Source organism: Tenrec ecaudatus, chromosome 9 (genome assembly GCF_050624435.1).
Source record: "Tenrec ecaudatus isolate mTenEca1 chromosome 9, mTenEca1.hap1, whole genome shotgun sequence".
Taxonomy (NCBI): Eukaryota; Metazoa; Chordata; class Mammalia; order Afrosoricida; family Tenrecidae; genus Tenrec; species Tenrec ecaudatus.
The window spans coordinates 38,172,967-38,244,632 of record NC_134538.1 but is presented as its reverse complement, the minus strand read 5'-3'; the positions used below and the strand labels follow the sequence as shown (position 1 = coordinate 38,244,632).

The following is a 71,666-nucleotide window of genomic DNA, read 5'->3' as shown; positions in this document are numbered from 1 at the left end:
TTATACCCAACAAGATGGCAGTCACAATCAGCAGTCACTCATAACTGAATCCTATCAGCATCTCCCCACACATGGTCCCTTGGTCTCTACCCTGACTGAGACCCATCAGGAAGAGGTTTGGTGGGAATAACAAAGACCATGGCTAGAAATGCCGTGTTAAATAATTCACTGTGCTGAAGAAAATGGTCATGATGTTCTCTAACGTCTAACTGAAATGAAGTTGTCTCTGTGACTTTGCCATCAATAGAAACCACAGGTGTTTTCGAGTCACATTACAGTTGCTGCAAATTTAGTGCGATATCATTTATACCCACTACTACATTGAAATTAGCACAATGACCATAACCGCACCCATATCCTTTCTGTAGTGTGGTGCCAAAGAAAGACAGGAAGACATTGAATTGGCTCCCAGATCTTGGACACCAAAAGTGAAAGCATGACTGCGGACCCCTGTCAAATACGATTCATGACCAGACAAAGGAGGCGAGGCAATGTGCTCTGCTAAAGGAAATGAGGTTTGGAAGGGAGCCAAACCAAATGAGTCTGAATGAGAATCCTGGATTGGTGGAGGAAGAAGGGGCAATTGAGCAGGGTCACCAGGGCACCGCAGAGCCTTACAAGCCCCAGACAATGTCACCACCCCCTGTGTCTCTCGTAAGCCTTCATTGAAGAGGAGTTTTTCCAAAAAAGGTATTATCATGTGACACAGGTCAAAGCCTCTAGAAAGGTTTGTGGGAGTGATGCTTGGATCCAAAGGGGAGCCAGAGGTATCCAACACAGCAGATGCATCAACTGTAAGCCTACACAGCAGGTGCTTTCTCGGTACCACCTCTTACTACTGCTCCTGGACTGAGTGCAGTAAAGTTTCCCCAATGTCACTGAAGGAAATGGGTACACAGGTTGCTACTTGGAACAGTTTTGCATCTAGGCCTATGGTCCTTCTTGAACCCTCAAGCCATATGAAGATTCCTCGAACGGGACTCCAGGCTACTCCTTTCCACTAGACAGTGCAGAGAAAGTTGGAACAGAGAACTAGAGAGTGATCCAGTTGCTTGTTCATATGGTGGAAGTATTAGACACCTTGGTCTCTACCACACATTCTTTCGGCCTTCCTGAAAGCTTTACCCACCCAAACAGATCAGGAAACAAAGTCTTAAGAAGGTAAATACCATGTCTATAAACTTAGACAATGCATCATCTCATGTGCAGCAGGCCTCATGACCCTCCAGAGGGCTGCGTTTGATCTCTTGGGAGGGTTGAGTCAGAGGACTAGAGTCCCTGTGAATGTTCCTGCTTTTAGTAACTGCACACTACCTACCCGCATCTTATTCTAGCCTTTCTTCTCAGCCAGAGGGACACAAAAGAAGAGGCAGTGCTTCAGAAAGCAGACATCCTAACCCAAGCCCTCCAAGTTCTCTACCTGTTGAACAGAGCTGATGAAGATACGAAGTTGTTCAGTAGATGGTCTGTCAAAAAGCACATCAGCGAATTTAGGAAGGGCCGCAGGTTGGGAGACAAGGCTAGATGAGGATGAGGTTTCTGATGACAGTGATGAAGTTTGTGACAACCTCGCCCTTTCTCAGATGACTGGATCATGAAGAGAAGCCTTCATTTTTTCTGAGCATAGTGACAGATGGAAGTGCAAGGAACTAAAATGATGGAGGATAGAGTAAAGGTCCTAAGTTGAAATGCTACGTGTCCTGGAAGATAGAAGAGATGAGACAGAAGGGAGGGGACCAATATGCCTGTGGAGCCCACCCCATTTAGGAGAGAGGGTCATGGTGTAGGTTTCTCAGAGGGGTTCCCCCTGTTCCTGCTTCTCAATGCTGAAAGAATTCACGGGGCAGAAGCATTTTTGTAAATCTAAGTAACTTTTAGGAGGGAAAGGGAAGTTTCAGGTAATACACTACAATCTGAATGTGCTACATGCAGATACACATGCTATCTCTAGAAAGTATGGAAGGCCTCATGGTGTGCGGGGAGAGTTCACAACTGAAAATGGCCGCTTTGGAGGAGTTTGAAAAACCACGTGGGAAAATGGCTGGTTAAGAGGAGGCCCAGAACCCCAGCGAGAAGTGCTGGGACCCAAGGAGAGCGCCTGCCGAAAGAGAGCAAGCTGTGGAACTGGACAGGGGGCGAGGACGTGTGCATGCGTGCTTCACCTAAGGGAGAGACCCGGCCCTCCAAACTGAAAGAGAGGGCACCTGTCCTCCATTTCTGCTTCTTATCCCCTCCTACCTATACATGGCAGTGAAGACCCAATGTGACCAGCTTTCTGATTTTTAAAAAAGACCTGAGAGATCTGTTCATTCATGTGATAGCTCCTGGTTTTTGAATGCTGGCAATGAATTCCAATTATAAAACAAACAAACCCTATGCAAGGTGTGTGTGTTTGCACCTGAGAGCTGGATGTAGAGGCCACCATGGGGTCACCTGTGAGACTGGACTCATTCCCAAAGGGATTCCTGGTACGTTGGGCCCAGTGTCAGGATCCAGAGCCTCTTTTTGGGGAAAAGGCGCCCAGGTTCAGACTTGTTTTTAAAAGCTGATTGTAAATGAGCTGGAAAAGAGAGGAATAAAAACAATTACGGTCACTCTAAGAAAGCATTTCTAGTCCATGGATCATTTACTATTGATCATCGAAACACATGCAAGTGTGCATGCCCTATGGCTGACTTTCAAACCTCTGTATCTTTGGAGTTTTTGATTTACTTAGAAGCACTATAATAAGCAGCACATGACAATTACTCCCTTCAGTACTCCCTGTAATCAAGATAAATTATCTTGCTATTGATGCAAATGGGATAGGAAAACCTAGAGTTCTCTAGAGGAGGATAAACTCCACATTATGCTCACCACATTTGAATTTTGCAGCAAAATCATTTTGGGGTCAATCAAAAACTTATTCTCCCAAACTTTTTTTGTCATTCATCCTAAGTCACCTCCAGAAATAATTAACAAACCATACCAACAAGTTAGTGTTTAGCCTAGCAGTGAATTGTTTTGCTTTTATCACTTACCCCTTATAGAGCACTATGCCCTCAGACCAGGGGCATCATTTGACACTCACAGGTGTATTATTACAAACACATTTACATATTGTTCATATTGATTTACAATTCCTTTCCTTCCACTGCCAAACCAAAATGGAAAGTACAATTAACCATATAGGAGTTTTTGTAAACCCAGTCAATTCAATTTGCATTCTCTCCCCTTTTATTTCTCCCTCTTCTTTTTTTTAAATACTTTTATAGGGGGCTCTTAGATCTCTTATCACAATCCATACATTCATCCAGCGTGTCAAACACATTTGCATATATGCCACCATCATCATTTTCAAAGCATTCTCTTCCCACTTGAGCCCCTGATATCAATCCCCCCCATTTATTCCCTCTCCCTACCCGACCCACACTCCCTCACGAACCCTTGATAAGTTACGGATTATTATTTTCATATCTTACATTGTCCTCCATAGCCCCTCATCTACTTTTCTGTTATTCATCCCCCTGGGAGGGGGTTCTAGATTGATCCTTGTGATCAATTCCCCCTTTCTCCCCCCACCCTCCCCTAATCCTCTTGGTATCTCTGCTCTCCTTGTTTGTCCTGAGGGGTTTATCTGTCCTGGATTCCCTGTGTTTCAGGCTCGTATCTGTAGCAGTGTGCATTCTCTGGTCTAATCTGATTTGTAAAGTAGAATTGAGGTCATGATAGTGGGAGGAAGGAAGCATTAAAGAGACAGAGGAAAGTTTGTATTTCATCCGTGCTGTACTGGCTCATGTCTTCCCTGGGACCTCTCTGTGAGGGGATGGCCAGGTGCTTTGCATTTCCTAGCTAATGTCTCTTTCCCCAGAAAGGGGCCTTCCACGGTGGTCCTTGTTCTTCCTGCCCTCCGCCCAAGCTTTCTGCAGGCCAGTGGGGCGCCCCCAGGGCAGACCCCTCCAGGCAACCTTGAAGCTTTTCGTGTACCTAACTTCTCCTGTGCTGCTGCGGTTTAATTTGTTTTCTTCTTACTCCACATCTTCATTACAAAAGCTCCTTCTTTTCAGCCATCTTTCAGTCATATCTTCCCAAGTGACTTCTCAGTTTCAGTTCACCCAATCCTCCCCCTGCCAAGAAGAAAGGCTGCGGGGAGGAAGGAGGAGAGGAGACCGGAGAGCGAGGGAGCAGCTTCATCAGCTAACACTCCCTTGAAATCACAGTGGTGAGCCCTGTGCGGTAGGAGTGTGAGTGATCTTATTTTATTGTGTTCTCTGTTTTTGGGGATTTTACCACTTGTTGTCAGTGAAGATATGCGCTTGGTCAGTGTCCCTAGAAAAAAAGAGTGCAGCAAAAGTTTGTTTCTTCGCACTTGACTGGAGGAGCATTCCCGGGAAAGCGAAAGTGCGTGTAGAAATCCAGACCCATTGCCATCAGTTGGAGGCTGTGGCAGGGAAGGTTGGGTGGAAATGGAAAGCTAATAACGGTGAGTGCCAGAATGAAGACAATGCACCTCCCCCCAAACTATCATGATCCCAGTTCTACCTTACAAATCCGGCCAGACCAGAGCATGTACACTGGTACAGATAGCAACTGAAAACACAGGGAATCCAGGGCACTCTGGACCCCTCAGGATCAGTGGTGAGAGTGGCGATACCAGGAGGGTGGAGCGAAGGTGGGATAGAAAGGGGGAACTGATTACAAGGATCTACATATAACCTCCTCCCTGGGGGATAGAAAACAGAAAAATGGGTGAAGGGCGATGTTGGACAATGTAAGATATGACAAAATAATAAATTATCAAGGGTTCATGAGGGAGTGGGGAGCTGGGAGGGAGGAGGAAAATTAGGAGCTGATGCCAGGGGCTTAAGTGGAGAGCAAATATTTTGAGAATGATGAGGTCACCGAATGTACAAATGTGCTTTAAACAATGGATGTATGGATTATGATGAGCTGTATGGGCCCCAAATAAAATGATTTTTAAATGAAGAAAATGTTCTAGAACTGACTGTAGTGATGATTGTACAACTCTTCTTGATATGAGTAAATTATTGAATTGTGTGATTTTTTAATTATTTGCCAATAAAACTGTTTAAAAAATTGATCGGCTCATAGAGACCCCAGAGAATAGCCTAGCACTTCCCCACAGGGCTTTCCAGACAACCATATTTACAAAAGCAAACAGCACATCATTCTCCTACAGCGTAGCTGCACCGCCAGGGCCCCATAAACATATCCCAAATGGTGCGAGCTGTTCCCAGCTTCACCAGAAAACGTGCCTGATTACTCGCACACTTTCCTCACTCTTAACTGCTTCTCACCCGAGAAATTTGCAACGCTGGCTGCCACGCACTGCCAGAAACCCCTCACCTTCATTACAAGTTTGATTTTGAATTAATTTTTGGTCGTGGCATATTCAGAAGCCTTTTACTCTCGCCAAATTGTTCACAACCCCGCATCCAGTTAGGGGATCCCCAGATGGGGTTGCAGCCCACAGCTTAAGAAGCTTTGACTTGGAACATATCCAGAATGGCCACCGGGAACGATGTCACTTGCTGGTGCCTTTGTCTCTCCTGTTGGCTTGCTAACTGCCCCACAGGTGCAGCTCATGCTACCCAGCTCCTTGGGCAGCCCCTGGAGAAGCCCGGGCGTCTTCCATGCGCGGGCCCATGTGGTGCCCAAGGGAAGCCAGCCCTCCTTCTCTCCCTGCCATGCACAGGGACCCTCGGCCTGCAGAGCTGACAGTGGGAGCAGAAGCAGGAGCCAGGGCTTTGTGAGCACACTCGTAGCCTGAGCTATTTCCAGGGTTGCTCCAGCCAGGAAACAAGGCACACAGCCAAAGCCCACTGATCACATTTACTTCTATCTAAAACAGGTCATTACACTGGAGATCCCCTCATAGAGGAGTTTAGGAGAGGAGATGGGTCCGTCAGGCTGCGATGTAGTCTGATGAAGAACACAGCTTTCCCCTAGATCCTGGATGCTTCCTTCCCCCAACTACCATGATCCGAATGCTACCTTGCAGGACTGGATAGGGCAGAGGTTGTACACTGGTGCATATGGGAGCTGGAGGCAGAGGGACTCCAGGGTGGACGATACCTTCAGGACCAGGGGTGTGAGGGGCGAGGCTGGGAGAGTGGAGGGTGAGTGGGTTGGAAAGGGGGAACTGATTACAAGGATCCACATGTGACCTCTTCCCTAGGAGATGGACGGCAGAGAAGGGGGGAAGGGAGACTCCATATAGGGCAAGATATGACAAAATAACAATCTATAAATTATCAAGGGCTCATGAGGGAGGGGGGAGCAGGAGGGAGGGGAAAAAAGAGAGGACCTGATGCAAAGGGCTTAAGTGGAGAGCAAATGCTTTGAGAATGATTGGGGCAGGGAATGTACGGATGTGCTTTATACAATTGATGTATGTATATGTATGGATTGTGATGAGAGTTGTATGAGTCCCTAATAAAATGTTAAAAAAAAGAAAAAGAAAATGATTAGGGCAAAGAATGTACAGATGTGCTTTATACAACTGATATATGTATAGGTATGGATTGTGATAAGAGTTGTATGAGCCCCTAATAAAATGATTTTTAAAAAACAGGCCATTAAATTTAAATGTATCGATCCCTTTAGTCTTTTCTTATTGTTGGTCTGTTCCAACTCCTTTACATCCCAGGTCCAAACTAGACACAGTGCTTTGAGACAGAGGTTGTAAACCGCAAAGCCCACAGGGGCCAGACCAGTAGCATCAATAGCGACACGCGCTCAGAGGCAGCCATGCCAAGTGCAAGGGCTGTGGCATGTGGATTCGTTCATAGCTGCTCGGCTCCAGCCTAGCACTGTCACAGCTCATGTCTACTCTCCAAAGATTTTAAATTGAAAATCAAGACTGGTCTAGATTATCTTTTATTTTATGGTTGAGATCAAATAAAAGTGCCTGGTTCAAATATTTTGGATCAAATAAAGCACGTCAGTTGACACTAGATTTTTATCTAGCTGACCATCAACCTGTGACATTTGTTTTTAAAAGGACACTGTCAAACGTAGAATAACTTCACTTGTCCAGGCTTTGCATTGCCCCTAAATACTATTTCATACTTACTAAGCATGTTGCATGTACATAACATTATTCAATGTAATGCATGGATATCCTTCTTAATTTTCAGTACACTATTATTCTATATTGATCACATTGCTCATGTCAGGTCATCTTGGCTCAAAGCAGAGAATACCAGAAAGATGCTTACTTGCATTCCATTGACTATGAAAAGGCATTTGACTTCATGGATCATAATAAGCTGCGGAAAACCTTGAAAACAATGGGAATTCTAAAACACTTCATTGGGCTCATGTGGAACTTGTACGTGGATCAAGAGGCAGTGTGAAAACAGGTCAAGGGGATATTGCATGGTTTAAAATCAGGACAGTTGTGCAGCGGGGTTGCCTCTTCTCACCGTACTTGTTCAATCTACATGCTGAGCAAATATCCGGAGAGCTGAACTTTATGAAGAAGAGTGCAGCATCACAATTGGGGGAAGGCTTACTAAGAACCTGGATAAGCAGATGACACACGTTTACTTGCTGAAAGTGAGGAGGAACTGAAGCACTTGCTGATGAAGATCAAGGATTGCAGCCTTCAGTATGGATTGCAACTCAGTGTAAAGAAGGCCAAAATCCTCACAACTGTACCAGGAGGTGACATCTTGATAAATGGAGTAAAGGTTGAAATTGTCAAGGATTTTGTCTTACTTGGAACAACAATAAATGCTCGTGGAAGCAGCAGCAAGAGATAAATGCGATGTATTACAGTAGTTAAATCAGCTGCACAAAACCTTGCTACAGTACTGAAGAGCAAGGATGTTTCTTTAAGGACTAAGGTGCCTGACCCAAGCCATGGTACCCTCCACTGCATCATATGCATGTGGAAGTTGGACACTGAATAAGGAAGGACTAAGAAGAATAGATGAACTTGAATTGTGGTGCTAGAAACTAATATTGAAAGCACTATGGCCAAAAAAAGGTAAAACGGGCCTGTCTTAGAAATAAGGCCAGAGTGCTCATTAGAAGCAAGGATAGCAGGACTTCATCTTACATATTTTGGACATATTATCAGGAGAGACCAGGCTCTAGAGAAGGACATCATGTTGAGTGACGTGGAGGGATGGCAAAAAAGAGCAAGGTCCTCAAGGAAAGGTATTGTCACAGTAGTTGTCTCAATGCGCTCAGGCGTAGGATCAATTGTGAGGACAGTACAGGGCCATGCAGCATTTAATTCTGTTTTGAATAGGGTCACTATGGGTAGGAGCCAATTCAATGGCACCTCCCAACAATAACAACACTATCACCCTCACTAGACTACTTGTCTGTCAGTTGGTTTTACTGAGCTGTAAATTAACCAAAAAGTGTCCCTACCCATAATGTGCACAGAAATCCAATCTCTAGATATACTATCTTTTTTAAGAAAGAAAGAAAATAACTTTGTTGAGAAGCCCTGAGCAAGGATCCAAGAAGATTCCTAGGCTCTTTAAATACCTAGATATTTTCAGAATTACAGGGAAACAGAGAGGTAATTTATACATATTCACAAAAAATGGTGAGGTAAGACAAGGGATTGGGTGAATTTATGTGCGCTTCCATTTGTTAAAGAGCTATGTAATTTTTAACTTACTGTGCAGGTATTCAGAAAGCACTGGGGTTTGGGCTCCAGGAAACCAGGAAGTATGCCTGAAGGGTTTAATAAATCTGACATTAATCCAAGTTGCAATCAAGATATGTTGGTAATTATTGATTATTGGAATGTAAATGTGGCAAGCAAAGATGAAGGATAACTCAAAACTCACTTCTATCTAGTCAATGCCAACTCATAGTAACCCTTAGGATAGGGTAGAGTTCTCCTTGTGGGTTTCTGAAATTATAACTCTTTCTACAAGAAGAGAAAGGCCTAAAGCTGCTGTTTGGGACAGCTAGTGGTTTTGAACTGCTAACCTTGTGGACTGCACCCCAACACATAACCACTACACCACCAAGTCTGGTTTAAAAATAAGGCCTTGATGATAGAAATTATGCCAGAGAGCACATGATAAAACTTTATAAGATCAATCACTTATTCACTGCGATTACTTTTGTTCAACAACATAAATGACAGCTATGCATGCGGGTTCTTCCAGATGGAATAAACAAGAATCAAGTAGACTACATCTGTGGAAAGAGACAATGGAAGGGCTCAATATCATCTGTCTGAATAAAATCAGGGGCCAACTACATCAAACTTATTCCTGAAACAGTCTCTAAATTTAGGTTGGAACTTCCATATGGACAATTCATGGAAGTTTACACTGAACTTAAACAAAATCAAAACAAGTCAGGAAAGCCAAATTATAGTATTGAATCCATTCTATTTAAATCAAAGACTATTTCAAGAATGGATTCAACACATTGGATACTAATGACAGAAGACCACACAACTTGTGAGATGGCATCAAGGCCATCACACATACAGAACTGGAAAAGTCATTAAAAAGAAAGAAAAGATCAAAGCAGATGTCAGAAGAATCTCTGAAACTTGCTTTAGAACAAAAGAAGCAAAAGCGGTAGGAGAAATGATGAAGCAAAAGAACTGAACAACCACATGGCCAGCCCCACTATGAGATATGATGTCCCTCACTGACCCATGGCCCTGCAGGGGATAGCATTGGAGACACAGTGTGGGAATTGTGCCAAAACTGATCCCACCACACCGAGACAAAGCACTGGGGGAGTGCAGCAGAACAACAAGGGAATGGAGCGACAAGGTCCCCAGGGAATGCTGAAAATGGACTTTGGGGCCAGGGCATGGTGCCCCAACAGACTGGACTGGAGAACACTCCTAAAGGCCAACAAGCAATCCTTGAACTAACTACAAGCTTTTCTTTCTTGATGTCTTTTGTTTTGTTCTTTGTCAGTGGTTTGTTGTTGTTGTTTTGTTGTATACTGTTGCTTGGCTTTCCTCTGTCTTTCCTCTGTTTCTGTGCATGTTATTATCTCCACAGGTCTGTCTAAATAAGATAGGCAGGATGAAGTATCAGGAGGAAAAACAACAGGACCGACAGTTCCGGGGGGACTTGGGATAGGGGGACGTGGGAGTAAGGAAGTGGGGTTAACAAACCCAGGGACAAGGGAACAACAAAGGGTCCAAATTGGTGGTGAGGTGGGAGGGGGAGGCCTGGTAAGGAATGATCAAGGGTAAGGCAACGAAGAGATATAGCTATAACCCAGGTGGAGATGGAGCATGATAGTGGGGCAGGAGGAAAGTCAAGGGAAGTAGAGGAAAGAGCTTGGAGGCAAAGGGCATTTATAGAGGTCTAGACAAAGATATGTACATATGCAAATATATATATGAGGGTGGGGAAATAGATCTATGTGCCTATATTTATAGGTTTAGTATTAAAGTGGTGGAAGGACCTTGGGCCTCTACTCAAGCATCCCTCAATGCATGAATACTTTCTTCTATTAAATTGGCATTCTATGATGCTCACCCTCCCGACACAACCACTGAAGCCAAAGCAAGTGAACAAGCAAATGTGGTGAAGAAAGCTGATGGTGCCTGGCTATCAAAAGAGATAGCGTCTGGGGTCTTAAAGGCTTGAAGGTAAACAAGCGGCCATCTAGCTCAGAAGCAACAAAGCCCACATGGAAGAAGCACACCAGCCTGTGCAATCACGAGGTGTGGAAGGGATCAGGTATAAGGCATCATCAGAAAAAAAAAAATCTTACCACAGTGAATGAAGGAGGAAGCGCAGAGTGGAGGCCCAAAGCCCATTTGTCAGTCACTGGATATCACCTCACAGAAGGGTCTAGGGGAGGAGATGAGGCAGTCAGGGTGCGATGTAGCACTGATGAAGAATACAGCTTTCCTCCAGTTCCTAAATGCTTCCTCACCCCCAACTACCATGATCCGAATTCTACCTTGCAAGTCTGGATAGAGCAGAGGTTGTACACTGGTGCAGATAGGAGCTGGAGGCACAGGGAATCCAGAGCGGATGATCCCTTCAAGACCAGGGGTGTGAGTGGCAATACGGGGAGGGTAGAGGGTGAGTGGGTTGGAAAGAGGGAACCGATTACAAGGATCTACATGTGACCTCCTCCCTGGGGGACGGACAACAGAAAAGGGGGTGAAGGGAGACGTCGAACAGGGCAAGATATGACAAAATAATAATTTATAAATTATCAAGGGCTCATGAGGGAGGGGGGAGCAGGGAAGGAGGGTCAAAAAGAGGACTTGATGCAAAGGGCTTAAGTGGAGAGCAAATGGTTTGAAAATGATTAGGGCAAAGAATGTACAGATGTGCTTTATACAATTGATGTATGTGTGGATTGTGATAAGAGCCTTATGAGCCCCAATAAAAAGATTTTTTTAAAAAAGATTAGACCTTTGCTTGAGTTTAGGGTTAGGGTTACTGGTAGCTTTAGGTTTAAGGGTAATGGTAGGGCTCGGTTTAGACCTAGGGTTATGATGAGTGTTAGGGACATTTAAGTTTTGAATCCACACAGGTGAACTTGTGTGGGAAACAGAACCTGGGAAAGAGTGCATGCGGACAAATTCTCAACATTCATATGTTAAGGGGTCTTCGAGGCCAGGGCTTCTGAGAAGGGAACCTTCACAATCGTAAACTGGAGATATGTTCCAATAACATTCTCCTAAAAAGTAAGTCATTCCCCTCAATGTCCTCCCATAATAATGCCAAATTTAAGGAGATGTTTGCAAACACATGGTCACTTACTAGGTGCTTGCAGGTCAACTGCTTGAAGGCTATCTGCCTGAAGGGTGTCTGTCATCAAGAGCAATCAGACCCTATTGTCTGCCCCACCCTAAGTACAGCCCACTCCCTTCTGATAAGGATCATAGATGATTCCCCTGGAGGAGAACTCAAAGACACCTAAGGTCAAGCCAGCTCAGAGACGACCAAGTTTAGGCTGCCACCTTGACTACAGTCCATCCATCTTGTTACATATGTACCGTCTATGTATCTTCCTGTCACATGTATACCTCTAGTCCCTCCCTTTCCTATTGTGTGTATACACCTAGCTCATCCCCATCCCCATTACGTGTATGTCTCCAGTACGATCCCTTCCTGCTATGGATGTGTTTACCATGGTTTGCATGCCGGAGATTATATAAACTCATGTGATCACATTACACTCTCTCTAAGAACCAGGACCTACAAATCAAGCCTGTCTCCTCTGAAATGTAGGGTTCCTATGTAATGGCAGCTCTGTAACACAAGATCCATGTTAAACCAAAATTTTATTTACCCCAGTGTGTTAGGCAGGGATCTCTAGAGAAACAAAATCAGGACACTTGTGATTAGATAGATAGATAGATAGATAGATAGATAGATAGATAGATAGATAGATAGATAGATAGATCTATGTAGTGAGAGGGAGTATAACAGCTAGTTAGCCCACACAGCAGTACAGAGGGCTCAGTTCAACTCACTTTCTTTGAACAGTTAATATACTGATAGCCCTACAATTCACAAGGGCTGCAGGTCCAAGGTCAAGGAAGCAAACAGCGGCATCTGCTCTCAGGCAAGACAGGTAGAGTTTGCCCACTGACAGCAGACAGTAGGGTGGGGCCGCCACAGGTAGTAGCATGGGAACATGGTGAAGCAGGCCCCAATGGGGTCTCAAGCTCCAGGAATTTCTGAACAGCAACACCACCAGTAGAATGGCAAAGCTGGTCTCGAAGGAGCCTCAAGTTCTAGCAATGCACAGCCAGGCGACAGACACAATCCACAGGTTGGCTCAGCCCACAGGTAGTGCAGCACATGGTTGAGGCAAAGGATTAGCCCAAGCAACAGCATGCTGGTCCAATAACCAGGGAGAAAGAGAAACGGGAGGCCAGCCTTGGAAAGTATTTATCTCGGTCGCCCTCCAATCAAGCTGTGACCTGATTAAACTCCGTCCACATGTTCCTACAGAGGCCTAGTCTGCACAATAAACCTAACTATCACACTCAGTTTGTGCCCGTCATTCTATGATTTGTGTCTGACTGAAGAGCTATCCCACCAGCATGTGTATATATGTTATATACACAAAGGGACAAGGAGGCTAACATTTAGAGAGACACCCCCATGACTATCTCCCGCAGTCTCCTTTCCCACATATGTGAAAATAAAATTTAGAATCTTTCGAATCCACCTGTTTCTGTAACCTGGCAACAGTGACAGTGCAATATGGGGCCTCTCTGTTACCACCGTGCAACACAAGGAATTTAAGGATGTAGCTTAAAGGGTGTCTGAAGATAAAGGAAAAAAAGAATTTTGGAAAGTGTGAGGGAATGAAAATTCCCTGATCCTTTCAGAGAATTACATCCTGTTAACTTACAGACAACAGAATATTCTGGAGCCCAAGACAGGTAAAGAGCAATGAAGGGCTGACACAAGAGAACTTTGGGCTTAGACATACTTTGCTTTCCTTTTACATTTTCCTCACACCGCTGAGATCAGGTTTTCTCCATCACAGACTAACAGGCAGATAAATTCAAAATAATTACTCTACAGTGGCCTCAGAAGAAACCAGGGAGATTGACTTCAGTCCCTCTCTATTTATAATGGCAAGGATCACTCACATGCAACTTATTCTTCAGGCACTAGGGTACAAATCCACCTGCAGTGTCTCTGGGTTCTCCATCACCAGTAGTCACTGCTGGCCCTGCATCTGCCACTTTTGGGAAGGGACTTCAGTGGGTGGGACTCATATGCTATGATGGTAATACAAATTATAACCTGCCCTTCAAAAACCAACTCTCCATCACTACAGACACATCAAATACTCAGTTATTCCTGAAGCTGAGCTCCATGACTGCTGAGGACATGGTCATGTGTTACTGTGCAAGGTACATAGTGAGAGGAAGTCTGAGAGCCAGACACCAACCCACCCTGCAGGGAGGATGGCTGGGCAGCAAGGGGTGCACAGGACCACCCAGGATTTAGATACTGAAGCAGGTGCAGATGGCTTCAGAGCAGGTTTCATTTTGTGGTTTCTGATTCATATATATCTCACAGCTTCCCTAAGGTAGTTCTATTTTCTTAATTCTGTTTACTCCTGATATCTGGGAATTCAAAAGTTGTATTATAATAGGAAAAACTTTTCTGTCTTACAGCAGTCAAAGGAATGCAACCGGAAATGCTGGTGTGTTGTTGTTGTTGTTGTTTTTCTCCTGCAGGGGTGCAGCCAATTTACCCTCTCCAAGTCAAAGGAAGAAAGGAAAGTTTTGATTTCAAATGTATCCCAGTGAGGAAACCACAGCAGTCCAAAATAGAATGTCTTTGTGGTATTATGCTTGAAATCAGAATACAGAGAGAATATAAGAGGGTATGCAAAAACAAAACAAAAAATTATTTTCAAACTCTGTATTTAAATTTTTTAACAAAACAAGCTTACACTTAATACATTTGTCAAATCTGCAATTCCATTCTTGGAAACATTTTTCAAACTCAACTGTTTAGATGGCTAACAGCACCTCCCTCGTTTTTCTCTTCATGTCTACGTTCATCAAGTCACTGGCTTTTCATGTTCGTCTTCATTCATGGAAACAAAAAGAAGTCACACAAAGCAAGGTCAGGTGATTAAGGTCCGTGGGGCAAGAGAGGCATGCTGGCTTTTTCCACAAACTGGTGCACTGAGATAGCTACCTGAGCAGGTGCATTGTCATGGTTGCAAAACCAGCCCCCGTCTGTCACAAATCAGGACTTTTTTTGTTGCACTGTTACACAATCTTTTCCCCCATAGAAAGCTTAATTAACAGTCTGACCTGGTGGAATGAACTCCAAATGCACCAGGAGTCTACATTTTTGTCCGTTGGGGAAGGTGACAGGCCTTCCAAACAAGGTTTGTTATCAATGGACATTTCATCTTTTTTGAAATGAGAAAACCACTTGTACACTTCACACACACACCCATAGCGCTGTCCTTGTAAGCTGTGTTCAACATCACAACAGTTTCTGTGGCATTTTTCCTCAGCGGGGGGGGGAGAGGGGATTTCAGAGCTGCATGCTGTTCTCTTAAATTGGCCATCACAAAAAAATGAAGTTCAAGTGAAACTGCTTTTAGAGAAAAAATTCACTGTGACCAGTGAGAACCTTCCCAGGTGAGGCCAGTGCCTGTACTAATTCAGAAGGAGTTGCTCACAGGAGCCAGAGGGAGGGGGTTGGGAGACGAGGGGGTTAATGGGATGTGTACTGTTGGTTTTTTCTTGGGGATACCCCTCATACATACTTTTGGCTTTGGAATTTACACTTTGAGGAGTCGCATGTAGATACTTTATATTGCCTGGGGTTTCAGGTCATTCACGTGAAACAACTGTTGCCCAGGAGAAAACATACAGAGCAAGAGGGTCCTGTGAGCCCTGGGCCAGTCTTGGGAAGTCTTCATTGACTAACTACGTAGCAGGGTCTACATTTTAATCACTCATAGTCTGGTAACTAAGAGAAAACTCCCAGTATTATGGACCCTTTTACTTGGCCATCCACGTGCAACCTGCCTACTTCTGAGCAATGTAGCAAGTTACAAAAGTTTCATAGAGACCCTAAGGAAGCGCCCTTAGGCTAACTGTATTTTATAAAGGAGGATTTTTGTTACAACGGGAATAAAAGGAAAGGTGTCTGTGAGAGGTTTTGAGAAGGTGAGGGGTTACGTTATGCTCAGCAGGTACTGAGAAGAAGTTACAGAGGCTGGCATCAAGACCCCTTCACTCAATAAACCTTAAATTCCTGCCTTTTAATAATATGGAATATGGGCAAAGCTCTTTGTCTTCTGTAATTTCTTCCTGCTGGATGCTTGGTGAAGATATGTATACTTTTCTGCAAGAAAAAAAAGGAAAACAATGAAACAAAATATACATACATATTAAAATGAGGCATCCTAGGAGCAGCAGGACCCATGGATCAATTAAGTCTTTTTTAATCCAGAAATTCCAAATGTATTTGATCAGACAATGTGTCCAGGGGTACATATTTTGAGAAAGTTTATTTTACACTTCACATTTTAAAATTTCACATGGTGGAATTAGATCAATGTGTTTCATTTTAGGCTGATTCCTCCCCACCCCCCACCCCCCGCCCCTTCTCTTCTATCTCAATAGAAGGAAATGTTTTCCAACATGGACCAGGCAGGGATTCTTTTTTCAGGATTTGTCACTTTCTCCCAGCCAGCTTGTTCTTGCACCCAGTCTCAGTAACTGCTATCTGGTCAACTCTGACTCGCCGCGACCCTGTAAGACAAGACTCTTTACGGGCATAGAAGGCTTCCTCTGTCTCCCTCGCAGTGACTGGCGATTTCAAACCTTTCTTCCTTTCTTTTTAAAAATCATTTTATTAGGGGTTCATACAACTCTTATCATAATCCATCTATATATCAGTTGTGTCAAGCACATCTGTACGTTCATTACCCTCATCATTCTCAAAACATTTGCTAAGCCCCTGGCATCAGCTCATTTTCCCCTCCCTGCCCATCCCCCCTCCCCCATGAACCCTTGATAATTTATAAATTATTATTTTGTCATGTCTTACACTGTCTGATGTCTCCCTTCACCCACTTTTCTGTTGTCCGTTCCCCAGGGAGAAGGTTATGTATACATCCGATAACAAGGGATATTCGGTCACCCAATTAGAGTTTTGTTGAAAGGATGTCATGCTGGGTGCTCTACAGGCCAGGAAGGTGTTCATCAAGCTTTACTGTTTCCTGTTCGTTTATAGGAATTAACATGCAGGTACACCCCTGTCCATCGTGTTCCTGTTCTTAGATGCTGTCCAGATGATTCTGACCCCTAGTGGCCCCTTGGGACAGAGTTGCCCCCTAGGGTTTTCTTGGCTCAAATCTTTATGGAAGCTGATTGCCGCTGGGTGGGCTCCAGCCAGCCCCCTTTTGGTTGGTAGCCAAACGCTTCACTACAGAGCCCCTCTTCTGGTAGAGAATTAAATTGTCATAGCGATTAGATCAGGGCCCCTCAGACAATTGGCACCTCCAGCTCCCTCTGCCTGCCTCTGATGGCTACCGACGGCGGTGGTTCATCCTATATCAGATCCCCTGGTCCAGCAAGAGCCCTGATGGCTGGTCCCCTTCCCCTCCCCCACTTCACCTGTTCCCGAGATGACAGCTGGCCTGGGATATTCCCTAGTGCTGCGATGTCCACACCCCCAAAGCCCCCAGGGAATTCTTGTGCTGTCACCTTGGTGCTTGCTACTCAGTGTGTCCACCCGGGAGTCCGTGAGGGTGCAGACCAAGTTCAGCTCTCCACTTACACAAGTCTCCCAGGTGACCTGCCCGGTCACCTGCTGTGAGATTGTCCTACCCCAGCTGGCCGAGGCCTCAGTTCTTGAGCCACACCTGGTGGCCAGGGACAGTCTGGAGGCGAGGTGAGCCGCTGCTGCCGCTGTGTGGAGAGGCGCCTGGCCAGCAAATGTTTGTGGTGGCTAAGCCAGGATCAGAGAGGGACTCCTCTTTGCGCTGGTTGGCTTTGAACTTGCTGCTCTGTAAACTGTGCCTCATCTGACTGTGTGGGTGTTCTGACCCTGCCAACGACTTCCTTGGTTGATTGGGTCCCTCAGAGGGCTGTCCCTCCTGTGAGTCCCCACCCCCACTCAGCCTGAGTGCAAGCACCCTGGGGGCTGAGGGGGGGGGGAGGGTCGGGTGCCCTTGCCCGCCTTGTCTGTGTGTCCCCGTCCATCAGTGACTGTGCCAAGGCGGTAATAAACATCTGTCAGCCGGAAAAAAAATTGGGAGACTTAATGGAGAATCTTGTTCCCCACCCTGAATTCAAGATGCTGGGTGTGCGGACCATTCCTCAGATGTCTGAGAACCCACTGGCATACAGCACATTTACTTGGGCAGGCCTCCTCAAGCATTTGAGACAGATGCTCATTTCTAATGCAAACGTGGAAGAAGGTATCAACTGGCAAGTACGGCCACCTGTATCAGGACTGCCTCCTCTTGGCAAAACACCTTTCACCAGGGAGCTTCATTTGAACACTTCTATTGCTAACTTGGTCATCCTTCGTGGCAAAGATGTGCAAAGTGCAGATCTGGGGGGATTGAAAGATCCAGCCCTCTATACTTCCTGGTTAGCACCTGTTGATGCTTTTAATGTATGGAAAACTCAACGAGCCTTCAACAAGTATGAGAAGTCTGCCACATTGGTCAGCAACAGCCAGTTCGTAGTCAAGCCACTTGATCTGATTGTCGGCAAAGCGTGGAATGTGTTTGCTTCAAAAGCCTACATCCATCAATACACAAAATTTGGAATTGAAGAAGAGGACTTCTTGGACACTTTCTCTTTGTTAGAGCAGGTCATTTCCAGTCACTGTAACCTCTGATCTTGAACAAGAGTGTTTTGGGACTAAAATAATTATTGTTAATATCATTTCTGTAAGGGTTTCAACGTCTTATTTGTTAAAGTAACAGTGGAATGCTGGTTTCGTTGTGCACACTAGACCCAAAGGAAAGGAGGGACATCTTTATATTACAAAATAATGTTTTCAATGAAAACATCTTCTACTTACTTTTCATTTTTAGGGGAAAAATTGGTTCTTTTACAAAGAATATTAGAAACCCTTGCTGAGCTGTTGAGACTCGTGTCTGGAGTAGCCAAGGAAAAAGAATATTCCACTTGCCCTCATATTCCTAAATCTTCCGTCTTTTCTGAAAAAGAAAATTCATTCAATATAAAGTAAACCTCTGCTGCAAAATGTTAAGCTAAGAAATTCCAGTTGCATACGTAAATACAAATGTATTTATCTTTGAAGTGCACGCTTTGAGCCAGCAGAGGGAGCTGTTGTCAAAAGCTACAACGAACATTTAAAAGTAAAAAGTCATAAAAATAAGTTTTGTTTTTTTTAAAGTAAGATTTTTTTCCCACTTAAGCAACTATTTAAGAAATGAATGTCAGGATTTTTATAATAAATATACATCATGTATTTCTTAGGGCTGTCCTCTCTGGTGGAAACTGAATTGGGTATCAGGAGGGCTACGTAGATTCCTCTTTTCTTCTCCATCTCACTCGATGCCTTGTTGTGCCTTTTTAACAGCGAAAGAAGCAGGGTCCAAAGTACATAATTATACATATTAAACTAAGAAGTCCCAGAAGTGGTAGGAGCCATGGGGCTCAAGATTTCAAAATAGTTTTTAATGTTCTTTTCTTTTAAAGAAACCAAGGCAAATAACATCCACTTTCCTCAAACCTTCTACAATGTACTGTATACCTTCAAGTTTAGCCTACTGTCCATCCTCTGGTACACCCAGACATCCTAAGACAAGCTCCTCTTTTTGTGTTTTTGTTTTTGTAATCATTTTTATTGAGGGCTCATACAACTCTTATCGGAATCCATCCATCCATTGTGTCAAGCACATTTGTACATTTGTTGCCATCATCATTCTCAAAACATTTCCTTTCTACTTGTGCCCTTGGTATCAGCTCATTTCCCCTCCCTCCCCCACCATCCCTCCTTCAGGAAACCTTGATAATTTAGAAATTACTTTTTTCATGTTTTACACTGTCCAATATCTCCCTTCAGCCACTTTTCTGTAGCCTGTCCCCCCAAAGCTACTTTCTTTAACCTTCTTACATCCTCATTGTTTGCAGGTATTGCAAACCCTGACAAATACAGTTCACCTTTCCTCAATCCTTCTCCAACTTACTGCATACTCTCAAGCTTCGCTTTGCCCTCTTTCATCTTCTGGCACAGACGTAAAATTCACGTTCTTCTTCCTTCTTCAGCTTACCGAATCTTTTCCCCTAGCTGGCATTGGAACTTCACTTCTTGGCATCTATGATTTTTGCAGTTAACATAACTTTTAAACCTGCCCAATTGCGTATTGGGCAGAATAGTGGAGAACAGAGTGTAAGGGTTGGGAACAATGGGATGAATCGGCAAGACAGCAAAGTTGATGATGCTTTAAGATCTTGAACTAGTCTGTAGTTGCTACTGGTTTAATGACTGGCAGAATTGGTAAGTTGTAGGGAGAGTGAGTGGGCCTTAATAGGCCCTCCTTCAGGGGTTTTGACATTATAGGTTTCAGGCTTTTAAGTGTCAAAAGTGATAGGGGACTGAGGCACATTAGGAAATGTCAAGGTGTCATTTAACCTGATGTAAACAGGTTAGTGACGCAAAGTAACAGCATTTAAATGATATACCTCACCCGTGGGTTAACCAGAGCAGGTAGTAAAGGAGGGAATTGACAGGGAGGTACCAGGACACTAGAGCTATTTTGGGAGGAAGTGAAGGCAGGTAGCATTGTAAGAGAAGTAATAGGTTGGGAGGCTGTGAGGCTTCTGTCAATTGTATAGATATTCCTGTTTTGAATTGAGTACGGGGATGGGCAATATGGAATGGGTAGAAGCTTGTGTGAGAACTGCACATTATACCAGTGATATGAAAGTGTTCGTGTAATGAGTGACTCTGATACTACACTTGTGACTGCTGGAATAGTGGCTGGTGCTAAAGAAGTGTGTCCTACGTGTGTAAGTAATGTAGACTATGCAGAGAGGAAAGAAATGGGCTTACCAGAGATGACAGTAGTTACCCTGGGCATGAGGTGGGTGGTCTCCGTGGGCCTCAGACCCTGGACCCAGTTCTTGATTGCTGAGCCTACGAGCCCTGATGGTGAGGCATTTTGAGGAGGTTGCTCCAGAGACATTATGGAAGAGGTGATCCTTCCCACTTTCTGGCAGAAAAGGCAATCAGCATCCTAGAGTCCCCTTTTGATTGTATTCTAGGACAGGTTCTGGCGGAAATCAGGGTCCAAGTGGCTTACCCACTTGTGGTTGAGTGTTAACTGGTTCAGATATACCCATTGTGCTTTGAAGGGTAAAGGCCAGCAAATGTATAAGCTCTTTCCTCACCTTGGGAGATGTGAGATAAGATGTGGATGAGGTAATGTAGTGCCACCTAGTGTTGAAAGAGTAAACCTGGTGAATTTATGAAAAGTCTTTGAGAGGCTATATGACAGTGGTTCTTAACCTGTGGGTCACGACCCCTTTGGGGATCAAACGACCCTTTCAAAGGGGCTGCCTGATTCATAACAGTAGAAAAATTACAGTGATGAAGTAGCAATGAAAATAATTTTATGCAAAAAAAAAAAGAAAATAATTTTATGCTTGGGGGGGTCACCACAACATGAGGAACTATATTAAAGGGTTACGGCATTAAAAAGGTTGAGAACCACTGCTATATAAAAACTGTGCTGAATTTTCTCATGGGTTCTAGATATGAATTTCTATTGCTTCTCTGTAATGCCATATATTAGTTACATAATCTGTTGTCCATTTGAGAGGATTAAGAGCCAGGGGGTGGGGTGTAGCCTGTCAATCAGGTCACAGCTTAATGACCTTATTTGGAGGTGCTAAGGAGATAAATAGCTCACTGGAGGCAGGACATAGTATGACTCCCTGAAAGACATTCCACCTGAGAAGACATATGGAGCTAAACTAATGCCCTGAGCTTGAGGAGCCATGTAGAGACCCCTGCCAGTGCTGAGATGCTTACACACCACTGGATCCATAAGACTTTGCACCCACACTGGCCTGTGATATTTCTGCATTTGGCATCATTGCATGTGTTGTGTGAGTCTGAAGAGGAATTTATACACTGGAATCAGATATATGGCTAATATCGGACTTATGGATTTGATCTGGACTAGACTGGGACATTTTCTCAATATTCAATTACTCTTGCATGTAAAGCTCTTTCTTATTCACATATGAGTCTCCCTGGATTTGTTTTTCTAGTCTACCCAGACAAACCATGCTGCTACCCAGACACTCTTTCTGTCTTTTTTGTTTAATCATTTTACTGGGGGCTCATACAATTCTTTTTTTTTAACAATTTATTGGGGCTCATACAATTCTTATCACAGTTCATACATATACATACATCAATTGTATAAAGCACATCTGTACAGTCTTTGCCCTAATCATTTTTTTCTCCTCTTTTTTTTTTACATTTTATTAGGGACTCATACAACTCTTATCACAATCCATACATATACATACATCAATTGTATAAAGCACATCCATACATTCCCTGCCCCAATCATTCTCAAAGCATTTGCTCTCCACTTAAGCCCCTTGCATCAGGTCCTCTTTTTTTTTCCCCTTCCCTCCCCTTTCCCCCCTCCCTCATGTGCCCTTGGTAATTTATACATCGTTATTGTGTCATATCTTGCCCTATCCGGAGTCTCCCTTCCCCCCTTCTCTGCTGTCCCTCTCCCAGGGAAGAGGTCACATGTGGATCCTTGTAATCAGTTCCCCCCTTCCAACCCACTCACCCTCCACTCTCCCAGCATCGTCCCTCACACCCTTGGTCCTGAAGGTATCATCCACCCTGGATTCCCTGTACCTCCAGCCCTCATATGTACCAGTGTACAGCCTCTGTCCTATCCAGCCCTGCAAGCTAGAATTCGGATCATGGTAGTTGGGGGGAGGAAGCATCCAGGATCTGGGGGAAAGCTGTGTTCTTCATCGGTACTACCTCGCACCCTAATTAACCCATCTCCTCTCCTAAACCCCTCTATGAGGGGATCTCCATTGGCCGACACTTGGGCCTTGGGTCTCCACTCTGCACTTCCCCCTTCATTTAATATGGTGTATATATATACATATACATATACACATATATACACACACTTATATCGTTGTTGTTTTTTTTGCATGATGCCTTATACCTGGTCCCTTGGCACCTCGTGATAGCACTGGCCGGTGTGCTTCTTCCATGTGGGCTTTTTTGCTTCTGAGCTAGATGGCCGCTTGTTCACCTTCAAGCCTTTAAGACCGCAGACACTATCTCTTTTGATAGCTGGGCACCATCAGCTTTCTTCACCACATTTGCTTATGCACCCATTTGTCTTCAGCGATCCTATCATGGAGGTGTGCAGTCAATGATATGATTTTTTGTTCTTTGATGCCTGGTAACTGATCCCTTCAGGACCACTCGATCACACAGGCTGGTGTGTTCTTCCATGTGGACTTTGTTGCTTCTGAGCTAGATGGCCGCTTGTTTATCTTCAAGCCTTTAAGACCCCAGTCACTATCTCTTTTGATAGCCGGGCACCATCAGCTTTCTTCACCACATTTACTTGTTCACCCACTTTGCTAGCTTCCAAAAAGAAAAAACCAATAGCCCACTTGAAAGGTTGGCAAAGTACTTGAACAGAAGTTTCACAGGCGCAGAAATCCGAATGGCCAACAAACATATGAGAAAATGTTCCCGATCTTTAGCCATAAGAGAAATGCAAATTAAAACAACAATGAGGTACCACCTGACACCCTCAAAGGTAGCCCAATTCAAAAAATCAGAAAGCAACAAGTGTTGGAGGGGCTGAGGGGAGACAGGAACTCTCATCCACTGCTGGTGGGACTGTAAGTACGTACAGCCACTATGGAAATCAATCTAGCGATACCTAAAACAGATGGAAATAGAGTTACCATATGACCCAGCAATCCCCCTACTGGGCATATACCCAGAAGAGGCAAGAAACAAACCAAGACCAGACATCTGTGCTCCAGTGTTCATTGCGGCACAGTTCAGAATTGCAAGGAGTTGGAAGCAACCCAAATTTCCATCAACTGACGATTGGATTAAAAAACTGTGGTATATACATACAATGGAGTACTAGGCATCACTAAAAAGCAGTGATGAACGTATGAGGCACATAGCGGCATGGGAAGAACTAGAGGAAATCATGCTAAGCGAGGTAAGTCAGGCACAAAAGGACAAGTACAACATGAGCCCGCTGAGGTAAGAATTAAAACATTTTTAAAAAAGCAAAAGTGGCATAGGGAAAAAAACTACTGTATACAAACATTTTTTTCCCGCCATATATACAAACATTTTAGGGGTGAAGACTGTGTAGTATGGAAGAGACCAGACCAAAACCAGGGATGTACATGGTAGACAATGGTGGAGGAAGCGGGGAAAGGAAAACAAAAGGATGAATACAAGGAAGAAAAGGGTAGTGGGGTCATGGGGCATTAATCCACCCAAGGGGAGGGTATTGTTTATATCTCATACAATTCTTATCACAGTCCATACATACATCCATTGTCAAGAACATATGTACATTGGTTGCCATCATCATTCTCAAAACATTTGCCTTCTACTTGAGCCTTAATATCTGCTGCTCATTTTCCCCCTCCCTCCCCACTTCTCCCCTACCTCGTGCACCCTTCATCATTCATATATTACTATTTTGTCATATATTACACTGTCTGACATCTCCCCCTGCCCTCTTCTCTGCTGTCCCTCCCCCAGGGAGGAGGCTATATGTAGATTCCTGTAATCAGTTCCCCCTTTCTACCCCACAGTCTCTCCACCCTCCAGGCATCACTACTCTCATCACTGTTTCTGGAGGAGTCATCTGTCCTGGATTCCCTGTGTTTCCAGTTGCTCTCTGTACCAATGTACACCTTCTGTTCTAGCCAGTTTTGCAAGGTAGAATTGGGATCATGATAGTGGGGAGGAGGAAGTATTTAAGAACTAGAGGAAATTTATATGTTTCATCATTGCTACCCTGCACCCTGCCTGGTTCATCTCCTCCCCCCAACCCCTCAGCAAGGGGTGTCCAGTTGGCTACCATTGGGCTTTGGGTCTCCACTCTGCACTCACCCACATTTTCAATGAATGGTGTTTTGTTCCTTGATGCTTGATACCTCATCCCTTCGACAGCTCATGGTCACACAGGCTGTTGTGTTCTTCCATGTGGGCTTTGTTGCTTCTGAGCTATATGGCCGCTTGTTTATCTTCGAGCCTTTAAGACACCAGACACTATCTCTTTTGATAGCCTGGCACCATCAGCTTTCTTCACCACATTTGCTTATGCACACGTTTGGCTTCATTGATCATATCAGGGAGCTGGGCACCCACTGATATGGTTTTTAGCTCTTTGATATCTGATAACTGGACCCTTCTGCACCTTGGGGTCAGACAGGCTGGTTTGCTTCTTCCATGTAGGCTTTGATGGTTCTCAGCTAGGTGGCCGCTTGTTTATCTTCAAGCTTTAGGAGCCAGAGTAGTTATATGAATAATATGAATATCTTTCCAGGTAAGATTATAAGACTGAGTGATATTTTAAACTTTCTGGCATAAATGTCTACGTCAGAGGCAAAAGTTTCCAGACATCTTCCTAGAAAAAAATAAACCATAAATTTGAGAAAAGAATATGCATTTTTACCAGCCCTTCTGCTCCCATGACTTCTCGGAGAGGAAGGAAGGAGGCAGGGTTTGAGGATGGACTCTGGATTCAAAGAAGCTGCTTCTGTGCAGGGAAGAGTTGAACAAAAACTGGTGAGAGGAAGGAATGATGCCAGCAGCAGGGGAGAGATGTCAGATTGCTCAGAAGATGGTGCTGATGGGAGGGCACTCTGACACAGAAGGAGTGAGGGGAGAAACTTGTGGTGTGGGGAGGGAGAAATGACTGCAGAAGTTGTATAGATAACAGGGTAGGGGGTATGGGATTACAGAATGTCAGAAGGTGGTGGAGGAGATGGAGGTGGAGGAGATGGGATTACAGAATGTCAGAAGGTGGTGGAGGAGAAGGTGGTGGAGGTGGGAGTGGGAGGGGTTTAGAACAAAGGAAGAAGACATTCTTGAGGAGGGGGTGAAACAGCACTAAAGGAAGAGGCTGACTGAGGCTTAACGTGATCTGAAAAACTAGAAGGGCAATTTTACCCTGGGCTTGCAGGAATTGAGGAGGAAGGCAATCCTGATAGAGATGGGGATGAGAGCGGAGACTATAGAATGCTTGCAAGTATGGTTGTTGAAAAAAAGAATTTGATTTGCAGTAATCATTAGAATTTTTAAGTCAGGAGTGCCATCTAGTGGACATTTCAAATTGTGAGGATTAATTTGTAGTCGCTAGATTTTCTATAATCAGTTGGATACCCAGCAGTTCCAGGTTGCATTCACAGTACATCCTATAATCAAAGGCTGAATGAGTGAAAAATTGAGCTCGTGAGAGGAGCCACTGGCTGAGAAGGACATCTGACTGCAGATGACCCTGGAGTGGGGAGCTTTGGATTTTACACTCACAGATCCTTTCGAATTGGAATGTCTCTAACCGCAGACATACAAGACTGCTGTGATGGGTCCGGGAAGAGGCCACCAGAGAATCAGTATTAGAGAGGCTAATGTCTCAACAGTCCTGGCCACAAATACCTCTCTAGAGTTTCAGCACCATTATGTTGGAACGGGAATAAAGGAAAAGCAGAGCCAGATAATAGATTTTAATTAACAGGTTTTAGTAGAGTTAACGAACTGCCAGGGTGTTTAGATTGGAATGAGAGTAAAGAGGGCAGGTTAAAGGAAGTTTGGAAGACAGTAGAGAGAGAATATCTGACAGGAAGAAGGGAGAGCTAGAGAGAGGAAGAGACTGAGGGACTTGCGGCCACAGGAGAAGGTGCAGAAAGTCAGAGAGAGAGAGAACAAAGGAATCCCATGTTAATAATCTTTGGGGCCAGAAATAAATCATTATGTCTAAAAGGAGTCTACTATTCCCCACATTGCCTGTGGCACCAGGGGAATGGTGAAGAGAGGGGGCAAGGTCTCTGTGAGACTATTTTGAGAAGACGAGGTGTCACAGTATGGAGCTACCTCATGGGGGTGGAGAAAGGGTTAGAGACGCTGGCTATGGCTGAGAGCTGCCCCTTCGCTCAGATGGACCTTATAATTTTCTAAAAGCATTCAGTAAAATAACTTGAGGGATTAAAATCAATGAGTAATTTAATCAATGAATTTTTTCAGATGATAAATTTTATTTGGGTCAGTAATGGAAAGGATGAGAGTGTTACCGGATATGTATAGTATATTGTAAGCCTGTCTGATTATGCAGAATCTAAACCATAATGAAACTAAACCAAGAAAATAATCATGAAATAATTATGAAAAGTAATTTGATTATTTCCAAGCTGTATAACAAGGAGTATCTTAAAAGGAAAACACATAAATTCTTTGTAAGACCTCCAAAGTGAAAAATGCTACCATGTAATTTACAAAATTTCCAGTGATATATGCACTCAACCTCACTGCAGATCTATAAAATCTAAGTATCCCATTGTGTTGGACAGCAGAAGGAAACACTGCTTAATCCTACACTGTCCTTTAAACCAAAGGAGGAGGAGAGGGAAGAGGAGAAGAGAGAAGACTGTCATGGAGATAAAGTGACACATGGCTGGGAAAATTGGGCTCCAATATCAGCACTGTGAGGAGGGTACAGGGCCAGGCAGTATTTCCTTCTACTGCATGCAGGCTCTCAAGGAGTCAGGACTGACTCCAAGGCACCTAACACCACCACACTGTCTTAACAATATTTGCTATATTGGAGCCCAGTGTTGCAACAGCCACTGCATCAATCGATCTCCTGAGGACTTCGCAAAGGAAATGTCTTTCCTTTCCATGGTCCTTTCAGTCAGCACAGCCTGTTTTCAGATTAAGAGCCTGCCGTCTGAGGACACTGACACCGATGACCATGCAAGAAACAGAGAAAAGTCGCATCCTGAAAATGTCCGAGACCCACAGCAGAAGGTGGCTGTGCTGGACGGGGGCAGGGACTGGGGCAATTTGTTTGCAGACTTGAATTGACTTGCTGAATACAACTTTGTAAAACAGGAAACTTTCACTTCCTGTTAACTACTTTCAGTTCTGGGCCATTAAACTCATTCCACAAAATGGGAGAGAACATGCTTTCTGACTCCAATCATACAATCATACTCTGTCATTGAGTCTATTCCAACTCACAGGGACTTTATATAGGGTTTTCTGGACTGTAGATCTTTATGGACAGGTAATGTAATAGTTCTCCTTAGAAACTGGAGTTTCGATGGCCAGTGCTCTAATCACAGTGCCACCAGGATTTCTGTATCCTCATTGTATTAAAAAACAGAATAAAAACCAACCAGGTGTTGTTTTAGTTTGTGTAGAGGTGATTCTGGCTCAGAGTAAAACTGCTTCTCTTGTGTTAAAAGAGAAGAGCAGGGCTTATTCATTTGATTCAGCAGGGACCCCATATCGACCGATGAAATAAAACTTAAAGTACAAGATGAAACTTTTTTTTTCAGGAACACTTCCTTACTTTACTTTTCCCTCTTTTCTGCTTTTGAAAGGAGTGGTTGGTTTCAAAATATCAAATGACACTCAAAAGCAGATGTAGACAACACCAATCATTGGCATAGCATGGAGAAGGCCACAAGTAAGGACCAGATAGCAGCAGCAGGTGACAAATGGGAAGCGATTGAAGCAGTGGTTATACAGGTTCACACGAAGCTCAAAATATGCAGCAGGTGATGCCCTACTGTTAGTACAGGTTACATCAGTCACTACTTTAGTGGGTACCCTCAGTGTGTTTGTGTTTAGATTCTGTACATCAAAGCAATTTCCTCCAGTGAAGAGCTCATGGCTTACACGAAACACAGGGTTGCTGGAGGGCACTGGACCCGTCCATTAGTTTCTTAAGATGCTGTCATAAATCTGATAGATGTACTGAGAGACTTCAGAAGCTCTGCACTTCAGTGACAATATATAATTGGGTTTCCTGACTGGATAAAAAGTTTGGCCAAAATCCATTTCCCATGAGCTTCAGCGATTGGTACAGTATGTTCTGCTCTTCCATATTTTGCTTGGCAACAATATAAACATTGCTGTTTTGCAATTTTCCGGAAACAGTGTTGGCATTTAAATGACATTTCTTCATCTGAAACTGAAGTTCATTTTCATTAGGAATATCCTTCCATGTTGCAAAGAAGATCTGGCATTCCAGTTTGCCATCTTCTACAAAAAGCATATTGAATGGAATGAGGTAGCTGAAGTAGAAAACATCTGTGTTAGTCTGGGTAGACTAGAGAAACAAATCCATGGACACACATATGGGTATAAGAAAGAGATTTATGTATGAGCAATTGGACATTGAGAAAACATCCCAGCCCAGTCAAGATCAAGTCCATAAGTCCAATATTAGCCCATATGTCCAAAACCAATCTATAAAGTCCTCTTCAGACTCACGAAACACATGCAATGGCACCGAATGTAGAAGATCACAGGCGAGTGGGTAGAAAGTCTTTGGATCCAGTGGCATTGGAAACATCTCAGTGCTGGGAGGTCTCTGCATGGCTTCTCCAGCACCTAGGGCTGCATCAGGGTGGGTCCATGTGTTGTGGCAGCTGCTTGTCTCCCAGGGTGTGAGCAGAGTCTCCCACCTCCAAGGAGGAAATAGTGGAATTCCCAGAATCCTTAGGGGAAGGCTATGCCCACACAGAAGCCTCATTGGTTATGACCTGATTGACAGGCTGGACTCCACCCCTACACGCTTAATCCTTAAATTGACTGTTATATAACTACCACGACATCCATATTATTTTTCACAACCACCTGCAGAAGTTCCATCTTCATGACTGGGTCTAAGGTGTTGAGAAGAAGGGAGATGTCAATGCTCTGGTTTGGCATCAGTGGTGTATAGATGGTCAGAGGTGTGCTGGGCATGGCACCAAAGTTATTCTTGTTTAACTGGATGGCAAAGTCTGTCATGTGCTGCAAACCTGTGTGGGTGAAGTTCATTTCCATATAGATGTCGCCTTGATGGTAAGTGAATGTTCCTGAAATCTCCAAGCCTTTAAACTTTGCTGCAGTCACATATTCTCCTGTTTCTGTGGAAAATTCAAAAAGGTCATTCAGCAGTAGTAGGTGGTCAGCAGTAGTAGGTGGAAGAGCAAATTTTGCAGGCACTGAAGATGGGATGCAGGACTGCCCAGCCAGACTATCTAGTTCCCCTGCCAAGAGATCCACTGCTCCCATTTGCATGGAAGACACCTGTGGCTCATTGACTGGGAGACTAAGATCAAGATTCAAAAGATCTCCTTGAGGAATCAAAAGGTTGCCTGAGTAAAGAAGCTGAGGTTGTTCCAAGTTGGTTGCAGTGATCGTGCCAACAGGGTTGTCACCAGAATCAGTGCTTCCATATTGAATGGGTGTTTGTTATGGATCCTAAGACTTCCTTCTACAAACGCATTGGGAAGCTGATGGTACACAGAGGCTACAGAGTCAGTGTGACAGATTAGTTCATCTAACAAGGTTGGCTCAATAAGGTCTGTTTCCTTGGAGATCAGTGGTTTCTCAGACAAGACTACTTCTTTGGCAGTGACGGAATCTGTTGACAGAAGGTACCAGTGAATGTAGCCCCAGTTGCAAAGTTCAGGGTTACCAGAGTCCTCGGTTGCCGAACTTTCTAGAATTCGTTGATTCCCTTTTCATGCACAGAAAACATCGTTCTAATACTATTTTCTCTTTTTACATGTCCAACACACACCAAACATACATCTTACCTAAACAAATCCACAGGTGTAGTGAAGTAAAAATCTATACATCTATGGAATTGTATGTTCTTGTCCCCTGAAAATGTATCACGATGCTTTTCTCACATTAATAAATGGTCCATGAGATATTAATTTTAAAACTTTACTCTTTCCTGTAATTACAAGGCATTTGAATTACCAATGATATTGGAGGTTTTCAGAATTATAGGGAGAAAAAATCAGAAGCAAAGTTCCAAGTCACATCATATCACTTGGAGACTGGGAGACTGGTGACAAGAAGCAGAAAGTTAGTGGAAGTAGCACTGTGCCATGGATCAGAAATACCCACTGAACTCAGAGACGTGGTGACATGATGATTCGGGGTGGTAGTAACATAATCTGTTGTCAATTTGAGAGAATTAAGAGTGAGGGAGTGGAGTTTAGCCTGTCAAGCATGATGCAGTTTGATGACCACATTTTGGAGGCAGGAAACAGGCCACTCCCAGAGAGACATTCTTGTTGACAAGCCACATGGAGACTGACTGATGGAAGTCAAAGCCTCAGAGGTGAAGGAACCACGTGGAGAACCCTGCCAGCACTGAGATGCCTCCTCCACCACTGGATCCACAAGACTTTCCCCCCACCAGCCTGTGGTCTTCCTACATTCAGCATCATTGCATGTGTTGCGTGAGTCTGAAGAGAAATTTATAGACTGGTACTGGACATATGGGCTAATATCAGACACACGGATTTGGACTGGACTGGGCTGCTTTCTTAATGTAAAATTGCTCTTGTACATAAAGCTCTTTCTGATACACATATAAGTGTCTCTGGATTTGTTTCTCTAGTCCACCTGGACTAACACATTTTGGTACAAAATGAGAAAGAATTAGGAAATTAGCTCTACTACTGTCTGCAACTCAATGGGACAGTTGGAACAAATTAAATCCATGTTGATAGAGGGAAGTGGAAGACTGTCGGCTGTTGATCAACTCTGTAAATGTACCATATTTAATTGAGATTTAGTTTGTTAAAAGGCATTTCCCATTGCCTCATTTGCATGTGAAAGTTGGACACTGAATAAGGAAGACCGAAAGAGAACCACTGCGTTTGAATTGTGGTGCTGGAGAAGGTCATGAAAATACCCTGGCCTAACAGTACAAACCAGTGTGTGTTGGAAGGAGTGAGGCCAGAGTGCTTCTGTGAGGCAAGGATGGCAAGACTTTGTCTTGCACACTCTGGACAGAATGTCAGGAGATAATTCCTGGAGAAGGGCATCGGGCTTGGTAAAGTGCGGGGGCAGCAAAAAAGAGGAAGGCCTCAGAGAGATGTATTGATACGGTGGCTGCAACGATGAGCTTAGACATAGGAACAATTGTGAGGTTGGCGCAGGACAATGTAATGTTTCATTCTGTTGTGCATAGGGTTGCTATGGGCTGGAACCATCTTGATGGCACCTAACAATAAGGATAAACCAGCTCTACAGTAAATTCATTAGTAAATTCTATTGTAAATTGACACCTGTTAATTCTTGAAGATCTGGGCCTGTGAGAAAGTCTGTTCTAGGGGGCTCTCCCTTACCCCACCCCTGCCAGTAGCATACTCTGGGGTGCTGTAGGAGTGGGGCCCCACCAGAATCATGCTTCTTGGGGGACCCCTGGCACCCCCCCCCACTGGGAGCATGCTTGGGGGCGGCTGTAGAAGTTGGACACCACCAGAAGTATGATTCTGGGGTCTCCCTCTAGCACCTCCTGAAAAAAGCATGCTCAGCAGGGTGGGGTAGGAGTGGAACCCCACCAGAAACAAGCTCTGGGGAGCTCCCCCTGGCACCCCCATCAAAAGCAGTCTGTAGGGAGGTGTAGGAGTGGTATCCTGACAGAAGCATGTTTCTGAAGGGATACCCCCCTTCTCCCCCTCCCATCCCACCCCCACCCCACCAAGCAGGCTCTGGGGGTATGTAGGAGTGGCACCCAGGCAGAAGCGTGCTTCTGAGAGGGGCTCCTCCTGCCCCCAACCCCTACCAGAAGCAGGCTCTGGGGGGTGGTGGCAGGGGTACACCACCAAAGCATGCTTCTGGGGGGCTCTCCCTGGCAGCCCCTCATGAGAGATATGTCTCTGGTGGGCCATGTGGGAATGGGAACCCATCAGAAGCCTGCTTTTGTGGAGCTTCCCCTGGCACCTTCCCCAGAAACATAGTTGGGGCAGGTATAAGAGTCGGTCCCAGTCAGAAGCAGGCTTTGAAGAAGGTATAAATGGAACCGCACCAGGAGAATGCTTCTGAGGGCTCTCGTTGCCCCACACACACCAGAAACATCCTCTAGGGGGATTGTAGGAGTGGAATCCTGCCAGAAGCATGTATCTGGGGGGCTCCCCCCAGCACCCACCGCCAGAAGCAGGATCTGGAGAAGGGATGTTGGGGTGGGACCCTGCTAAAAGCCTGCTACTGAGGAGCCCCCCTAGGACCCCTCACCAGAAGCATGTTCTGGGGAGGGGGTGTAGGAGTAGGACCCCATCAGGATGCTTTTGTGGGGCTCCCTCTGAATCTGCCTGCAGAAGCATCCTACAGAGAGGGTTGTAGCAGTGGGACCCCAAGAGAAGCATGCTTCTGGAGAAACCCCCTTGCATGCTTGGGGGGCTCCTTGAATCTCTCTCTTAAAGTATTCTCCCCCTTGCACTCCACCAGAAGCATTATGTGGGGGGGCTGAAAGAGTGGGGCCCTGCCAGAAGCATGCTTCTGGAGCTCCCCCTGACCCCCCCTACAAGAATTATGCTGTGGGGTGGGGGAGGGGTATAGGAGTGGGATCCCACTAGAACCATTCCTCTAGGGGGCTCACCCTAGCACCCCTCCTCAGCAGCAGCCTCCCTCCGGGGTTGTATAGGATGGGACCTGAGCCTGCTACAGAGGAGCACTCCCTGGAACCTCCCTCCCCTCCAGAAGCAGGCTTTGGGAAGGGGCGTGGGTGTAGGTGTGGGACTTTACCAGAAGCATACTTCTTGGGGATCCCCCTGCACTCCACACCAGAAGTAAACTCTTGGGGGGGGGAGTGGGAACCTGCCAGAAACGTGCTACCTAGCAGGCTCGGTTTGGGTATAGGAGAGGGACTCCACTAGAAGCATGCTCTGGGGGGGGGGGTGTAGGTGTGAGACCCCTCCAGAAGCATACTTCTGGTGGGCTCCTCCTGGCACGCCCTGCAAAAAAGTAGGCCCCACTCCCACACTCCGGATGGAGGCATGCTTTTTGCTGGAGCTGGTGGGGAGCAACCCTACAGGAAACAAAGATTTCTCCCGAGTTGCCTCCCCCAAATATATGCCAAACTTAGGTGCTTGCTACGTATGGTAAATGACTACACTTGGAGGCCAAGGAAAGTAGTAGGTCAGGGGTTATTCTCCCTGGGGGTTATCAGCCATCCAGAGCAAGCAGACAACACTGTTTATCCCACAATAAGTAGGGCGGAGAGAAGTTCATCGGTGGGGCTTCAAGCTGAGTGCCCTGTTCCTTGGGAAGGTCTGAGACTAGGACCAGCAATGGCCCTAACAGGGCCTTCCCTGAGCCACGGGGAGGTGAGTGCCCAGAGTAAAGGGCTCAGCACAAGGGCAGACTGGCCAGGATAAGCCGTGGACTCAGCCTGCGGAAGGGACCGGTGGATACCTTCTTAGCTGGAGCTTGGAACACTCACGGCTGGCAAAGTTGAGTTCAATGGCTCCGGTGAGGCACCCTCTCCTGGGGCCACACCCAATTCAGATAACTCTCTCCTGCCCTCTCCTCTTCCATCTCCATGTGGACCACCAAGTGGGGCTGAAGTGAGCATACTACCATGAAATATGTCTGACTCCTTCACTTTACTCTCTCTTCTATCTCTCATGACCTCAATGACTTTACTACAGTAATGTTTACTTATTATCTCTGTACAATTGGGCCTACCAGACCTGCGATGATTCGTTAGGGGCTGGCTATCCTGACACAACTTCGAAGTATGCTTCTGGCAGAGTCCCACTCCTAGACCCACACCCAAACCCACCCCACAGAGGCATGGCTTTCGACAGGATGCCAGGGGGAGTCTCCCAGAAGCATACTGCTGGTGTACACTCCTACACCCCCACACCAGATGCAAACTTCCGGAGTGGGGACTGCCAGGGGGAGCCCCTCAGAAGCATGCTCCTGGTGGGATCCCATTCCTATACCACCACCACCCCAGATGCATGTATCTGGAGGGGTGCTAGCAGGGGAAGCCCCCAGCAGCCTGTTTCTGGCGGGGTCTCACTCTTACACCCACCCCAGAGGCATGCTTCTGGTGGAGGCTGCCAGGGTAGCTCCACATAAGCTTTCTTTTGGCAGGGTCCCAGTCCTATACCCCCCTCCTCAAAGGAATGCTTCTGGTGGGGTCCCAACTCCTATATCGCCCCCAGTGGCTTGTTTCGGGATTGTGGGGCCTCCCAGAGGAGCCCTCCACTAGCAATCTTCTGGCAGGGTCCCTCTCTTCCAAGTCCCCTAGCCATGCTTTTGGCAGGTGGTTGCCTGGGAGACACCCTCAAAAGCATGCTTCGCACGGTGCCCTACTCCTTCACCCCCGAGAGGCATGATTCTAGTGAAAGCTGCAAATGGGAGGCCCCCAGAGCATGCTCCTTGCGGGTCCCATTCCTACACCAACAGTGGGAGCCATCAGAAATAGACTTCTGGTGGGGTCCCACTCTTGCACTATTCCCCAGAGGTATGCTTCAAGAGGCTTCTGACAGGGTCCCAGTCTACAAAATCCCAGAGGATGCTTTGGCAGGAGGCAGCTAGGAGGAGCTCCCCAGAAACAGGCTCTTGGCAGCATCCCACTCTTATATGCCCCCAGAAGCATGTTTGGGGAGGGACCAGGGGGAGCTTCCCAGAAGCATGCTTCTGGCTGCAGTCTGACACTAGCCCCTCTCCCCTCTAGGCATGCTCTGGCAAGGGTATTCCAGAGGGTGTGTCCAAGAAGCATGATTTTGCATGCTCCCACTCCTACCTACCCCCACCCAGTGGCATGCTTCTGCTATAACCAACCCAAAAAGCAAGCTTCTGTTGGGGGGCTGCCAGTGGGTGTTCCCAAGATGCATGCTTCTAGCCCTCAAGCCCACCCAACTAGACTTCAAGGCTTCCAACTGGCTCTCAGGCCTCAAACTAATCCTCAAAGCCCCAAACTAGCCCTGAAACCCTCAAGCTAGCCCACAAGCCCTTGAGTGGCTGGTAGACCAGAACCACTGGCCTTCCTGGTCATCAGGGTGTAGCCATTGCCCCACCAAGTTGCCTTCCTTCGTCATTAGGGAGATGTTTGTAAATCACACACATAGGGTGGCTACAATAAAAAGACAATGGAGGTGTTTGAGAGGAAGTGGAGAAATTGGCACCCTTATTCAGTGCAGATGGAAATACAAGATGCTGCAGCCACTTTGGAAAACAACTTGGCAGTTCCTCAAATAGCTAAGTATACTGCTAACATATAGCCAAGCAAGTCCACTCCAAGGTATACAAAGGGGTTAAAAAAACTCAAAGGAAAAAACCCATTATTCATTATTTTTTAATTCCATTGATTCATTTTTTGAAGTCCCCTCTTATAATCAAAACTAAAACCCTGATAGCAACCCTATATGCAACTGGTGAATGGAAAAACAAACTAGTATATCCATACAATGGAATGTTATTCAGCAATGAAAATGATTTATGCTACAACTTGGATGAACCTTGAAATTATTATCCTCAGTGAGATTAAATCATTAAGTAGAAGATAACAGTCACAAAAGTCACCCCATCTGATTCCATTTAAGTGTAATGCCCAGAATAGGGAATTCTAAAAAGAGAGTAAATGAGGGGCTGGCAGACACTGGGGGAGGGGAGATGAAGCATGATCACTTGCTAATGAATATAGCTTTCCTCTGGATTGATGAAAATGATCTAAATTGATAGTGGTGATGCACAACTTTGTAAATATAGTGAAAACCCATTTAATTGTACAGTGCAGTTAGGTGAGTGTGATGTGTGACATCTTACTAAACTTGTTTTTTTAAAACCGAAGAAAAAGCAGTAAACACAGAAAGTAGGAACAATGTTATTACATTGTGGGGATTGCAATTAATGCCACGAATCACAGAGTTTATGAGCTGTTGAACAAAAAAATCACTTTGCTCTGTAAACTTTCACCCAAATCACAAAAAGCTTTTTAAAAACAAGAAAATTCACACAAAGAATACAAGTGGAATGTGAATAGTTATACTCAACACTCATCTACCTTGATGTAATTTATTGGATAAAATGTAACCTACCTAATAAAAATCCCATGAAAAAGGTAAATTGTTTCTTGTCTAGCCGACAAAAGGCTATTAACTCTGTAAGAGGATGAACTGGTCGGGAACTTGGCTGAAACCTGCGTCTCGGTTATCTGTCAGCAGCTCTGAAACCTAATCCCTAAAAAATAAAAACGAAGTAAGGGCGAGTAACACTATTTGTGGTTGTCTCAGACACACTTTTGGAACATTCAAATACACAGATCATTTGAGTCCTAACGCGGCAGTACTTTTTAAGTTCTCATCTTCCCACTTAGCCTTCAACGCCAACACTGAAGCCAAGTACTAACTTTTCCCGACCCAACCACAGCCAAAGGGTTAAGAATCCGTCTCCTCCTCCAAGCCAAACGGTACAACCAGGTTGACAACCAACGCAATTAGGAGTTCCGAGTGAGACACACCCCCAACTGTTGCTTATACCTGGTATGCCACACAATGACGCCGGGGCTCCAGAAGAGGTGGGCGGGAATGCGGGAATGCGGGAATGCGGGAATGCGGGCCTGGGCCGTGGAACAAAGGGTCTGGTAGCGGCCTCGGTGCAGGAAGGAGGTTAAGGAGAGTGAGAGGAGACTGAGCCGGCCAGAGGTGCCCCGGGCGCCCTGTGGGCCGAGAGCCAGGGAAAGGGCCCCCGGGTCGGCGACGCCAGGCGGCGCTCACAAAACACCGTTAGAAGCGGACCAGCTGCGGCTTTCCGAGGTGAAAACCAGAATGGACCGAATCACCTTCGCGGGGCGTGCCTCTCTCGAAACCAGCATCTGGCCCACAGTAGCTCCAACCTCCCCCACGGGAACTCCCGCCCACCGGGAACTCCCGCCCACCGGGAGCTCCCGCCCACCGGGAGCTCCCGCCCACCGGGAGCTCCCGCCCACCGGGAGCTCCCGCCCACCGGGAGCTCCCGCCCACCGGGAGCTCCCGCCCACCGGGAGCTCCCGCCCACCGGGAGCTCCCGCCCACCGGGAGCTCCCGCCCATAGGGAGCTTCCGGTTGGTGCGCGGCAGCAAGTGGGCCCCGGAAACCCGGCTCCGGCGTCTGGGGTCCGGGCCGCCCGAGGGTCCGGCCTCGCCGCGGTGCGGGGAAGGCTCCCAGTGGGCGATGCGCTTAACCAGGGAGGAAGACCTAGCGATTCAGGGCCCGACTAGGACTCGACCCGGCTCCGAACCCTTCCCGGACCGACCGTTTGCCTCGGAATCCCGAGCACCTTAAGAAGCCGGACACGTCGGAAAAGCAGTCGTTAGCAAGCCTAGGGTTGTATGGAGATGCCAGCTAATTTGTCTGCCCTCTGTGTGGGAGCATCTGATTGTTCTGACTGTTCACTTGTCACCCCTCGTGCTGCAGTGAATTATATGGAGCACCTCCGCGAACAAATGGCCTGATATTTCTCTTTAGAAAATAATAAAGAACGATGGAAGTAAGGGGTCGGTCTTAATGGGATTTTATTAAAGGGTGTGCGCGATCCCAAATTGGTAACGTTTTTTTATTTCTTTTAATGACCTAATGTTGGGTGATAGCAGCGAAATGAGCATGTCCACACAAATAGCCTGAAAAGGAGAATCGCCTATTGAGTTTTGCTCGACGATAAGTATGTACTGTTAAGGACAGAACAAGGAAATTCCTGCATTTGGTGCCTTTTCCAAATAATTGCTTTCCGAGCAGAAAAGGGGGCTAAAACCACAAGAGCAGGGACTCTGAGGTAAGGGGCTGTACCAACTTGGAGCCTCCGGAGTAGGGGTGGCAAATGACTTAGATACCCTTAGATTCACTAGTATTGTAAAAGGCGCATATCCTCTAGCACCATGGCAGTTCAGAGCCCAACCAATTCAAGACAGGAGAGGGGTATAGCAGTTACATATTCTAGTGTCAACTTGAGACTATTAAGAGTGGAGGGGTGGAGTTTAGCCTGTCAATCGGGTCACAGCTTGATGACCTCATTTGGAGGCACTATGGAGACAAAAAGCTTATCAGATGGTAGATGCACTCTCCCCTTGACATCCCTGATGACAAGCCACATGGAGCTATGCTGATGGATCCACAGCCCTGGAGCTAGAGGAGCCACATGGAGACTCACACCAACACTGAGATGCTTCCACCACCACTGAATCCACAAGACTTTCCACCCACTAGCCTGCGATCTTGCTGCATTCAGCATCATTGCATGTGTTGTGTGAGTTTGAAGAGGAATGTATAGACTGGAATCAGACATATGGACTAATATCAGACTTGTGGACTTGATCTGGACGGGCCTGGAATGTTTTCTTAATATACAATTACTCTTTAATATAAAACTCTCTCTTACACACATATGAGTCTCCCTGGATTTGTTTCTCTCACTAGTCTACCCAGAGTAACACAAGGGACAAGGGATGTCACTCAAACTGGGCGGGGGTAGGAGGCTGGGGGAACATTCCTATTCCCAGAAAAACCCTGACTTTCTCCCCTAAGCATATATTTCACATCAAGATATAAAAGCCCTTGCTTTGTATCATAACTGAGTCTTCTCCATTCTGTGGAGAACACCTATCGTTCCTTCTTTAGAATGTACTTTAACTTGTAAGTAAGTGCTTGATGAGTGAGTTTGTGTGGTATTTGATGCCATGGCCAACTCTGATTCCTCCCAGAAAGGGGAGTGGCAAGCCAGGTAAGTCCATCATGGACAGCATCTTTGGTATCAAATTAGACTGCTCGATAAATCTCCCTCCCTACAATTGTGACATACCACAGTCCTATAGGAGTGAAACTAGGAGGAGTCAAGAATTGAGTCCTCCTGTCTCTGGTCAAGACTGTGAAGAACCATGGGAATAACACAAGATCATGCTGAGGTTGATCTGGGCTGCTATGACTCCCAAAAGACAGCTGGAGACACCTGTTCAAGAAAAAAGAAGCCACTCTCAGAAAGCTAAGCCTTCTAGTGTTTTTGTAGAATAAATGCATTCCTTGGGCAGGGATTGTTTTTGCAGTTCCACTTTGCCTAATCCTGGCTGTGACCAGAATTTCTTCATGATGTTTGCTTCCTGTAAGACAGGGGTTCTTATCACAAGCCTCCTTATAAGTTAAAATGAATATTTATTTGGAGTTGTAACTGGTGGCTGCAACTGGTCTTCACTGGAGCAGTGAGAGAGAATAATTATCTCCCCCTCACTAGGACTGTGATTTCGGGTCAAAATCTTGGTGACTGAAAGCTATGCCATCAATCCCCCAAGGAGAGGCTCTCAGCCTCTTCCACCTTTATCCCCACTCGCAAGTCTCTGTAATCCCAAGATTCCTAGGGCAGATCTGTGTCTCAGCACCCAGCAGTAGTAGGAATACAGAACCTCCATTTGGACCCCAAGTAATTTTGCTATACAACAAGTCCACAAGTGGTACTGTTCTTAAATGCCCTCAGCTATTCGAGGACTGGGGGGACAGATCACACCACGTGGCAATCATCCACCCAGGGCTCCTCAAACTTTTTTAACGGGGCCAGTTCACTGTCACTCAGACTGTTGGAGGGCTGGACTATAGTTTTAAAAAAAACTATGTACAAATTCCTATGCACACTGCAGGTGTCAGCTGCTAAGCAGGACAGGCAGCGGTGACAAAAAACACCCAGCAGGCCAGATAAATGTCCTCGGTGGGCCGCCTGTGGCCCATGGGCTGTAGTTTGAGGGCCCCGATCCACACTTTACTATTAACAGTTCCCTGAGGAATTCGTTTGGCAATATACCACATTCACAACCCAAACTCCACAGAACTGCACCATTGGACCCTTCTCTTTAATAAATAGCACCATAAGGACGATGAATGTATATTATTACACTGTCACCCCTTGTGCTTTATCCCCTTTACAACACCTCCAGAGCAGTTCCTGAACTCCAACCAGGTGACGTTCTAGTGTGGAATCAAAATGTAACTCAAGTGGATGGGCCAAGCATAGCCAGGCCCCTTGCATACATTTGTGGAAAAATAACATTTGGGACTAAAACCTGCCATCTGGCTGGGCCTTTACATGTAATTGTTATTCTTCCCAGATGTTTGCATATCACTGCTTTGATGGGCATTGAGCAATACACAAAAATTTAAAATCCGGACTTTAGACCCTTATATCCAGTCTATGTGGGCAGACCAGGCCAGTGGGACCCTCACCAATACTTCCAAAGATGTCAAGGCCAAGGAGGGGATAGCAGCAAGCTGGGGACCAATATAGGTAGGGCCTGAGATATACAGGGGTCCAAGTAACCTGCAAAAATGGGCAGGGCAGATTAACTCTGCCATTATAAACACCCCTCCCTACACATGGTTTGCATGTGGATGGATCAGTGCTTCCAGTGGTGGGGATTCACTTGGTTAGCCCAATCTTCAGTCAAGGGAATGTATTCTCTGGGCTGAGGGACTTCCCCCACAAGTTCTGTGTTCGTCTGGGTTGACTAGAGAAACAAATCCAGAGACACTCATATGTATATAGGAAAGAGCTTTATATACAAGAGCAATTGAATATTGAGAAAACAGACCAGCCCAATCAAGATCAAGTTCCTAAGTCTGATATTACCCCATATGTCAATACTAATAGTAGTCCATCAATTCCTCTTTAGATTCCTGAAGCCATGCAATGATGCTGAATGCAGGAAGGTCACAGGCCAGTAGGTGGATAGCTTTGTGGACCCAGTGATGGTGGAAGCATCCGCGCTGGCAGGGGGCTCCATGTGGCTGCTCCAGCTCAAGGTGCTAGCATAGTTCCATGTGTCTTGCCAGCTGCAATGCCTCCCAGGGAGTGAACAGAGAAAGTGTGTGTCTCCTCCTACAAGGAGGAGTAGCAGAGCTCCCAGAATCCTCAGGAGAAGGCCATGCCCACACAGAGCCTCATTGGCTATGACCTGATTGACAGGCTATACTCCACCCCTTCACTCTTAATCCTTTCAAATTGACAAACACTCATATAACTACCACAGGTTCTATTCATATATCCCAAGATTCCAGTCCTTTCTACCTCCACTCATTCCTCTGTTTCATCCCATGCTACATCCCCGAGAAACTACCTTACCTTACCTCCAAGGAGAGGACGAGGAATAGCTATGGAAGGAGTCACAACTGTAATTTCAGCCCCGGGCTTAGCTGGAAGAGTGGCCTACAAGGCAAACATTATCCAAACCACCTCCTGCATGTGGACAAGACCTGCGAGCCGTCAAATGTCCGTGGACTCTTGGGCTCATCAGACACTAGACTGACAAACCCCCCCGAGGCTGCCTATTAACCACGGTGGAGTCTGTGCTCTTGCCAATGCCGCAGGTTGCTTTCACAGAGGTCAGCCGGTAGTGTTGAGAGCAAGCAACCTATTTCACCAGGCCAAGTGGTGGAGAGAAAACCAGACAGAGTTCACTGAAGATATCTGGAGAAATAGAAAGAGCTTTCTTCCATCTGTAACGTGGTTCCTCTTCTGGGATGTCTTGATATGATCATATTTTGTTTACAGTTTGGACCATATACCATCTGTTAATTTATTAAAGGAATGTGTTTCCTCTTGCTTTCAAGCCATCTATACCCAGGTTCTTTGAGACCCAGATGGACACGCCCTCACAGGGATTGAGTGACTCATTCAAGAGAAATGGATCCATTGTCCAAAAGGACATTTAAAGATGGGTCCTGAAGTATAATGCTGTCTGTGATATTCCTGATTCCAGCAGTATCACCAGAGTAAACAGGTTTCAGTGGAGCTAAGAAGCCTACGAAGAAGGAATCAGCTGTCCACTTCAGAGGAATCGGTCACTGCACACCTGTGAACAGCATTGAAAAATTGTCAGACACCCAAGGCCAAATGGATAGAAGCAAAACTTTGTCAGAAACAGTGCTGGAGGACAGAACTTAGGTCAGAAAGCCCTCAGAATATGACCGTCGATGAGCTGCCTGCTCAAAGGAGGGTCAACCAGAATGACATGAATGGAGTAAAGTCTGTGAGAATAAAACCACTGGGGCCTTCGTTTATTGACGGGGCACAACTCAAAATGAGAAGAAACAGCTGTAAAAATCTAATAATTGGAACTTGGAATATAAGCAATCTGAATCTAGGAAAATTGGAAGTCATCAAAGTGAAATGGAACATGAATATGGATTTCCTAGGTGTTAGGGAGCTGCCATGGACTGGTATTGGCCATTTTTAATCAGAAAATCATATGGTTTACTACGCCGGGAATGACATGGTCAAGAGGAATGGTGTTGGGTCCATCACCAAAAAGGGCATTTCAAGATCTATCTTGAAGTACAATGCTGTCTGTGATAGGATTACATCTGTCCCCACTTCAAGGAAATCCAATCAATATGACTATTATTCAAATGTATGCACCAACCAGCAAAGCTAGTGATGAAAAAAATTGAAGAATTCTGCCATAGTTTTAGTCTGAAATTGATCAAACATGCAATCAAGATGTATTGATAATTACTGGCAATTGGAATGCAAATGTTGGAAACACAGGAAGGAACAGCAGTTGTAAAATAAGGTCTTGGCGATAGAAATAAAGCTGGAGATCTCATGACAGACATTGCAAGACCAGTGACTTATTCGTCACAAATCCCTTTTTCAACAACTATCTACATGGACTTCTTCATATAGAATACACAGAAATCAAATTAACTACATCTGTGACAGGATGTGATGGAGAAGCTCTGTATGAGCAGGTAAAACCAGGCCAAGGGATGACTGTGTGTGGTAGTTACATAATCTTGTGTCAACTTGAGGATATTAAGAGTGAAGGGGTGTAGTCTAGCCTGTCAATTAGCCTGATGATGCTTCCTTGTGGGTGTGGCCTTCTTATGAGGATTCTGGGAACTTCCTCTCTTTCTCCTGGGAGGCCGGCCACATTCTCTCTCTGCTTCACCTTCCTGTTGAAGAGCCAGCACTGAGACACTTTCACTGTCATTGGACCCACAAGACTTTTCACCCACCGGCCTATGATCTTCCTGCATTTGGCATCATTTCATCATGTACTGTGTGAGTCTGAAGAGGAATATATGGACTAGTATCAGACATATGGGCTAATATCAGACTTATGAACTTGATCAGGACTGGGCTGGGATGTTTTCTCAATATCCAATTGCTTTTTCCTATAAAACTCTCTTTTATACACATATGAGTACATCTGGATTTATTTCTCTAGTCAATCCGGTCTAACACATTGTGGAACACACACCATCCATTGCTTATATGGGAAGTTCAGGATAAAACTAAAGACTGGAGCAAGTCCACCAGAGTCTAAATAAGATCTTGAGTCTATCTCATCTGAATTTTGAGAACATCTAAAAAACATTGACCACTAATGACAGAAGATCTGATGAGCTGTGGAAGCAAAACAAGAATATTTAGTGACCATTAAAAAGACAGGAAAGAGATAAAAGCTCAAACTGATGTCAGACAAAACTCTGAAACTTGAATTTAACGGAAGAGTAGCTCAATCAAATGGAAGAAACCGTGAAGTAAAGAGCTGGATGGGAAATTTCAAAGGGCAGCTTGAGAAGACAGTCAAATATTATCATGAAATGGACAAACCAAAAAGGAAGAACACGTGCATATCTTAAACTAAAAGAACTCAAGGGAGAAAAAAAATCAAGTCTTGAGTTGCAATACTGAAAGATTCCATGGTAAAAGATGAGGCAGGAAGCATCAAAATAAGATGGAAAGCATATTCAAAATCATTGTACCAAAAAGAACTAGTTAACAATCCACCATTTCAAGAGCAAGAACCAATGGGGCTGAAGGAAGAAGTTCAAGCTGCACTGAAAGCATTAACCGAAAATAAGGCTCCAAAAATGGATGGAACGCTCGTTGAAATGTTTCAACAAGCTGACAAAACACGGAAAACACTTACTGGTCTATGCCAGGAAATTTGGATGACAGCTACTTGGTCAACTCATTGGAAGAGGTACGTATTCGCACTCATTCCAATGGAAGGTGACTGAACAGAATGCTCACATTATAGAACAATATTACTGATATCACATGTAAGTAAAATTATTTTGAAGATCATTCAACAATTGTTGCAGCAGTACATTGATAAGGAGCTACTAGTTCAGGCTGGATTCAGAAGAGATCTTGAAACAAGGGGTATATCATTGGGACATATCAGGGGATATGGCAAATGGATCTTGGCTGAAAGCAGAGAAAACCGAAAAGATGTTTACTTGTGTTTTATTGACTGTGCCAAGGCATTCAACTGTGTGGATCATAACAAACTATGGATAGTCTTGAAATAAATGGGAATTCCAGAACATTTCATTTTGCTTATGGAAAATTTATACATGGATTGAGAGGCAGTTGTGTGACTAGAACAAGGGAATACTGTATGGTTTAAAATCGGGAAAGGTGTGCTTCAGGGTTGTATCCTCTCTCCATGCTGATTCAATCTGTATGCTGAGCAAATAATCAGAGAAGGTGGATCATGAAGAAGGATGTGGCATTAGGATTAGGAAAGGCTCACTAACAACCTGAGATATGCAGATGGCACACACTGGCTTGCTGAAATGAGGAGGACTGGAAGCACTTGCTGGTGAAGATCAACGGCTACAGTTCTCAGTGTGGATTACAACTCAATGTAAAGAAAACCAAAATCTCCACAACTGGACCTGTAGGTAACAGCGTGACAAATGAAGGAAAAATGTCAGTTATCGGGGATTTTGTCTTGCTTGGACACACAATCAATACATATGGAAGCAGCAGTCAAGAGATCCAACGACACATTGCATTAGGTAAATTGGCTGCACAAGACCTCTTTCAAGTATTGAAAAGCAAGGATGTTACTTTTTTAAAATTTTTAATTTAAGGATGTTACTTTGAGGACTAAAGTGTTCCTTATCCAAGCCAGGGTGTTTTCAATTGCCTCATACACACTTAATGCAAGTTGTACATTGAATAAGGAAGACCAAAGAAGAATTGATGCATTTGATTTATGGTGCTGGTGAAGAATATTGAAGGTACCATGGACTAGCAGGTGCATAAGCAAATGTGGTGAAGGAAGCTGATGGTGCCCAGCTATCAAAAGATATAGCATCTGGGGTCTTAAAGGCTTGAAGGTAAACAAGCGACCATCTAGCTCAGGTATGGATCAGATATCAGGCATCAAAGAACAAAACATCATATCATTGTGAATGAGGCAGAGTGCAGATTGGGACCCAAGACCCATCTGTAGGCAACTGGACATCCCCTTACAGAAGGGTCTCAGGGAGGAAATGAGCTAGTCAGGGTGCAGTGTAGCAATGATGAAACATACATCTTTCCTCTAGTTCTTTAATGATTACACACACACACACACACACACACACACACACACTATCATGATCCCAATTCTACCTTACAAATCCAGCTATTCACTGGTACAGATAAGAACTGGAAACACATGGAATGCAGAACAGATAATCCCTTCAGGACCAGTGGTGAGAGTGGCGATACCAGGAAGGTGGAGGGAGGATGGGGTGGAAAGGGAGAACTGATTACAAGGATCTACATATAACTTCCTCCCTGGGGGATGGACAACAGAAAAGTGGGTGAAGGGAGATGTCAGAGGATGTAAGACATGACAAAATAATAATAATTTACAAGTTATCAAGGGTTCATGAGGGAGGAGGGAGTGGGAAGGGAGTGGGGAGGAAGGAGCTGATACCAAGGGCTCAAGTAGAAAACAAATGTTTTTAGAATAAGGATGGCTAGAGATGTATAAATGTGCTTGACACAATGGATGGATGGATGGATGGATTGTGATGAGTTGTACAAGCCCCCGATAAAATGATTTTTAATTAATTTAAAAAATTAAAACAAAAAAGGTAAAACAAAATAAAACGTACCACAGACTGCCAAAAGAACCAACAAATGTGTCTTGGATGAAGTCAGAATCCTCCTTAGAGGCAAGGATGGTGAGACTTAGGTTCATATACTCTGGACATGTCAGGGGAGGGCAGTCTCTGGAGAAGGGCATCATGCTTGGTAAAGCCAAGGGACAGCAAAAAGGAGGAAGGCTCTGGCCAAGATGGGCTGACCCAGTGGCTGCAACAATGGTCTCAGAGAACAGTTGTGAGGCTGGCCCAGGACTGAGCAGTGTGTCCCGTTGTTGTTCATAGAGTCGCTGTGGGTTGGAACGCACTGGACGCTGCGGCAGAGGCTAGGACAGGATAAGTGGCCAAAGGCTCTAGACACGTGAAGCTGAGAGGCTCTGACGTGGCATTAAGACATGTCTGCTACAAAGGCATAGGATAGATTTTCTTTCAAAACGAGGCTTACTCCCTTTGCATTTATTGATGCAATATGATGGGTGGGTGTAGTCCTCACTCTGGCATCTTGTTTTATGTTATGCTTTCTCTATTGAGTGCCTCCTTTGTTTTGTGGCTCCCTGCTCTCTGGTGCGTGTGTATGTAAGCATGTATCTATATTTTCCTTCCGGCTATTTCCCCACAAGTGAGCATGCGATTTCTCCTGGAACCACCAGGCTTTGTCAGGACAAGATGTGTCAGATATGGTAAGATGTGATCTCATGCATAAAGCCTACGACTCCACACACCAATGCACTCCCTCTTTGTTTCACTGCTACGCACACGTGCACAGCTTTAGTGAGACAATTCCTGAGAGAGCTTCGATTTGATCAGGGTCATTGAGAGCCAAAAGCTGCATGAAGAATTTCTCATGTCTGAGGCCAGGAGGAGTGTTCTGCATACCAGCTCCATGGCCCCCGTGGTCTCAAGCCTGGCTCCTTTCCACTGCCCACATAGCCCAGTGTAAGGGAGGCACTCGCTCTAGGGCATATTTCCAGCTCTAGCTTCACTCCTTTGGGGCACAGCATCAGATGAGTCAGCACAGAGTGTGGCCAAGTATTCCTGGAATTCTTACCACTGTAGCACAGCTGGCAACAAGCTAACCATGTATGGACATGACACAAAAATGCCCTTATATCCCACTAACCCAAATAAAACCTTCTTGTGTCAGCTGCTGCCGGGTTGGTTTTGATGTGTGTCAGAGAAGAACTAAGCTCCATAGGGGGAATAGATGGCCAGGCCTTTCTTCTGAGGGGCTCTAGATGGAGTGAAACCTCCAACCTTTGGCAGTAAAGACCATTAATCATTTGCACCACCCAGGGACTGCATATGACATGTTCCTCTTCTTAATGTCCCTTCACCCAAATCTCACTCTAATGTCACTTGATGTGTTACACAGGGTTCTCTAGAGAAACAAAACCAGATTGCTAGTAATTTTATATATATATTTATAAAGATAGATAGATAACACAAGAAATGAACAGTGAAATTATAAAGCAGTACAAATGGCTCAGTGCAACTCACTCCCGTGAGAGAGTTGTGAGACACTGGCAGTCCTTCAAGTCTTGAGGGCCACCAGTTCGTCCTCTGTAGAGAGAGCTGGGCTATATATCCCCAGGCAACAAACAGCAAGGCAGGTCCCCAACTGTCACTAACCATCAGTCCTCAGCTCCAGAGATGTGCATTCCAATCATGTGGTCTTAAAGGGACCTCAATTTAAAGCGACACAGTCCACCGGCTCATCATCCCACAGGTAGTGTAGCCTGTAAATTGAGACACAGAACAAGCACAGCTGGTCAGATGATCAAAGAGCAAGAGACAATAAAAGCGAGACTCACCAAGCCATTTATCTCTCTGCCCTTCAATTAATCTCACTTGTGTTTATCGGCCAGGCTGGCACAATAAACTAACTATCTCGCTTGACATGAAGCAAAGGAGACCTCTTGGCAAAGAAAAGAGAGTGGTCTCAACTTCAGCAAAACTACTTACCATTGAAAATGTCACAAAGCATACATACTCGTGTGAACACACTGTCAGTTCCCCCATGGCACAGAGGGGTCCAAAGCTTACGTTTTTGTAGCCGAAATTCCATTTGTGCCAACAATAATTTCAAAAACAAAAATAAGTTGCTGTTGTTTTATTATTGGGGGCTCATGCAATGCTTATAACAATCCATACATCCATCCTTTGTGTCAAGCACATTTGTATACCTGTTGCCATCTTCATTCTCAAAACATTTGCTTTCTTAAAAATAAGTCTCAAGGGAAATGTGATGACTCCATATTCAGAACAAGAGGACTCCGTTGTTGAATATGAATGCCGAATGCTACTCTCAGGACATACCTGCATGCTGTGTTTCCAGACAGATGTTACACCTCAGGGCGTTTGGCTTAAAGTTAAATTGTGCCATTGAGCCGATTCCAGTGTAGAGTGGCCCTACAGGACAGAGTGGAACTGCCCCCAGAGGGTTTCCAAGGCTGCCACTTACCAGGAACAGATTGTCCCATCTTCCCTCACAGAGCAGCTGGGGGGTTTGAACCACTGACCTTTCAGTTAGTCATCAAGCGCTTAGTCATGGCTCTGCCAGGTGTCCTACGAGAACATAAACTGCAAAGTTAAATGCAAAAAAAATCTAACAAAGTTCTATTTTAAATGCTTCCTGGTTCATTTAGATTTCTCTGCCTTGGTGGTGCCTGGTCCACCTAGTGAGCTGACGCAGCAAAGTTGCAGAACCTGCGACCCAGAGGAGATTGGTCTTCCCAAGTGTAGTGCTTTCCAGCATTGGTGGCGAGTTGGTCTGCAAACAAGGTCACCCCTTCAAATCCACCCAGCTCTCTGCAGGAGCGAGATGAGGCTTTCTACTCCTGTAAAGTTACCTTCTCAGAAGCCCATCCTGCGCTATGGAGTCACCGTGGGTCAGAATGAACTCGGTGGCAGTGAGTTTTTGGTTTGTCCTACAGAACTTCCTGCAGTGATGGGCAGCTTCTGAATCTGCACTGTCCAATACGGTAACGACTGGCTGTTTGTTGGTACGTACTGAGCCTTCCAAACGTGGCCAGTAAGACTGAAGGATGGAATTTAAGTCTTCTTTCAGTTTAATTAAACAGTCTTAACTGGCTGCTTAAATTTGGAGCCACGGTGTAGGGGAAGATGACACAGAAGGAAGGTAGGAGGAGGGCAAGATAGCCAGGGAATCAGCCTGGGAGTGTTTGGGGGCAGGAGGGCCCAGGAAGGACTAGCTGTGCCCTGAGGGCTCCTGCAGGACTCTTCTGTTTCCTCCTTCTCTGCCTTTTACTGAGAAGGCAGATAGGTCAGCCAGGGGTTGGGCTAACTTACCCAGGAGGTACAGTAGCTGGGTCTCCCTTGAGAAAGAAAAACCCGAGAACAAATGGTTGCATTCGAAGATGGTGTTGGCAGAGAATAGTGACCACACCAGGAACTGCCAGAAGGACGGACGGATCTGTCTGAAAGAAGCACAGCCAGAGTGCCCCTTGGAAGTGCGGATGGCAAGACTTCGTCTCACGGACTTTGGACATGTTCTCAGGAGAGACCAGACTCTGGAGAAGGACATTGCGCTTGGTAAAGTAGAAGAGAAGCCAAAAAAAAAGAGGAAGATCGTCAGTGAGCTGGATGTACACACAGGGGCTGCAACAGTGGGGCCAAGCCTAGAAATGACGGGCCAATTGTGAGGATGGCACAGGGCCTGGCAGAGCTTCAGTCTGTTGTACATAGCGGTTCTAAGAGCCGGAATTGACCCCAGGGCACTTAACTAACAACAGCATACACATAGAAGAAAATTATATGAATTATATACATATATTACAGACATATAATTTTCATAGATCTCCACATAACAAATATGTACAACATACACTAAAAGATTTAAAAGTTATATTTCATCACTATTGGCATCAAGATGAATAGTATATATCAAAATAATTTCTTTGACCTGAAAGTTCCTTTTTCTTTCTGCTGACATATGCGTATGCATATGTATGTTGTTGGACTTTCGGCGGAACGAAGCACTGCCAGGTTCTGTGCCAGTCTCACAACTGTCATTATGTGTGAGCCCATTGTCGCAGCCACGGCGTCAACCCATCTCATTGAGGCGCTTCCTCTTTTTCGCTGAGCCTCCACTCTATCGAGCCTGATGTCCTTCTCCAGAGATCGGCCTCTCCTGAACGTGTCTGTATTAGGTTGGGTTTGCAGGAGAAGTAAAACCAGTGATGCTCATTTACATATAAAAGGGAACTTGATATCCAGAAGGCGCCCCAGCCCAGTCCAACTCAAGTCCATGGGTCTGATGCTAGCCAAGCCCTCTGCAGACTCACAGAGCTGCAGCAGTGAAATGGGAAGCAGGGAGCTCACAGGCCAGTGGGTGCTGAGTCATATGGATCCAAGGTCAGGGGATATGTCACAGGACGCTGACAGTTCTCCAGGTCAGCAGCTCACATGGGGTCACTCTTGGAGGCAGACTCAGTGAAGTCCCAGCCAGGAGGAAGCGAAGAGCCAGAGAGAAGAGAGAGAAGAGCCTCACTCTCTTTCTTACCCCCTCAAAGCAGCAGCATCAGGCTGTGACCTGATTAATAGCTTCAAGTTAACAAAAAATTAAATGGCTACAAATATCCAAAACATGGGAACAAAGTCTCACCATCCCCAATGCTAAGGACATGCTGGTGCTCATCCAACAGAGGTTTGTTTATTCTTCTGGGAGTTCGTAGTATCATTCTTCACCAGCGCCAGAGCTCAAAGGCATCAATTCTTCTTTGATCTGCATTATTCATTGTCCAGCTTCCAAAGGCATCCAAGGCAACGGAAAAGAGCATGGCATGGGTCTGACAGGTCGCCAGATTAGGGATCAGGGGGTTGACTCCACCAAACGCCTACCCTAAGCGAAAATTAGCTGGTCATGCCACAATAAAGGGGTGGGAAAGGAATCAGGCTCACATTAGACGTCCGAGGGGACAATTCAAAGCGGACCTTGCTCAGATCCTGGGACATAATACATCACACGCGTAGTCCTGAATATAGCATGCTCCTGAAACGGAGCATGCGCAGACTACACTCACCTACTTAGGTGCAGGCGCAGGTCAGCCTTCACAGGTCAACCTCACAGGTGCCCATGAACTTAGCCATCAGGCATGGTAATACCCACAACCACGCCCCCTCAAGGAATGTAGGAGGGGATAGCAGCAGGGCCAGCTGTGTGTCTCTTGGTGGTTCTGCTCTGCTGGCACCACGCTCTGGTTCCACTCGCTGCTTCTGACACTGGTTTCACGTGGGTTTTAGCGCTCTCCGGAAGTGGCCTTCTTCAGTGGGGAAATCTTGCACAACCTCCTCTCAGCTTTGCATGCTTTCCAGAGATAGTGGGTACCCTTTGAGACTGTAATACCTGAAACTCCCCTTTCCCTCCTAAAAGTAACTCGGATTATGAAAGTGCTTCTGCCCCATGAATTCTTTCAGCGTTGAGAAGAGCCAAGGTAAACCAACCCAGAAATCTAACAGGGCAGACGCACCTTAATCTTCAACATGGCATTTTTGCTTTTTCATGCTTTGAGGAGCAGATTTCCCCAATGCAATACGTGATTGGGTTTCCTGACTTTCGCAGACCTCGATTGTGAATCCCAGGAAAATGCAATCCTGGACAACTTCAGTCTCTTCTCCATTTATCATGATGTTGTTTATTGGTCCAGGAAGGAATCTTCTTTTCTTTACAACAACAACCACAACTCCAGTTGGTGCTGACTCATAGCAACCCGACAGGGCAGGGTAGAGCAGTCCCTGTGGGCTTCTGAGACTGTAACTCTGTACAGGAGTAGAAAGCCCCATCTTTCTCCTGCGGAGTGGCTGATGGTTTCAAACTACTGACCTTGCAGTTAGCAGACGAACTTGTAACCATTAGGCCACCCAGGGCTCCTTGTTTTCTTTAAATTGAAACATCATTCATATTGAAGGCTGTCCTCTCTGATCTTCATCAAGTCCTTTTTGCTTTCAACAAGATTGTGTCACCTTCAAATCACAGCTTGCTAGTGAGTCTTCCTCCAATCCCGATGCCATAGTCTTCTGCACATGGTCTAGCTTCACATGCTATCTCTTCAGCAAACAGAGTGAGTATGGTGAAATGTACACCCCTGGCATACACCTTTCCTGGTTTTCTTTTTAATTGAACTTTTCAGTGTGAAGTAGGTGAAGGTTTACAGAGCAAATCATCTGTTGTATATTCACTATCTCATCAAACCTCCCAATGTCTTGACCTTTCTTTGGTGAATTGAAATCACACGGTCTCCCCTTGTTCTGGTCCAACAACTGTCCCTGGCTACAGGTTCCACATGAGCACAATAGATGTTCTGGAATGACAGTGCTTTACAATGTTACCCATGTCCCAATGTTCTGATCTACGCAAATGCCTCCACATTGTCAATAAGACACCAAGATCTTTGTCTAACTACAAGGATATTTATTTGGGGGGAGGGGGAGGATGGCTGTTGTCTGGGGCCCACGGAAACCCTGAGGTGAGAGGGGGAGGGCACACAGCGCTCTCACACTGTCTGGCTACCTCCCTTTGAAAGAGCCCTTCGGCCAGAACAAGGTCTCCCTGAATAGCCCCACACACTCCTGGGCTCACTCCCAGGACAGGTTTGAAAAAAGATTCTGCCTTCTCTCTGCCTCAACCTGAGGGCCACTGTGCCAGCACAGGAAGGGATGGGCAGTGGTAAACTCATCCAACCCCCTTTTACAGAAGAAGGAGCGTGGGCGCAGAGAGGTTGAGGAGTCCGTCCAAGCGCACACAGCTGCATCCAATCCTTGCTCAGGTTCCCAGGCTCAGAGTTATTTGTCCCAGAGCTCTGGAGCCCCTTCCTCAGCCACTGTGGGACCACGAGAGGGCACAGGTCGGCATAGCGTCATTCCTGAGGGCTGTCCCCCTCTTCCCCATTCCTGCTCCCCCCAAACCCATCCTCCTACATATCTCCTTTGTGCATGTGTTGGGACAAGGGCCTCCCTCCCCTCGCAGGGAAGGAGGGAAAGTACCCTGAGCCCGCGGACGCAGGTCCCTAACCCGCGATGGGCGTCGCGCAGGAAGCCCGCTCCCAGCGCGCCGGGCCGGAGGGAATGGGGCTCGGCTCCTTTAAATCCCGCCCGGGCGCGCCCGAGCGGAGCCGCGCCCTTCCCGGACCCGCAGCCCCGGCCCGGCGCGTCTCCGCCACTCTCCGCCCCGCGCCTCTGCTCCCGGGAGCCGGCTCGCGCCTCGGGCCTCCCGGCGCGGCCATGAGCCGCATCTACCAGGACGGCGCCCTCCGGCACAAGGCGGTGCGGAGCGCGCGGCTGCCCGCCGCCTGGGACCCCGGCGCCCACCAGGGGTAGGCCCCGCCGCCGCCTCTGGGAGCCACCCCAACTCCGCCACCCCAACTCCCCAGGCTGCGGGTGGCACGGAGGAAGGGAAGATTGGGGTGCCCAGATTGCCCTCTCGGGCCCGCGCCCCGCAGCCCGAGCTGCACCCCCTGAGACAAAGATGCGCAGGGCCACAGGCCGGCTTGCCCGCGGGCTCGGACCTGTCCCGACCTCTGTCCCTCCTCCAGCGCGGGCCTTTGCACGGGTGCCCACCCCCTCTAGAAAGGACCGCGCCCTTGGGGTGCCGGTGGGAGTTGGCGAGTCCAGGGCAGAGTTGGGTGCAGGAGAGCCCGCCCCGGCGGATATCCAGATCCTAAAAGCAAAGGAGCCCTTCCAGTCAAACTGACACGCCACTCACACCCCTGCCGGGAGCCGATCCCGCGCACAGCGACCTGGGAGCACTGAGTAGAACCGCCCCGTGCGTCCTGACGCTGTCAGTCTTCAGGAAGCAGGCTGCCCAGCCTTTTCCTTTGGAACAGCCGGTGGGCCCCTGTTTTCTTTTAGCAGCCAAGTGCCTTAACCATTGTGCCACCAAGACTGCCTGAAACCCAAATGCTACCTCCTGTTTTGTATGTGGTGGTTGTGACAAAATAAGAGTTGTTTTCCAATCGTGATTTCCTCCCCCCACCCCACACACCTTGTCAGCCTCTCTCCCATTTCTGCATTCCCAAAGAGGGAGCCTCCGGTTCTGATTTTATGCAGAGTGGAACCAGAAAACCTGGGGTTCAGCTGATCTCACAGGCCACCATGCCATCTCAGTCTGGTCAGGAAAATCCTAAGTCCCCGCATCCCCGTTTCTCCAGCTCCACCAACCACTTCCGTGTTAGGTTGTTGAGGAGCACTGCTGGCGTAGTATGCTGCTAACCCAAGGTCAGAGTTCAAAACCACCGACTGCTCAGGGGAAAGTTGAGGCTTTCCACTCCTGAAGACATTGACAGTCTGGGAAACCCACAGGGGGCAGTTCTGTCCTGTTCGAGAGGGTCACTAGGGGTCAAACTTGATGGCCCTGAGTCATTAGGTCGTCCCCTATGTGATGTGAATGACAACAGAAATATATGCACGGCTTTAAAGTCAATGAGAAGGGATGATCATAGATAGCCCTTTAGAAACACCCCCCCCCCCGCCCAAAATTGTTTTTCGGTTAATAAAAAGGCAACATCCTTTATATGTAGTAAACATTTTGATAGTTTACAAAAACCCTTCGTGCCCACGGTCTTTGTCACCTGAGGAGCAGTGGGGAGTGCTGAATGTGTTCTCTGCCTATTGTATGTAAGACTGAGTTCTGGGCTCTGCAGGGGGGCCCATTGCTTGGTCTCAACAGCACTGCCCTCTGGTAGTGCCCTCACTTGCACACCCACTCTGGGATAATAAAATCCACCCCTCCCACCGTCCCCCATCCCCCCACCCCCACAGGTCAGGATCTTGCTTCGCGGATCTTGGGCCATCACACTGGAAGGGGGCTATTTTCTGGCAGAGCTGACCCATCCCTTCTCTTCCTCTTGTCTCAGGGGCAACGGGGTCCTGCTGGAGGGAGAGCTGGTGGATGTGTCACGGCACAGCATCTTGGATACCCACGGCAGGAAGGTGCGCTGCTTCTGGGGTGGCAGCTCGGCGCTGGCTTTAGTCCTTCCAGAAGTCACTCCCTGCTCCAGGCTCTGCCAGTGCCGAGGACTGGGGAGGGATGCAGCTTCTTCACTGAGTGGTGCACGGGTTGTTGGGAGATGTGTCCCAATACCAACACCAACCAAATGTGGCTGAAGATGGGAAGGGATCCATTCAGGCCATGCTGGGCAGTGTGTGGCCAGGAGGAAAGGCCCGGGTCGTAGCTCAGAAAACAGACCAGGCCCTGGACCCAGATAGTGTGATTGGGCTGAGATTGGGAGCCTGAAAGCAGGAAGGGGTGAGGTGGATGCTTCAGGACTCAGCTTGTGGATGCCCTGAGGAGGGCCTGCAGGGGTGACTTATGAAAGGAATGGGGCCAGGAGCCTTGCTGGGCATGGAGTAGAGGAGGGGAGGAAGGCAGGATGGGTGGCTGGCTCTTTGTTCTTAGAGTCTAGGGCCCAGATCCCTTCCCTCTGGCCTGGTACTTCCCACTGCCTCAAAGTAGCAGGCAAGGTCAGAGAGGGCAACCAACGACCTCACCCCTCCTGGGTACCAGCTCTGATCCTGGGCAGTTGTGCGCATGCCAGCCCTTGGGAGTGGGTTATCATAAATGTACCGCTACGTTTGTTGTTTGCAGCTCTATAGAAGCAGGGCGGCTCTTGGCACCGACTCATCTTTTTTCATTGCTGTTTGCGACTGGGCATCTAAGAATGTTGGGCGTTTACAAAGCAGGTCACCTGTGTGGACCTGGATCTCCACTGGGTGCACATTGGTGGCAGGGACTATGGGAGAGGGCTGCTGTTTTCTGGGCTTTTATTTCCACGCTTCATGTGACCTCTCCGTTGTTGACAGTTAGTGACTTCCCATCTCCTTGGAGCCCCTGCCACTGTTGCTCTCTCTCATGTCCAAGGTGACATCTTACACAGCCATCTCTTTGCTGTCGCTCGTTGCTGCGCCAAAGGATCCCTGCCTGTCTGCCAAATAGAATCCCAACCCAGAGCGCCAACTGAACGGCTGCCTCCAGCGGATGCTGCTTGTTCTGAGTGTCCGCGCCACCCCATGGCATGGCCCGGATATGTTGACAAGGTGACTCGTTGATAGTAGCACCCTGTCAAGGTGGCCAATGGTGCTACCCAGAGCCTTTCTCTCTACCCCATGAGAACGCCCCCCCCTCCCAGCCCCCCACTACTTTGATGCCAAGAAATGCTTTGCTTCGCCCTTCCTGGCCAAGCCAATCTGGAGTCCTGAGCCAACCTTCTCAGGAGAGTCCATGTGCACGCCCATGCTGAGGCTGAACTTCTGCTAGGGCTGACTTGTGCCCAGGCAGGCAGGGTGCTCTCCTCAGCCCGCTCCAAACTTGCTTCCTCCAAGTTTCTTGGTGAAGCTAGAGCTAAAAAAGCAATGTCCAGTCAGGTCGAGCTCCTCCCTTGGCCATTCCTGACCTCCCTCATCCATATCCACTCACCTCGGCTAGATCCTCAGGAACGCCAGTCCGTCGTGATGGGCTCTCCGACCTACCCCTTCTGACTGCCCCTCGCTCCAAAGCTCATTCCTGCCCTGTTGCCAACTTGTTTCCTGAGAGACCCTCTGGGGTCTTTGCTGCTCCGAAGGATTCCTTCTTATTTACCAGATAAGCTCCCAATGCCAACTGGGGATCTGCCTCCAACTGATCACGCTTGCCTTCCTAGCCTCGGCTTCCCCAGGTCTTGGCCAAGTGGCTCAAGGCGCTCCACTGTAGGTGGGACTCTAGATTTCTGTGTACCTGTCTTGTGTTTAATATCTATTCTAGTCCCTTACCTCTGCACTTGCAGGTCTCTCTGCTCTCTGAGACTTCACCTTCCTCAGCTCTCCCAGGAAGTGGGCATCTCTTCATCAGTCTGCTGGCATCATGCGTTGGCCTTTTCTTGTTAGACTAGCCGGCAAATAGCAGCTAGGGTTCGCTTCCCGCTTAACACCGTGCTTGCTCCTCCCCAGGATCCCATTGAAGCCTTGCAGCATTCCTAAGGGTAGCCATCACTTCACCCCTGGCTCGCAGAGGATCCTGGAGCTTGGGAGGCTGGGAGTGATTTGTTCCAGGTCATGAATCTGTTGGAAGAGGCAGAGGGGCCACTGGGCCCAAGGTCTTTCTCAGTACCTTTCCCATGACACGTTGGCTGTATCCACTTCTGCTTTATGGTGTTCGGGGTGCTTCATGCTTTGTGCTTGGCTCATGGATTTTTGCATGTACTTTCTATCCTGGTCATGTGCAGGCCTTGTGCCCACCCTACTATGGACCTCTAAACCTCAACTCGCAGCCATCTAGTAGATTCTGACTCATACCAGGCCTGTAGGACAGAGTAAAACTGCCCCCTGTGAGTTTCAGAGAGTGTAACTGCTTCCAGGAGTAGAAAGCCTCCACTTTCTCCTATAGAGTGGCTGGTGATTTCGAACCGCTGACCTTGTGGTCAGCAGCCCAACATGCAACCCACTACACCACCAGGGCTCATTGTGTGCTCTACTGAACACATGAATGAATAAATGAATGAATATTTGAATGGGGGACATCAGCCCAGCTTGAATATTTTTTAGAGCTGAGGTGGGACTTGAGGGTTAAGGTGAGGTTGAGGAGGGCCACGCCCAGAGCCCAGGGGCGTTGTGTGTTGAGGTGAGCACAGTGATGGCAGCCTCCTCATTCTCTCTCTGCCGGACCACAGGAACGCTACTACGTGTTGTATGTCCAGCCCAGCAGCATCCACCGCCGCAAATTTGACCCCAAGGGAAATGAACTTGAACCCAACTTCAGCGCTACAAAGAAGGTGAACACGGGCTTCCTCATGTCATCGTACAGTAGGTATCCTTCCACCCTTCTCCCTCAGGGCCCTCCCACAGGGCGTTCTTCCTTGGCCCCTGAACCTCTCAGCCCCTAGATAATATCTTCCCAGGATGGTTAGCCTTGAAGCTACCTTGGGACCAGGGTCCTGTCTAGCTTTCTATTTCCCTTCCATCTTCTCCTACAGGCTACAAGACCACCCATGACCTGGCTCTGGACTCTTAACTGGTTGTGTCCATCTGTTTAGGTCATGCTTCTTAGTGGTTTGATAAACACTAAGTAAACAGTCTCCATTTTGTGATCTGATGTGAGTGGTCAATCCATTGGAAGAGGCATTTATTCCCTTGTGGGAATGGCCTGCATCCAACAGCTGTAGATGTTTTGGCAAAGCCTACCCTTTCTTGATCCTGTATCTGATTTGTCATCCTCTGACCTCCTGGTCTGGGGACTTGAGCCAGCAGCCTTTCATCTGACTTGCCGATTTTGGGATTTGTTAGCTTCCATTTTGAATTATGGCATTGGCAAACATATTGACTATACCATGGACTTCCAGAAGAACAAATCAAATTGTCTTGAAAGAAGTAAAACCAGGATGCTCTGTAGAAGGGACGATGTCTAGACTTTTATCTTGTGTACTTTGGACATGTTATGAGGAGACAATAGCCCCAAGAGGAGAGTATCGTGCTTGGTAAAGTGGTGTCAGTGAAAAAGAAGACCCTCAGTGAGATGAATTAACACAGTGGCAGCAACAATGGGCTCAACCTTAGCAGCTATTGTGAGGCTGGTCCAGGACGGGGCCGCGTTCCGTTCTATGGTACATAAGGTCACTGTGAGTCGGAGCCGGCTCGAGAACACCTAACAATAACAACAACCCCCAAAACCCTGCGAGCCAGCAGCCTGCTGCCTGACCTGCTGCTTTGGGGTTCTTCCGCCCTTGTAACCATGTAAGTCAGGAGAAGCTTCCAGTAAGAGGGGATCCGTAGAGCATCTGGAGACCACTAAAGTTTGTTCCTGCTTCAGCAGATCCTCCCTACCTCTCCCCAAAGCAGTAAGACTCAGGATCTGGAGAGATCCCTGCCTGGCCTCCATGGTTTCAGGGGGAAGGCAGAATTCTGTAGTGAGTTTGGAGACTGACTCGTTGTGTGATCTTAGAGCAGTAACTTAACTTCTCTGAGCACAGGTTTTCTCATCTGTAACATGGGAATCTTAAAGATGGAGTAACCCTCACTGAGATTTACTGGTCAGGAAGATACTGTGCTGACACATGCTTTACAGGCCTCATTTCGTTTACAGCTGCTGTCAGTCCTGTCAAACAGGCACATTTTCTCCCTCCTTTTCAGGCGCAGGGCAATGAAGTAATTTTCTCTAAGCTCAGATTCATGAGTACCCACAGGCCTGCTGTGCAGTCTGTGAGTGGTGACTGAGGCAAGGCATCTAGAGCACTCAGTCACAAAAGACGCTCTGTGGGAGTAGCAGAGGGAGGAGGAGAGTCGGGCATAGGAGGAGGAATGGAAGGGGTAGCTGGCTAACTCCATGAACAACTGCCCCCTTTGCCATGAGACCAGAACTGGAGCGTGCACAGCAACCATTACCGAACAGCTGATTCCTCAAAGACACTACAGGAATCCTGATCTAAACAGGGATTATATGGATCAGAAGTTCAAATTCTCAGGGACTCCAGACTTTCTGGAGCCATGGAGGCTAGATGAACCCCTGAGCCCAGGGCCCTGAGATCATCTTGAAACCTGAAACCAAACATAGGTATCCCCGAAAGTTTTTTAGTGAAGACTGTTTTGAGCAGTCTGATCAGTCAAGATCAATCTAGATCAGTGGTTCTCAACCTTCCTACTGCCATGACCCTTTCATACAGTTCCTCATGTTGAGGTGACCTCCAGCCATATTTTCATTGCTACTTCATAATTATGGAAAAATGTAATTTTGCTACTGTTATAATTGGGATACCCCTGTGAAAGGGTCATTCGACCCTCAGGGGGTCGCGACCCACAAGTTGAGAACTGCTGATCTATAGGGTATTAAATTGACAACAGCTACTCTTGTGGATTAGACAAGAAGCATGGGGGCGGGCAGTGAGTTTATGGTGATGCAGAAGGGACACTTGGGGAAAAGGAGGCCGGGCATGGCGCCACAACTTGAAGAATGTAATCAATGTCACTGAATTGCTGGTTGGGGTTCCAGTTCATACGAGCAATGACTGATGACTGGTGGCAGATAAGTTCTCGTAGTAATATCGTCTTAGTTTCGTGAGGTACCTTCAGCAAAAGGCATACTTCTATGTCAGGAAAAACCATTTTGAGGTCAGGGCTAATATAAGATTTTTAGCAAAACTTAGATGAACATCTTCTAAAATCACCGAAGCTTCGTAACATAGATAGGCTGTCCTACGTAAAACAATAGTTTTTAGAAGCACCAAGAATTTTGAGGAATGCTGGAAAAATTTACGAAATGAACCCCAAGAGGGAAGACAGTCAACCCGGTGAATGAAGAAACAGCGTCCGAAGAGCAGACACTGGTCGAAGACTATGGGATGACCATTGTTAAGGTAGCTCTTGGAGTTGAGCTCTCACTGGCTCGGCGTTTTCAGTGGTAAGTGATCAAGCTTTGGGTTGAACGGTTTCTAAAAGCACTGCATGAAGATGGGCTGGCTCGAAGGGCTGATCTTTCCAACAAAGCTGAAGCTCCTGAGGACGAGCCTTGCCGCTGCCAGTCCAGTCCCGAGCGAGCGGCGTGCGCCAATCAAAACGGTGGCTTCTGAGGGAGCTGCGGGGCCAGTGAAATGAAGGCAGAGAGATCAGCTGAGAAGTTCTAGTGCCGAAATTTTTGGATTCCAAAGAGGTCATATTGGTAGATTTTCTCAGACCTGGTGATTGCGGAACTTATTTTGAGGAGGATTTCAGAAAATTGAAAACCACAGTGGTGAGGAAAAGGCCAAGGAAGTTGGACCAAGGGGTAATTTTACCCATCAGCCGTGCAGCTGCTCCGTCTTTGAGGGTAGCAGAATGGCTTGTGAAAATCTCATTGGGGTGCCTTACCCCATCTACCCATGGCCCTACCCCTGGTCTGGCCCCTTCAGGCGTCCTTTTGTTTCCCAAACTCAAAAGGATATTTCAAAGAAGAATGATTTGAGACCCCAAGAAGGCCAAAGCTGCCATTTTGCCCTGGTGTAAATCAGAGAATGCAGAATGTCTGGGAGATGGAAGCGCCACCTTCCGAAGAGGGTGGACCTAAGTGTGGACGACATACTGAGAAAACGGTAGCTTCGCGATTTGATGTTTCTCTTGAAGAACATTTTCTATGACTTTCTAGCCATGCTTTTTGACTTACCCTCATATTCTCAGGAACAGAAATCAAAAGAAACGTAAAGGGGAAAAAAAGAAGAAAGAAAAGGTAAACATAAGCCCTTTGTAAGAACTTCAGGAGTCTTGGTGACATAGTGGATTATGCCTTGGGCTACTTAACCACAAGTCCAGCAGTTCAAACCCACCAGTCACTCCGAAGGAGAAAACTGAGGCTTTCTGCTCTTGTAAGATTCACAGCCCCAGGAAGCCACAGGAGCAGGTCTCCCCTGTCCTGCAGGGTAGCTTTGAGCCAAGCTTAATTCGATGGCAGTGAGTGTGTGTTTTTGTTTCTGTAAGTGAATCGATAATAACCCATCCAATGCTGTCTATCTGCAGAGGTAGAAGCCAAGGGGGACACGGACAGGCTCACCCCCGAGGCGCTGAAGGAGCTGGTCAATAAGCCAGAGCTGCTGGCACTGACGGCGAGCCTCACCCCAGACCAGACCGTGGCCTTCTGGATGCCCGAGGCACAGATGGAAGTGATGGAGCTCGAGCTGGGGGCCGGGTTACGGCTGAAAACGCGGGGAGATGGCCCCTTCCTGGGTTAGCAGTACAGCCTTCCTGCTGACATAACTTCTTGTGTGGGAGTTGAGGACTCCTGGTCCCCTTCCTGAGACTTTCCTCGGAGCTCATGGCCACTGGCTAGTCCAGTCTCGGTGGGCCCCAAGTCACTTGATATTTATTTTAAAATTCCTGGACACATGCCTTTGGGGTCTTGGCCTGGATGCCCTGGATTCCAGAGTGTTGTCCAAGCCCATGGTTCTTGTGAGCAGCCTTATAGCCTAGTAATCTAGTGCAGTGGTTCTCAACCTGTGGGTCGTGACCCCTTTGGGGTTCAAATGACCCTTTCACAGGGGTTGTCCAATTTATAACAGTAGCAAAATGACAGATATGAAGTAGCAATGAAAATAATTTTCTGGTTAGGGGGGTCCCCACAACATGAACTGTACAAAAGGGTCGCGGCATTAGGAAGGCTGAGAACCACTCAGAGACTCCCTCACCACACCCTGGCCGAGACAGTACAGAGGACAAAGGCTGAATCGAGTCCCACAGGACCCCCCACCCCAGACGAAGCCCTCCCCTTCCCCGCAGTGTTTCCCACGCAAGGCAGAAGGCCATTCAGCTTCTCTTCTTCTTTCAGAGTCATTAGCCAAACTGGAGGCAGGAACCGTGACCAGATGTAATTTTGCTGGGGATGGAAAGACAGGCACTTCCTGGACAGACAACATCATGGCCCAGAAGTCTTCAGAAGGGGCCACTGCGGAGGCCCGCGAGCAGGGAGACGGCGCAGAGGACGAGGAGTGGGTAGGTCCGGGAGACGGCTGTGGACCTGGCCTTGGAGTGCTCCTCTCTTCGGGTAGTGTTGTGGGACGAGGGGAGGACAGCAGCTCGTTTATCGGTCGTGATAAGCTCCTCATGGAATTCTGAGGGGTGAGCCCAAGCCTGACAGCCACGGTGAGGGGGACCTGGACGGGCAGTGTCCCCGTTCCGCTGCTTGTGGCGTTGCTGAGTCACAATGGACTCCAGGGCACCCTACATCCACGCACCAGAAACATTCCTACAAGGTTCCGGGGGCACACCCTCCGTCTCAGTATCTGGTGCTGCCCGAACAGAAGCCCCATCCGCGAATGGCTTCAAGAGCAGATGTGAATGTGCTCCCCTTTGGAGGCTCTGCATCCAAACCGGGCCTGGCAGGTAGACCCTTCTGTGAATCTCTTAGTGCGCAGCGTCCATTGACCGCTGTCCGTGTCCCTTGGCATGTCTTTGCATGAGTGCCGCTGTGGCTACTTTCGTAACTCAGAAGTGATTGGGTTTAGGATCCACCCTACGTTGGATTTTCTCATTAACATAAGAACAGGAAAGGCAGGTTGCAGCCCCAAAAATAGATGTCTCAGGGGAGACAGTTTGACCTGGAACCTTTCCGAGCTGGGTCTGTCTGCATGTATGCCCCAAAGATGTAAGGAAACCAGGAGGATTGGAAGAAAGGGGTACTGAGGAGAGCCTGCAAAGGCCAGTAAATCTCTCAAGCATTTCCACTGCAAGTGATTGCATTAGCCGGGCCGGGTCAGGCCAGGCCGTGGTGCAGGCGCATGAGTGATTGGCTTCTTGTTTGAAGTAGCTGGGAAGTGACTGGGTTGCTCCTCACTAGTTTTTCCCCCTGGGTCAGCCTCCTGGTTTAGCATCAGGCTGCAGGCTCTTCACAGTTGGGTTGTTTTCCTAAACTGTATTTCACTCAAAGATTTGAATCGCTATCAAAGGCCCCAATTTGAACAGTAAAAACAAAAATGTTTCCCAACAGGAAAATGAGCCATTTATCTAGGTGATAAAGATGCTTTTTATCTATCTATCTATCTATCTATCTATCTATCTATCTATCTATCTATTTATTTGGGGGTGACAGAGAAAGCAAGGCCAGATAGAATTGAGAGTCTGGATTCTCTTTTGTCTTGGGACGGGGGATCTGGACTGCAAAATCACTGAGAGCTGCCGGCCTGGCTCCAGGGCGAGCCTAAGGAAGAGAAGCTGTTTACCCAAAGACTCACTAACATGCTTTTACTAAGAGCTCTCTCTTTGTGTCTCTGCCCCCTTGGGTTTCCCCAGGATGCCTGAAGTTCATGGGGGACAGCAGGCCTCCAGGGCCCCACCAGAACCTGCTGTGGCGCTGTTGAGAGGTTCTTCCACCCACTTCCACTCTGGAGCTGAAGACAAAGAGCAATCCACCTGAATCAGCCTTACCTGATCCTTCCTACCCCCATCTTGGAACACCCTTTGGATAAGCTCCTCTCGTGGGGGTGGGGGCATACAGTGGCTCAGGGAAGGACCCTCCCTGGGTGAGAATCTAGTCTTCTTAGACCTTTTCCATCCTGGCCCATGATCTGGAACTTATTTTGAGAGACAGGTGGTAGACAAGTCTGGGGCAGTCTGAGATGAACTGGCTTGGTCTTGGTGCAGAGTTGGGGAGCATCCATTGGTCAGAATGGTGGGGGAAGTTTCCAGGGGGCACTTTTCTCTGTGCCTGCGATTCTTCCTGCTTTCTTTCCACACACCCACACCGTCCCAAGCCCCACACTCTGCATTGCAGCCTCTGCTCTCCTGCTCCCAGCCTCCTTGTCCCTGTCCCTGCTTCCTTCCACTGATCCTGTGCCCCCTCCGAGTTTCCTGTCTGCTGCTTCCTTCCTGGGCTGGTTCCTGGTGAATGCTGTTCTCTGCGAGGCCAACAGTGTGCACTCTCACTCCCCATCTCTCAGACTCACTCTGCCAGGCTGCGTTTTTGAAAACACTTCTGTTGTTGTTTTGTACCTTGGGAACTTTTTAATAAACAAGTAAATTTTCAGAAAAGAATTCTTCCAGCGTGCTGAGTTCTTGTCGCGTAAACAGTGTTCCAGCTGAGTAGCGTCCCGATTGGAAGGACTCCCATTTCTCGTTGTTCTTGAACTTTGCCTTGCTGGCTAGTGTACCCAAATGCAGATCCGAGGAGCGAGAGGGAGTTAAGTGTACATGTCCTAAGGAGGAGTAAGGACTGGGGGGCACGTAGATGGACCTTGCTTGACTTGAGGAAAGACAGGGGGTGGCGGTGAGCTCACAACGATGGTGAATTAAGATGACAAGGAGTCGGGGTTCCCTAGTGGGTTATGCTTTGGGCTGCTAACTCCAAGGTCAGTAGTTACAAAACTGCTCCTCAGGAGAAAGATGAAGGCTTTCTACTCCCGTACAGCGTTACAGCCTGGAAGCTCCACCCTGCCCCATAGGTCACTGTGCGTCGGACTGGGCTGGGTAATGGTGAGTGCTTGATGTGAGGATCCATAGTCTCGGACGTTGGAATCAAATTGATAGCAGTGGTTGGGTTGGACTTGGTTAATATATCAAGAAGGAGCCCTAGTGGCACTGCCGGCTGCTAACAGCAAAGTCAGTGGTTCAAACCCACCAGCCGCTCCAAGGGAGAACGATAAGACTGTCTGCTCCCATAGGGATTCAGTTTCGGAAGCTCAATGTGTCAAGGAGTCCCTGTGTGGCACAAACAGATCACACACTTGGCTGCTAACTGAAAGGTTGAACATTCAAGTCTACTGCAAGGCTACTTGGAAGACTGGCCTGGAAATTTACTTCTGAAGAATTAGTCATTGAAAACCTTATGGAACGTAGTCTGAATTGACACACCTGTGATTTCCTTGAATCAGCATCAATTAGATTCCACCTGGGCGACCATGCCAGATGCTTTCTGTGATAATAGCTCCAGCCGCCCTCTGTGAGTGCCCCCGTGTGCTGGCACTGTGCTGGGAACTGGCACGATCTTATTTGTAATTTCCACAGCAATTTCAGGAGTACCTATGATTATTAGCTCAATTTTTCTCATATGAAACTGAAGCTCAGCAGCTTCATAACCAATATGAAGGGCTTCAAAAAAGCTGGGGGGGAAATGGAATGGAAAGTGAATACACTTTTCCCACAAACTTTCTGAAGGCCCTGCATATGTAGGAGAGGACTTCAAACCCAGGCCATTTGGCGGCAATGCCAATATTAATGATCACACCTTTCGGCTTCTGTGTGTATATTACAGAGGAAGAACGAGGCTTCAGAGAGATTGAGCAGCCGAGCCAAAGTCACTCAGCTACTAAGCAACAGAGCCAGAACTCAAATCTAGAGTTGTGTGAATGTGGTGGTTACATAATCTGTCAACTTGCTAAGGGGTGGAGTTCAGCCTGTGTGATGGAGATAAATAGCTCACTGGAGGCAGGAGAAACTCACTCTCTGTATTCCTGATGACAAGACACATGGAGTTAGGCTAGAGCCCTGGAGCTGGAGGAGGCACGTGGAGACCCCTGCTAGTGCTGAGATGCTTCCACCGCCACTGGATCCATAAGACTTGCCACCCACTGGCCTATGAGTCCTGCATTAGGCATCATTGGTTGTGTTTTGTGAATCTGAAGAGGAATTTATAGATTGGTATTGGACATATGGGCTAATATTGGACTTATGGACTTGATTTGGACTGGGCTGGGATGTTTTCTTAATGTGCGATTGCTCTTTGATATAAAGCTCTCTCTTACACACAAATGAGTGTCTATGAATTTGTGTCTTTAGTCTACCTGGACTAACACAGTGAGGCAAGACTTCTGCTCCTTCCCTGTGCTCTCCTACTGAAGAGTGGAGGGCACAGAGTTCTATGAAACAGGGTTGTCATCCCAGACTGCAGGGGGCTTGCTCAGAACCTTGACAGCTAATCTTTCCCAGCTGGGCCCACCTCTGTTGTTATCAATAGGTGAATAATTAATATTGTATGTCCAGGGTTCACTGTCATAGTTCAAACATTTGTTTGTCCTCCAACCTATTTATGACTCGGCTCAACTTAATGGCCATGAGGCTTAGGATTCATACGTTAGCTGGCCGCCTGGAAGTCAAGAGATCAAAATGATGCGTTCTGCTGCGTAACTTTGCTCCCCCGAGACATCTTTAGAGTGTTGAAAAGCAAAGATGTTACTTCGAGGACTAAGGTGCGCCTGACCCAAGCCGTGGCATTTCTAAATGCTTCATGGGCATGTGAGAGTTGGACACTGAATAAGGAAGATCGAAAAATAATCTACATGTTTGAATTGTGCTGGAAAGGAATACCGAAGATACCGCAGTCTATCAAAAGGACAAACGTGTCTGTCTTGGAAGAAGTACGGCCAGAGTGCTCCTTAGAGGCGAGGATGGCGAAACTTTGCCGTGCATCCTTTGGACATGTTGTCAGAAGAGACAAGTCCCTGGAGACGGACACGATGCTTGGCGAAGTGGAGGGGCAGCGAAAGCGAGCAAGGCCTTCCAGGAGTCGGACTGACACGGTGGCTACCACAATGGGCTCAAGCATGGGAAGAAGGCTGAGGATGACAGAGGACAGGGCAGTGCGTCATTCTGGTAGGGACAGGGTCAGCACAGGTCGGGCCTCGGGGACAACTTGAAGTCATAGGTCATTGAGAAGTAAGCCTCTCCTCTCTTTGCCTCGCAGTCTCTCACCTCAATGGTTGTCGTAGCCACCTCACTGGTGTCTTAGAGCTGCCCCGAGGCTGGGACCTTGATTGTGGGAGTGGTCAGGGAGAGGGTTGAGTGAGAGGAGGACTGGGAAGCCTGAGCAGAGGCACTAGTGGGGGCATCCTGTTGCTCAAAGCACTGTGGCCAAAGGGTATGGCAAGTTCTGTGGGCAGGTGACCATCCCACCTACCGAGGACTAGTCTTGGGAGTCTGTGGCAACACCGCACGCGACCGAGAAGAAACAGCGACTGTGGCAGGAGCGTGGAGAATGAATAGAGTTGGATGTGTTGGAGGTGGGCAGGGCACCTTAAGCATGTTCAAGATTGGGCCTTAACAAATGATCCCATAGAGCAGAGGCGGGGAATGTCAGGCCCACGGGCCAGATAAAGCCCATCACGCTTCACCAAAAGAAAGCAACTCCAGCCATCACATTAGGGATGAGCTCATACAATGTTTGACTAGTGTGGCTTGCAAACCAGGTTATGAATATCCAACTGGCCCTTGACAGACAAAGGTTTGCCATCCTTACTGTAGAAGGTGGTATGTTTCACGTGACTGCAGGGAACCTGGCGAGGGCTCCAGTGGTTGGTTCTACAGCTCTGGCAGTAGAGGTGGGAAGAAGAAATGATTTGAATCAACAGGACTTGGGGAGCAAGATGCCCAGATTCTGGGCGAATGGAGGTACTGGAGGGTGGGGGTGGGGAAAGCCATAGTTCCTGTAATTCTAGGAAGTATTGGGAGTCGAAACCAGCACTCCCTGGGAAGGGAAAGCTTGGGGGTAAGAAGTAGGGTTCTAGGCTTAGCAGGTATGGCCACTGAGGCAGAGCCCTATCCTGGCACTAGGAAGTGGGGAGCTGCTATGGCTCAGGCTGTGTGGGTGTCCAGGAAACTTTCTGACTCTGGTAGAAGAGCCAGTGCTACCAAACTCAGCCTCAGGCTCCCACGAAGATGGTGAGGTCATGACCTTTGACTTCTCACCTTGTTTAGCACTGGCTCAGGTATCAGGCAGGCCCAGCTAATGGGTGGAGCATTATTAGATGCACATCTCGGTCAGGGAAACAGGCAGGGGATAAAATCCTGTTCCAGGGCACCCCAGATGACGGATTCAACTGTGCTCCCCCCCACCCTCACCCCCGCCCCAGATGGATGTTAAAAATCCCAACTCTGGTTGTAGGAGACAAAAGAGAACATACACACCCAGATCTCAAATATTTACAGATAACCTTTGTTTAGCATTGAAGAGGACAAAGACAAAGCCCCGCCCATCACCTGGACGAAGGAGGCCATCAGCATGAGGTCATAATGGAATTGGCATCTTGAATAGCACATAGGAGTTGTTTGGGGCACAAGAGACCCACCAATTTCAAATACAATTTAAGAAGAGCATTTAAGTCTTAAAGAGGACAAAGGCACATCATCCAGATGAGGGAGCCCTTAGTACAAGATCGTAATGGCATTCAAGGGTTTGCTGAGATAATGAGCTATAAAAAGGACATCAGAGGCCAAAGGAAATGGTCTGACAGGCATTCTGTTGACAGATCAATGCCTCCTAATTGGGGTAACAGACACGAGCCTGAGACGGTTGGGGCACATTCAATAAGTTGGGAAGATTAGACTAGGGCCTTCCTACCAAGGCAGTTGGGGCATGACAGACAGAAACCCCCAGCAAGGTCATCTTGAAGGACAAACCTAGGCAGGACCCTAAGGGAGGGTAGCCCTCCCTGGCTGGCTGGAGAGGGTGTGGAAGTAGGCTATGTTCTAATGAACCCTGCCTGCGGGCAAGACCATCATGGTTAATGGTCAAAAGGAATTCAATGGGAGCTTAATTCCTGTGGGGACTCTGTAAATGGATTTGGGGCCTTCACTGTCATCCAGAACCTCCAGCAAAAGGGTTGCTTGAATTCAAGCTCTAAGACGGAGGGCAAAGGAAACTGTCACAAAAGCTCAATTGGTAGCTGATCAGTGCATCACCATTGCGGCTGGGACTTTAGAAGCAGGACTGGGTCCATGATTGGGACACTTACATTATGTCAGACAGAAGAGCTTACAAAGATTGGCTTAGGGCCCACAGATCAAGGCAGTCAGGATGTTACTCATGGCCATACTACCTTAGTACCCCAAAGTTCCAACAAGGACAAGACTCCCCAAACTCACTGCCGTTGAGTGGGCTCTGACTCATAGTGTTCCTATAGGACAGGGTAGACCTGCCCCAGTGGGTTCAAACTGCTGATCTTGGGGTTAGCAGCCCAAAGCATGACCATTATACCACCAGAGTTCCTTATCCATCAAGGACACACCCAGGCAGTTCCCTAAAAACTAGACCCGACCCTCCTAGGACTGGTTAGGGGAGTGGCTGGAATCTGCCTTCTAGTGTACTCTGCCTGAGGGCAAGGCTGTTCCCATTGCCAGGAAACCATCAGAAGAAATTCAGTGGACATTTAATCCATGTGGAGATTCAAAATGAATTTGGGACGATCCCTCTCTGTGGACTCAGTGCTCAGAATTTAAACTGGAACACCGCTTTGCCATGAGCACACCACAGTTCCATTTGGCTACCAGTTCTCTCTGAATGAGACAGGATGGGTCTCGAATGTGGTTTAACCTCTCTTGAGATATAATGCAGATTAAAGGAGCAGAGATTGGTGGGAGTAGATACCCTAGAAGCAGAAGCTTGCTGACTAGGATGTTCCTCCAGAATCAAAACCGAAAAACCAAACACCCTGCCATTCAGTCAATCCTGATTCCTAGCCAACAGAGTCCCGCCCCGCCCCACCCCACCCCCTGTGGGTTTCTGAGGAAGTGAGATGTCAGAAGTGACAGCCTCATCTTTTTCTCAAGGAGTGCCTGGTAGATGCTAACTGCTGACTTTGCTTTTTTAACATTATTATTATTATTCACAAACATATTTTTGTTTTATTGTTTATTATTTTTGTTTAACTTTTAAAATGTTTTATTAGGGGCTCATACAACTCTTATCACAACCCATACATATATCAATTGTGTAAAGCATATCTGTACATTCATTGCCCTCATTATTTTCAAGCCCTTGGCATCAGGTCCTCTTTTTTTCCCCTCTTTCCCCGCTACCCCCTCCCTAATGAGCCATTGATAATTTATAAATTATTATTTTGTCATATCTTGCCCTGTCCGACGTCTCCCTTCACCCCCTTTTCTGTTGTCTGTCCCCCAGTGAGGAGGTCACATGTAAATTCTTGTAATCGGTTCCCTCTTTCCAACCCCTTTCCCTCTACCCTCCCAGTATTGCCACTCACACCCCTGGTCCTGAAGGTATCATCCGCCCTGGATTCCCTGTGCCTCCAGCTCCTATCTGCACCAGTGTACAATCTGTGCTCTCTCCAGACTTGCAAGGTATAATTCGGATCATGGTAGTGGGGCGGGGGGTGGGTGGGGGAGAAGCATTTAGGAACTAGAGGAAAGCTACATTCTTCATCAGTGCTGCATCACACCCTGACTGACTCATCTCCTCCCCTAGCCCCCTCTGCGAGGGGATCTCCAGTGGCCGACAAATGGGCTTTGGTTCTCCACTCTGCACTTCCCCCTTCATTCACTATGGTAAGATTTTTTTCACAAACATAACTTTAATAACACATACATTTACACTGCGTGCATGGGTAAATAAGGGGTTGAAATATTCTATTTCAGTACATTTAAATTGTTTCCAATCTTTTGCTTTTGTAAAAGGAACCGGGTCTCAAAATGTCATTCAACTAATATTTGGGATGTAAAACACAAACAAACCCTGAAACCCTGGCCTCTCAAGGCCCATTCACTGGTTAGCTTGAGGGTGATGGGGAAGGCAAATTCAGTCCTAGCCAACAATCCTTCAGTCTCTTAAAGAAAAATGGACCGCCTTCCAAGTACTGTCCAAGATGGTCTCTGAGGAATAAAAAGGGAAGGAATGTGATTTCTGAAACCCCATGGACAGGGGTCGGGGGATACTCTGGGTCTTCCATGGCGTGTTTTCACAGGCTGATTTCAGGGTGATGTCTCACAGTGCCCGTCCCCTTCAACTTCACTGTTCTTTCTCAGCTTCGCTTGGATCCCTTCCACCACAAGGGGGCGCTGCGAAAAGATCAGGAAACCTAACCACAGCACCTCCCTCCAAGAACCCCCGCTGTGCTAAATGAGGTGA

The 71,666-nt window shown here is 46.9% G+C and overlaps 1 protein-coding gene, 1 long non-coding RNA gene and 2 pseudogenes across 2 annotated transcripts; 2 read left to right on the top strand and 2 right to left on the bottom strand.

Moving 5' to 3' along the window:
• The first annotated feature begins 13,811 nt into the window (after nucleotides 1-13,811).
• Nucleotides 13,812-18,342, top strand: LOC142457231 (tubulin delta chain pseudogene; annotated as a pseudogene).
• Nucleotides 18,343-22,422: 4,080 nt separating this feature from the next.
• Nucleotides 22,423-36,706, bottom strand: LOC142456324 (uncharacterized). Its single transcript, XR_012786062.1, has 3 exons — nucleotides 36,569-36,706; nucleotides 24,612-25,128; nucleotides 22,423-23,406 (listed from the first exon to the last, which is right to left on the bottom strand). It is a non-coding gene; the product is annotated as an uncharacterized LOC142456324 (long non-coding RNA).
• LOC142456963 (AP-2 complex subunit beta pseudogene) lies at nucleotides 28,878-31,924 on the bottom strand (annotated as a pseudogene).
• Nucleotides 36,707-53,454: 16,748 nt separating the features above from the next.
• LOC142456740 (arpin-like) lies at nucleotides 53,455-64,846 on the top strand. The gene is made up of 6 exons (XM_075557974.1): nucleotides 53,455-53,706; nucleotides 55,246-55,321; nucleotides 58,033-58,165; nucleotides 61,841-62,047; nucleotides 62,646-62,809; nucleotides 64,106-64,846. Exons 1-6 carry the CDS (start codon nucleotides 53,459-53,461, stop codon nucleotides 64,112-64,114), a joined length of 837 nt encoding a protein of 278 aa, XP_075414089.1. The 5' UTR covers nucleotides 53,455-53,458; the 3' UTR covers nucleotides 64,115-64,846.
• The last annotated feature ends 6,820 nt before the right edge of the window (nucleotides 64,847-71,666 follow it).

Bases quoted from the DNA above. Each gene is read 5' to 3' on its own strand.
- LOC142456740 (XM_075557974.1), top strand. From the start codon at position 53,459: ATGGGGCTCGGCTCCTTTAAATCCCGCCCGGGCGCGCCCGAGCGGAGC. The intron at 53,707-55,245 runs GTAGGCCCCGCC...CTCTTGTCTCAG, and splicing joins GACCCCGGCGCCCACCAGGG to GGGCAACGGGGTCCTGCTGG. The intron at 55,322-58,032 runs GTGCGCTGCTTC...GCCGGACCACAG, and splicing joins TGGATACCCACGGCAGGAAG to GAACGCTACTACGTGTTGTA.